General features: G+C 47.8%; 2 protein-coding genes across 3 annotated transcripts; one reads left to right on the top strand and one right to left on the bottom strand.

Annotated features, from left to right (window-relative positions):
• Positions 1 to 13,577: 13,577 nt before the first annotated feature.
• Positions 13,578 to 48,095, top strand: FOXK2 (forkhead box K2). 2 transcript variants are annotated; one of them, XM_077254582.1, is made up of 10 exons: positions 13,578 to 13,995; positions 36,352 to 36,546; positions 36,713 to 36,860; positions 36,960 to 37,106; positions 37,193 to 37,386; positions 38,974 to 39,149; positions 44,962 to 45,252; positions 45,357 to 45,566; positions 45,987 to 46,046; positions 46,665 to 48,095. In XM_077254582.1, exons 1-10 carry the CDS (start codon positions 13,694 to 13,696, stop codon positions 46,865 to 46,867), a joined length of 1,926 nt encoding a protein of 641 aa, XP_077110697.1. In that variant the 5' UTR covers positions 13,578 to 13,693; the 3' UTR covers positions 46,868 to 48,095. The 2 variants fall into 2 exon arrangements, with proteins under 2 accessions (XP_077110697.1, XP_077110696.1); XM_077254581.1 differs by lacking the exon at positions 45,987 to 46,046 and having other exon boundaries at positions 13,579 to 13,995.
• Positions 48,096 to 55,442: 7,347 nt separating this feature from the next.
• Positions 55,443 to 64,493, bottom strand: WDR45B (WD repeat domain 45B). Its single transcript, XM_077254580.1, has 10 exons — positions 64,291 to 64,493; positions 63,404 to 63,478; positions 61,244 to 61,345; positions 61,070 to 61,157; positions 60,656 to 60,750; positions 60,390 to 60,580; positions 60,126 to 60,211; positions 59,933 to 60,034; positions 56,219 to 56,340; positions 55,443 to 56,061 (listed from the first exon to the last, which is right to left on the bottom strand). Exons 1-10 carry the CDS (start codon positions 64,355 to 64,357, stop codon positions 55,955 to 55,957), a joined length of 1,035 nt encoding a protein of 344 aa, XP_077110695.1. The 5' UTR covers positions 64,358 to 64,493; the 3' UTR covers positions 55,443 to 55,954.
• Positions 64,494 to 71,122: the final 6,629 nt, after the last annotated feature.

The raw sequence follows: 71,122 nt of genomic DNA, 5'->3' as shown, positions 1-71,122 counted from the left end.
TTTTTGTTTTTTTACATTTACAATGGTAACTAGGGTAAACATCGGGTTACTAAGCGCGGCCCTGCGCTTAGTATCCCGATGTTTACCCTGGTTACCCGGGGACTTCGGCATCGTTGGTCGCTGGAGAGCTGTCTGTGTGACAGCTCTCCAGCGACCACACAACGACTTACCAACGATCACGGCCAGGTCGTATCGCTGGTCGTGATCGTTGGTAAATCGTTTAGTGTAACGGCACCCTAAGTTATAATAACTAAATACCATTATCTATGCAGCTAAGATGAATAACATTTGCGGGACTCATGCAGGAATTGTGTGCAGTAGCTGGAATTAAATACCTGTATGAATATCCATGTTACCCAATATAACATCCACGTTATAACTGCCAGTAAATGTGCACAAATGCACTCCTATATATATATATATATATATATATATATATATATATATGTATATATATATATATATATATATATATATATATATATATATATATATATATACACTGCTCGAAAAAATAAAGGGAACACTAAAATCCCACGTCCTAGATATCACTGAAATATTCCAGTTGTAAATCTTTATTCATTACATAGTGGAATGTGTTGAGAACAATAAAACCTAAAAATGATCAACGTAAATCACAACTAAAATCCCACGGAGGTATGGAGTTGGAATGATGTTCAAAATCAAAGTGGAAAATAAAGTTACAGGCTGATCCAACTTCGATTGAAATACATCAAGACACGGAAATGATGCTCAATAGTGTGTGTGGCCTCCACGTGCCTGTATGACCTCCCCACAATGCCTGGGCATGCTCCTGATGAGGCGGCGGATGGTCTCCTGAGGGATCTCCTCCCAGACCTGGACTAAAGCATCCGTCAACTCCTGGACAGTCTGTGGAGCAACGTGACGTTGGTGGATGGTGCGAGACATGACGTTCCAGATGTGTTCAATCGGATTCAGGTTTGGGGAACAGGCGGGCCAGTCCATAGCTTCAATGCCTTCATCTTGCCTGCTGGAGGTCATTTTGCAGGGCTCTAGCAGTGCTCCTCCTGTTCCTCCTTGAACAAAGGCTGAGGTAGCGGTCCTGCTGCGGAGTTGTTGCCCTCCTACAGCCCCCTACATGTCTCCTGGTGTACTGACCTGTCGCCTGGTAGCACCTCTAGCCTCTGGACACTACGCTGACAGACACAGCAAACCTTCTTACCACAGCTCGCATTGATGTGCCATCCTGCATGAGCTGCACTATCTGAGTCACTTGTGTGGGTTGTAGAGTCCGTCTCATGCTACCACAAATGTGAAGGCATAACCAACACTCAAAAGTGAACAAAACATCAGCCTGAAAGCATTGGTACTGAGATGTGGTATGTGGTCCCCATCTGCAGAACTCCTTTATTGTGTCTTGATAATTGCCAATAATCTCCATCTGTTGTCTATTCCTTTTGCACAACAGCATGTGAAATTGATTGTCAAACAGTGTTGCTTCCTAAGTGGACAGTTTGCTTTTACAGAAGTTTGATTTACTTGGAGTTATGTTCTGTTGTTTAAGTGTTCCCTTTATTTTTTTGAGCAGTATATACTGTATATGTTTGTGTTTTGACGAATATTTCTTTTTAAAACAATGTGTAAATGACAGAGAATTGCACTATGTAAAAGCTCATGTTAAAATCGCATTGCAATCGGATAGCAATCGCACTGCATTCGAATGTAAATCGCATGCTAGGTGTGAAAAATCGGATTGTACTCGCATGACACTTGCATTACACTTGTACGACTCTCGGCAGGGAGACTCGGATGGATTTGTTATACATTTTGTGTGACTCCGGCCTAAGGTCTTTATTTAAAAGTGAATTACTGTATAGGTAGATCTAGTCATTTGTGGCAAAAGGTGACCGGTGAGATATTTAGGGTCTTTTAGAGGAAATTACTTGGGAAGGAAGAGTGGTCCGCTGTTACATGGCAGAGCTCACCTGTAAAGACATCTCGGCTGTGATGACTGCAAATGTCCTCCCATTAAATGGAACAAACACTGCTGTATACATAGGGCCTACACGTCTCACATAACATTAGCTGGAAACATCGATATTTAAAGAACGCTACACCATGAGTTCCAGAGTGACAGCTTTTCAATCTCTGCCCACCCAGCCATTCAATCTCCACTCACCCACCCTGACAGCTACCCAATCTCCGCTCACTCAACCTAACAGCTATTCAATCTCCGCCCTCCCACTCTGACAGCTATTCAGTCTCCTCCCACGCAAACTGACAGCTATTCAGTCTCCTCCCACGCAAACTGACAGCTATTCAATCTTCACCAACTCACCCTGACAGCTATTCATTCTCTGCCCATCCATTCTGACAACTATTCAATCTCTACCTACCCAGCATGACAGCTACTCAATCTCTGCTCTCCAAGCCTGACAGCTACTCAATCTCCAACCACCCAGCCTGACAGCTATTCAATATCCAGCCACCCAGCCTGACAGCTACTCAATCTCCAGCCACCCAGCCTGACAGCTACTCAATCTCGCCCACCGAGCCAGACAGCTATTCAATCTCCGCCCACCCAGCCTGACAGCTACTCAATCTCCAGCCACCCAGCCTGACAACTACACAATCTCCAGCCACCCAGCCTGACAGTAACTCAATCTCCGCCCACCCAGCCTGACAGCTATTTAATCTCCAGCCACCCAGCCTGACAGCTACTCAATCTCTGCCCACCCAGCCTGATAGATATTGATTCTCCACCCACCCAGCCTGACAGCTATTGAATCTCAACCCACCCAGCCTGACAGCTACTTATTCTCCACCCACCCAATCTGACAGCTATTCAATCTCTGCCCACCCAGCCTGAGTTATTGAATCTCTGCCCATCCACCCTGACAGCTATTCAATCTCTCCCACCCAGACTTACAGCTATTCAAATTCTGCTCACCCAGCCTGACTATTCAATTTCCATCCTGCCACCCTGAAAGTTATTGAATCTCTGCCCTCCCACCCTGACAGCTATTCAATCTCCACTCACCCACCCTGACAACTATTCAATCTCCACCCACCCACCCTGCCAGCTATTCAATGTCCGACCTCCCCGTGACAGCTATTCAATCTCTGACCACCCAGGCTGACAGCTATTCAATCTCCGCTCACCCACCCTGAAAACTATTCAATGCCCGACTTCCCACGCTGACAGCTATTCAATCTCTGACCACCCAGGCTGTCAGCTATTCAATCTCCAACTATCCGCCCTAATAGCTATTTATTATCCGCCATCTCAGGCTGACTAATATACAAATATTCAATCTCCACCCATCCAAATTCACAGCTATTCAATTTCTGCCTGCCCAACATGACTGTAGAACAACAAATGGCGGTTTGTAGAAGGAGCGCTAGCGGCCGTCCCAATGAGGAAATAGGTGCGCAGGTCCCCGCAGCTCCAGCCAGATACCCCACAACGGGGGAGAAACGCTTGCAACAGGAACAGAATAGCCGGTCTCAGGAGCGCAAAAGGAGAACACAGACACCAGTTAGTCTAAAACCACAAAGCGTTTCTTACAGCGTGTGCCGTCTTCTTCAGGTGGATATTTTATCCATCTGAAGAAGACAGTGCACGCCGTTGAAACGCATTGTGGTTTTACCCTAACTGGTGTCTGTGTTCTCTTTCTGCGTTCCTGAGACCGGCTATTCTGTTCCTGTTGCATGCCCAACATGACTGACAGCTATTTAATCTCCAATCACTCAGCCTAACAGCTGTTCAATCTCCGCCCTCCCAACTTGACAGCTATTCATTGTCTGCCTGTCCATTATGCTTGACAGCTATTTAATCTCCGCCCACCCAGCCTGACAGCTCTTCAACCTCTGCCCACCCAGCCTCACAGCTACTCAATCTCAGCCCAGCTAGCCTGACAGGTATTCAATCTCAGCCCACCCAGCCTGACAGTTATTGAATCTGTGCTCTCCCACTCTGACAGCTATTCAGTCTCCTCCCACGCAGACAGCTAATCAATCTTCACATATCTACCCTGAAAGCTATTCAATCTGTGCAAACCCACCTTGACAATTATTCAAACTAAGACCACCCAGCCTGATAGCTATTCAATCTCCTTCCTGTCACCGTGACAGTTATTGAATCTCTACTCATCCAACCCGACAACTATTCAATCTCCGACCACCCAGCCTGACAGCTATTCAATCTCTGACCACTCACCCTGAGAGCTATTCAATCTTTGCCAACACAGCCTGTTATGCCCCTTTCACACATCAGTTTTTTGCCATCAGTCACAATCCGTTGGCTTGACGGATCAACAGATCCGTCGCAGATTGTGAAAACTGATGCGACGGATCCGTTTTTTTGCCGGATCTGGCTAATTGGATCCTAAAAAAAATCAGAGCTTGCTCAGTTTACAAAAAAGGAATCTGTCACCGGATTCCATCATTTGACGGATCCGGCGCCCATAGGCTTCCATTCGAGTAAACGACGGCGACGGATCCTTCGCTGTCCGTTTTTTCGATGTACACAAAAAACATTACTTTGTCCGTTGTCTCTGGCCGCCAGACAAGCAAATTTCAACGGATCAGACGAACGACGGATGAAACGTGAGGCCATCTGTCACAATCCGTCGCTAATAGAAGTCTATGGAAAAAAAAAAAGGATCCGGAGGCATCAGTTGCCGGATTCGTTTTTTTCAAAATTCGACAGATTGCGACTGATGGAAAAAAACTGATGTGTGAAAGGGGCCCTAGCTATTCAATCTGCATCCAACCACCCTGACAGCTATACAATCTCCGCCAAGCCAGACTAGCAGTTATTCAATTTCCGCCCACCCAGCCTGACAGATATTCAATCTCTGTTCACCAACCTTGACAGCTATTCTAAATCTGCTCACCCAGCCCGACACCTATTCAATTTCCATCCTGCCACCCTGAAAGTTATTGAATCTACACCCTCCCACCCCGAAGGCTATTCAGTCCCCTCCCACGCAACCTGACAGCTATTCAATCTACGCCCACCCAACCTGACAGCTATTCAATCTACGCCCACCCACCCTGACAGCTATTCAATCTACGCCCACCCAACCTGACAGCTATTCAATCTACGCCCACCCAACCTGACAGCTATTCAATCTACGCTCACCCACCCTGACAGCTATTCAATCTACGCCCACCCAACCTGACAGCTATTCAATCTCTGCTCACCAACCCTGACAGCTATTCAAATTCTACACACCCAGCCTGACAACTATTCAATTTCCATCCTGCCACCCTGAAAGTTATTGAATCTACGCCCTCCCACCATGACAGCTATTCAATCTCCTCCCACACAACCTGACAGCTATTCAATATGCGCCCACCCAGCCTATCAGTTATTCAATCTCCGACCACCCAGCTTGACCGCTATTCAATCTCCATCCTGCTACCCTGACAGTTATTGAATCTCTACCCACCCACAGCTATTCAATCTCCACTCACCACCCACCCTGACAGCTATTCAATCTCCACTCACCCACCCAGACAGCTATTCAATTTCTGACCACCCAGGCTGTCAGCTATTCAATATCCACCCACCCACCCAACAGCTATTCAATCTCCAACTATACCCTGATAGCTATTTATTATCTGCCATCTCAGGCTAATATATTCAATCTCCACCCATCCAAATTGATAGCTATTCAATTTCTGACTGCCCAACATGACTGACAGCCACTCAATATAAACGAACCCACCCTGACAGCTACTCAAACTCCGACAACGCAGCCTGACAGCTATTCAATCTCTGCTCACCCAGCCTGACACCTATTCAATCAAGGACCACCCAGCATGACAGTTGTCGATTCTCCGCCCATGCAGCCTGACAGCTATTCAATCTCCATCCAGCCACACTGACAGCTATTACATCTCCACCCACCCATCTTGACAGCTCTTCAATCTCTGCCAAGAAGCATGACTGACAGTTCATTAATCTCTGTCCATCCAGTCTGACAGTTATTTAATACCAGCACACTCAGCCTGACAGCTGCAGCTTGTAGTGAGCAGTGAGATACAAGTGCAGCAGGGAGGAGGAACACTGAGAAGCATCAATCAGGCTAGGTGGGCAGACACTCAGAGGACAGTCAATGAAGAGTTATCAGGATTGGTGGGAGGACATCCAGCAAGGGAGGAGGAACAGAGATGCTGTCAATCAGACTAGGTGGGCGGATGTTCAGCGGCAGGGAGGGAGAAACATTGAAGAACTATGAATCAGGCTAGAAGATTTACAGATATTTTTCCAGGTGTTGAACTCTCACTCACTTTGCTACTATAGTAATATGCTGCGGATTTTTCACTACAAAATCTGGTGTGAATGCACCTTTTAGTGTATCAGTTCCTCACCATATTACTAAATTAAAACAGTCTTGATACCTCCACCAGCTGGAAAATATGCTAAACGTATTCCTAGTGCATCGCTTGCCTGAGGTATGACAAATGCCTTTTGGGGATATGCCAAGCCAAAATACATGTGCTTACCTTTTCTATCGCTACCATATGATGTTGTTAGATCCTATAAGCGACACACATCACTTTATCCTCTACATATTAACACACATGAACCCCTTCGGTGGGACATATACTCAATCGCAATGTGAGAAAAAATTCTAACCTACATAGATACATTGCAACTTTTCTGTAATGTCAGAAGGTAGATTTGTGTTAGTGCTGTATTTCGCTCACAGATGATTGCTTTTGCTGGACTCTTACGTTTACGTTAGCTGTGAGAAGTTAAAAGATAGGTCTGCATTTTCTCCACTTGTCTTTGACTCTTATGTTCATATACTTTGACAAAAATTCAGCTGTGAGAAGAAATATCACAAAAGACAAGCAACCAGCTTCCTTGAACTCTTATGTTCATACATTGTAACAACCCTCGGAAGCGAGAAGTATTATCAGGACAAGTCTCCATCTTCTACTTTGGGCTCTTACGTTCATGCACTGTAACAAACTCTCAGCTGAGAATGATTTATATCAGAACAGGTCTCCATTTAACGCTTACACTGTAACAAGTGAATATGAGAAGTGGGAAGTTTTATGTTTGGACAGGTGTCAAAACTTCCACAGGTATTGGTATCGTCCACACACTATAGCAAAGCTTCCTCTGTGAGAAGTTTTACATCAGGACTGGTCGCCATCTCCATCTGTAACAAAACCTCAGCTGTGAGTTGTATGCCATCAAGACAGGTCTCCATCTCATACCTGCTTGGGACGCTTATACTGATACACTGTAGCAAACACTTAGCTGTGAAAAGTGACTGACAACAGATCTCCAGCTCCTCCTGTCTTGGACTCTTTAGGTAACCGTAACAAACCCACAGCTTTGGTAAATATGACATAAAGACTGGTCTCTATCGCTCTTCTGACCTGATCTCTAAAGTTCAAACACTGTAACAAACCCTCAACTGTGAGAAACGTTATGTCAAGACAGATTTGTATCTTCCTCCTGCCTTGGACTCTTATGTTCAAACACTGTAATAAATCCTTGGTTGGGTGAAGTATGATGTAAGAACAAGCTTCTAACTTTCTTCTGCCTTGAACTTGTACAATCATACACTTTAACAAACCCCCCATCGATGAGAAGTATGACACGAGTCTCCATCTTCTTCCAGCCTTGGTCTCCATCTTCTTCTTGTCTTCCGGTTCATACACTGTAACAAACCCTCAGCTTGGTAAAGTATGATGTCAGATCAAGCTTCTATCTTCCTCCTGCCTTGAACTCACACTATCATACATTGTAAGAAACCTCCCAGGTATGATAAGTATGACGACGGGTCTCCATCCTCTTCCAGCCTTGGTCTCCATCTTCTTCTTGCCTTCTGGTTCATACACTTGAACAAGCCCTCGGCTGGATGACGCATGTCAGAACAAGCCTTTATCTTCCTCCTGCCTTGAGCTATTATACACTGTAACAAACCCCACCAGGTATGAAAAGTATGACATCGGGTCTCAGTCGGCTTCCAGCCTTCGACTCCATCTTCGTCTTGCGTTCAGGTTTGCACACTGTAACCAGGGCTGTGGAGATGAGTCATGGGAGTCAGAGCCCATTTTTGGTGAAGTTGGAGTCAGTGTCATGGAAATTGAGGAGTCGCAGTCGGAGGTTTGGCTTACCGACTCCAAAGCCCTGTCAGGGCTGTGGAGTCGGAGTCGTGGAGTCGGAGCCCATTTTGTTGGAGTCGGGAGTCATGGAAATTGAGGAGTCGGAGGTTTGGCTTACGGACTCAACAGCCCTGACTGTAACAAACCTAAAGATGAGTAAGGTATGATGACAGAACAAGCTGCAGAATATGTTGGCACTATATAAATAAAATTATTATTATCAATATCATCTTCCTGCCTGGAACTCAGATGCTCATACACTGTAAATAACCCACAGCTATGAGAAGTATGACGTTGGGTCTTCATTTTGTTCCAGCTTTGGTTTCCATCTTCTTCATGCCTTTTTATGCGTACACAGTAACCAACCCCAAGCCATAAGAAGTATGATGTTGGGTCTTCATCTTCTTCCTGACTTGCCAATCATACATTATAACAAACCCTCAGATGTGAAAAGTATGACTTCAGATCACCACCTTCGTCCAGCCTTGTTGTTCTTGGCCTTGAGAGTTGCCATCTTAGTTTATCCAATAGGCCCTGCAGCGATACCCATAATGGAGAGAACATTACAGAAGATTTTTGCATGGTCTTGAACAGAAATGCTAAGGTGGTAAGGCGTTCACGTGTCACACTGCCGCTCTAAGGTAAAAGCACTTTCCTACTGAATTCATCTGCATGGAAGCACACACCAAGAAGAAATCTGACGGAAACTAGAGGCATAGGAGAGACTTCAGGCCCAATTCATCAAAGCTTTAATGGCTGGAGTACAAAGCTCTGAAAAGTCGCATAATTTTGGCACAACTCGAGTCTGTGCTAAAATTTTTGGTGTTCTTAGGCCATGCTCCGGCAAAATAGGCAAAGCTGGCGCGGGATGAGGACTTGACGATTGACACTCATCAAATTCATGACAAGTGGCTGCGTTCGCTACGCCACAAATCTTGTGCAAGAGGGGACTGGAAAAGGATTTGTGCCAAGGTGCACACAACAGAGGAGCACAATACTCCTCTTTGTGAATCAGGAGCCTCTGTCTCCAGCACATTTCCTCATCAAGATCGACGTTTAAAACGCCCAGATGTTAATAAATCGGCCCCTTCAGCCGTTTTTCGGCTTTATTTTGGTCCCACGGCGCCATTTTGTAACATTAACTTGTGACTGGCCGGAAGTCAGAAGCTACATCACAAGCTCTCAATGCAAGTCTACGAGAGCCAGAACGAGGCTTTCACAGAGCTGTATTGAAAAGTGACCTCCGCGCCGCTCCATGAAACACTGGAGAGGGCCAACAGGTCACTTTTCGCTGAAGAACATCAGGAGTGATGCTGGAAAACAATGAAGGTGGCAGGTGCAAACAAGGCAGGAGAATTACATTTAAAGCACCACTCCAGCACTGCAATAAAAATAACCACTGGAGTGGTGCTTTTAAAAGTCCTGGCATATCTGAGGTAAATTTTCAATTTTTACCATATTTCTGAGGTAAATTTAAGAGTCGATAACCTTTTTCAGGTAAGTTTAAGATTTGACAACATTTCTGGGGTAAATGTAACATCTTACTGATCTTTTTCAAGGTAAACTCCAAAAGTCGCTGAATATCGAAGGTAAATTTTCAATTGCTACCAAAATTTCTAAGGTAAATTGAAGATTTGACAACATTTCTAAGGTAAATTTATAATCTTACTGCTCTTTTTCAAGTTAAATTTTTGAAATTCTCGGTATATCAAAGTTGAATCTTTATTTTTTACATTTCTCAGGTAAATTTATTGCTTTAGCACTTTTATGCTAAGAAAATGTAAAAAATCACTGTAGATCTGAGGTAAATTTTCAATTTTTGCCATATTTCTTAGATGAATTTAAGATTCTACAACATTTCTGAGGTAAATTTAACAATTTACTGCTTTTTCAGTCTTAAAGGGAACCTGTCACCCCCAAAATCGCGGGTGAGCTAAGCCCACCTGCATCAGGGGCTTATCTACAGCATTCTGTAATGCTGTAGATAAGCCCCCGATGCATTCTAAAAGATGAGAAAAAGAGGTTAAGGTACCTTCACACTACACGACTTTGCAACGATAACGATAGCGATCCGTGACGTTGCAGCGTCCTGGATAGCGATATCGTTGTGTTTGACAGGCAGCAGCGATCAGGATCCTGCTGTGATATCGCTGGTTGTTGCTGAAAGTTCAGAACTTTATTTGGTCCTCAGATCGGCGTGTATCGTCGTGTTTGACACCAAAAGCAACGATGCCAGCGATGTTTTACAATGGTAACCAGGGTAAATATCGGGTTACTAAGCGCAGGGCCGCGCTTAGTAACCCGATATTTACCCTGGTTACCATTGTAAAAGTAAAAAAAACAAACAGTACATACTCACCTTCTGCTGTCTGTCACACGTCCCCCGCTTCCTGCACTGCCTGTGATTGCCGGCCGTAAAGTAAAAGCAGAGCACAGCAGTGACGTCACCGCTGTGCTGTGCCTTACGGCCGGCAATCACAGGCAGTGCAGGAAGCGGACGCCGGGGGACGTTATGGACACCGGAATGTAAGTATGTAGTGTTTGTTTTTTTTTTACATGTACACTGGTAACCAGGGTAAACATCGGGTTACTAAGCGCGGCCCTGCGCTTAGTAACCCGATGTTTACCCTGGTTACCAGGGTACTTCGGCATCGTTGGTCGCTGGAGAGCTGTCTGTGTGACAGCTCTCCAGCGACCACACAGCGACGCTGCAGCGATCGGCATCGTTGTCGATATCGCTGCAGCGTCGCTTAGTGTGAAGGTACCTTTATACTCACCTGGGCGGGCGGTCCGATCCGGTGGGCGTCGCAGTCCGGGGCCTCCCATCTTCATAGGATGACGTCGTCTTCTTGTCTTCACGCTGCAGCTCCATCACAGGCGTACTTTGTCTGCCCTGTTGAGGGGAAAGTACTGCAGTGCGCAGGCGCCGGGAAAGGTCAGAGAGGCCCGGCGCCTGCGCACTGCAGTTCTCTGCTCTGTCCTCAACAGAGCAAAGTACGCCTGCGCCGCAGCGTGAAGACCAGAAGAGGACGTCATCTGATGATGATGGGAGGCGCCGGACCCGAATGCGACACACATCGGACCGGACCAGGAACGCCCCTGGGTGAGTATAATCTAACCTCTTTTTCTTATCTTTTAGGTTACATCGGGGGGCTTATCTGATGCTGGTGGGCTTAGCTCACACTCGATTTTGGGGGTGACAGGTTCCCTTTAACGAATTGGCCCCTTCACGTATCAGCCATTTTTCATACATATATCTTCACTTCTGAGGTAAATATGAGACTTTACACCATTTCTGAGGTAAAAGCATCGCCATATTGCCTTTTCACACAGTAACGTTCACATTTCTGAGGTAAAGTTGATATTCTGCTGTACTTCTCAGCCATTTTTCCCAATATTTGCCACATTGCTGCATTTTTTAGGTACATTGCGCATATCGCCTCAGTTCTATGGTCAATATGAGACTTTACAGCATTTCTGAGGCAAAATTTATCAGCAAAATGTTTTTTAAGCAAATTTCACCCATTTCTGAGGTATATTTACCACCAAATTGCACATTTTAATTTTTTTAAGTACATTTCACTACATTTTAAGCAAATTTGTATGTTTACTGTAAACTACATATATCTCTGCACTTTTTAGCAAATTTGTACATATCGCTTCATTTTTTTAGGCAAATATGAGCCTTGAAAGCATTTTCTGAGGTGAATGGAACAGCGTATTGCTTTTTTTACGAAGTAAATTTCAAATTTTGACAAATTTCTGAGGTAAATTTGAGATTTTTCTATATTTCTTGTCATTACTTAAGTCCTCTCAGCAATTTTCAACTTTTTACATGATAAATTGGCCATATTTCGATAAATCATACTTATCACTTTACGTCTGAGGTAAATGTGAGACTTTACAGTTTTCCTGAGGAAAATGCGTCGACATACTGCTTTTTGACACAGCAAATTTCTGAGGTAAATTTGACATGTTGCTGTATTTCTCAGCAAATTTTGCATATTTTTATATTGTAAATTTGCCATATTTATGTAAATCGTACATATCTCTTTAGTTCTGAGGTAAGTATAAGAATTTACACCATTTCTGAGGTAAATGTGTCGCCATTTTGCTTTTTTACACAGTAAAATGTCACATTTCTGAGGTGACGTTGACATTTTGCTATGTCGTGTATCATTATTGATATTCTGTAAGCCATTTTGTTACATGTTTCACTATAAATTCCATCCATCGCAGCATTTTTTAGCTAATTTGTACCTTTGACTTCATTTCTGAGGTAAATGTGTCGCCATGCTACTTTTTTACTAAGTAAATTTCACATTTCTGAGGTAAAGTTGACATTTTGCTGTATTTCTCAGCCATTTTTCCGGTTTTTTTTATAGTGTATACTTGCCATATTTCGGTAAATCGAACATATCGCTTCACTTCTGAGGTAAATATGAAACTTTACAGCGTTTCTGAGGTAAATGCGTTGCCATATTGCCTTTTCACACAGTAACTTTCACATTTCTGAGGCAAAGTTGATATTTTGCTGTATTTCTCAGCCATTTTTTTTATAGTGTAAATTTGCCATATTTCGGTAAATCGTACATATCGCTTCACTTCTGAGGTAAATATGAGACTTTACACCGTGTCTGAGGTAAATGCGTCACCATGTTGCCTTTTTGCACAGTAAATGTCACATTTCTGAGGTGAAGTTGACATTCTGCTACGCCGTTGATCCTGTCAGCCATTTTATAGCATTTATTACTATAAATTACATCCATTTCTGCATTTTGTAGGTAAACAGCACATTTGCCTTCATGTCTGAGGTAAATGTGCGGGGATAGTGCTTTTTTTACACAGTACACGGGAGCTTTCGCCCGTTTCCTGTCATATTCCGCCACTTTTCATGTCTTATTTTCGGTAGGTCTGTATTTTTATGACACTCGTATTCCTGTCAGCCATTTGTGAGGTAAATCTCGTCAGCTTTCTCCTCGGGCTGTGCGACGCTTCTGATTTCACTGTGTTTTGCCGTCAGACTCGCCGACATTTGACGATCCTGTGTGATTTGCTGCCATTTTTGGCGGATGCATGTCGGCCCCCGCACACACACAGACACACGCACCTCGGAGCCTCCTCCTGTGGCTGTTTGTTGTTGTTGTGGCCGCGGTTTGTGTGATAGCGGCCCTGCCATGCTGTGTGTTCATAGACTAAACCCCTCCCGTCCACATTTTTGCAGGCCCAGGCCGCTTTCTGCGCTACAACCAAACACGCCGTAACCACGCCCACCGCTGTCATTAACAACTTCAGCACGCCTCAACCTAACCAAGCCCCGCCCCCCCTCAGATCTTCTCATTCAATACACGTCTCAACCGAAGCGCTAGCGCCACGCCCCCCTGCGTGACGTCTCCAGAGCCGGCTCCTCCTATTGGCTGCCGCCCGTCGGCTGCGTGCGCTTCATGTTTGGCTGCGCCTCCCCCTTTCCTTTTCTCTGGCTGCCGCCGCCGCCGCCGGTCCCCGGAGCTCCTGTCAGCCGCCCCCGGGCGTGCGTCCGTCCGTCCCCACCTTCCCCTCCGTGTGTGCTGACAAGATGGCGGCGGTGGTGATGAGCGGCGGGGTGTCGGTGGCCCGGCTGGAGGGCCGAGAGTTCGAGTACCTGATGAAGAAGCGCTCGGTGACCATAGGCCGGAACTCGTCGCAGGGCTCCGTGGATGTCAGCATGGGGCACTCCAGCTTCATCTCCCGCCGGCACCTGGAGATCTTCACGGCCGGGGACGACGACGACGACGAGGCCGGGGGCGACTTCTACCTGCGCTGCCTGGGCAAGAACGGGGTGTTCGTGGACGGCGTGTTCCAGAGGAGGGGCGCCCCGCCGCTGCAGCTGCCCCGAGTGTGAGTACCGGCAGGGGGCGCCGCCGCGGGCACAAGGAGGGATGGAGGGGTCCTGGTGGGGGTGGGAGTAGATGAGGGGGACCTGAGGGGGGTGGGAGGGGAAAATAATAAGGGGTCCTGGGGGGGTGGGAGGGGAGTAGATAAGAGGGTCCTGGGGGGGTGGGAGGGGAAAATAATAAGGGGTCCTGAGGGGGGTGGGAGGGGAAAATAATAAGGGGTCCTGAGGGGGGTGGGAGGGGAAAATAATAAGGGGGTCCTGAGGGGGGTGGGAGGGGAAAATAATAAGGGGGTCCTGAGGGGGGTGGGAGGGGAAAATAATAAGGGGGTCCTGAGGGGGGTGGGAGGGGAAAATAATAAGGGGGTCCTGAGGGGGGTGGGAGGGGAAAATAATAAGGGGGTCCTGAGGGGGGTGGGAGGGGAAAATAATAAGGGGGTCCTGAGGGGGGTGGGAGGGGAAAATAATAAGGGGGTCCTGAGGGGGGTGGGAGGGGAAAATAATAAGGGGGTCCTGAGGGGGGTGGGAGGGGAAAATAATAAGGGGGTCCTGGGGGGGGGGGTAGGAGGGGGAAATAATAAAGGGGTCCGGGGGGGGGGTAGGAGGAGGAAATAATAAAGGGGTCCGGGGGGGGGGGTAGGAGGGGGAAATAATAAGGGGATCCTGGGGGGGGTGGGAGGGGAAAATAATAATTGGGTCCTGGGGGGGTGGGATAGAAGGGGAAAATAATAAGGGGTCCGGGGGGGGGGTAGGAGAGGGAAATAATAAAGGGGTCCGGGGGGGTAGGAGGGGGAAATAATAAAGGGGTCCTGGGGGGAGATGAGGGGCTCCTGAAGAGGGGTAAATAATGATGAAAGGAGTCCTGATGAGGGTTGGATAAGGGGTAAATAATAACGGGGCTGTGGAGGGAGATAAGGGGTAAAGATATAAGGGGGTCTTGGTGATAAAGGGGTCTTGATGAGGGGTAAATAATAATGATGTTGCGGGGTAAATAAGGGATTCCTGGGGTAGATGGTGGGAGGGGTAAATAATAAAGCAGGGTCCTGGGGGCAGATAAGGGGATGATGTTGGTATGTGGGGGGTTGATGAAGGTCCAGATGTGGGATGGGGTAAACAATTAAGTGTCGTCAGGAGCAGATAAGTGGGCGGTGATGAGGAATAAAGGGGGCCTGATGGAGGCTGGGAGGAGTAAATATTATGTGGGGAGCTCCTGGAGGAGGGGTGAGTCATGGGATGGGGAAATATTGGGGGTCCTCATGGGAGGTGGATGGAAAGGGGTAAATAATGGGAAGAATCTATATATAAGATGATGGAAGGGGGGTAAATAATCATGGAGAGGCAGAAAGATGCTGACATGGGGATGCACATTATATGGGGGGCCAAAGAGAACAATGATGGGGGTCACTGTACTGGTGAGGGAGATGAGGAATAAGGCATCTATCAATGGGGGAGGGGAGATATAGAAACAGAGGTAGATAGGAGGGGGCGGGAGAGGGAATGCCGGGGGGCTGCTGTACAGTACAGAATTGATGGTGCAGGGGGGTCTCTGAAAGAGGTCGGGGTCAGAAAATGAGAACCTGCAGTGTAAAGAATGGGGGCCTCCAACCAGCCTGAAAATGTGCCGCCGATCATGGGGAGAGTAGTGGGGGTCTCCTGGGCTATAGGTAGAGAAGGGGAAAGAAGCTGCTGGGGGGGGTACAGGACTCCTACAACTTGGGTGTGTGGGAAACGTAAATAATGGGGGAGGGGATGTTTACACTTGGAGCATGCTGGGAAATGTCATTTCTGCTGCAGGGGGTGGGTGGTGACAGCGCAGCCCCCTGTATACATGTGACCCGCAGTGGTCTCCAGGTCACGGAGCAGCCACCCTGTAAACACACACCAGCCAGATACGGCATCCGCGGTGATATTGTCCAGATGGTCGTGTGGTGAGACTCGGTTATTGGGGCATGCTGGGAGTTGTAGTTCTGGAGTCCTGGATCAGGGACACTACAACCTTCTCCATCTGCAGCGAGTCCTTGTCCTTCGGGGGGGGGGGGGGGGGGTGGGGGGGGATTGGGGGTGGTGGTGAGGTTGGGAATGTTTTTGTTTTGGTTCCCCGTTCCTGCACAGGTACATGGCAGCGCCCCCCCAGGCCACTGTCACCTCCACAGCACATGGCTTCATTCATTACCAGCCCTGTGTACAGTGTCCCCTCCCATGATGCTTTGTGCCTGTGTATAAAGCCTGCAGGCCTATAGGCGAAGTGTTGTTTTTTTTATTTATTTTTTTTTTCAAGTTTTTCTTTTGTTTGTAAAGAACGTACAATATATATATCTGCAATTATATTTTCCTGTTGAATGATGGACAGTAAGGTCTGGACACGAGGCATCACATGCTTATTCTTTAGAGGCCCTGTCACATGCCCAGTTTTTTGCTCGTATTTTCTTCCACTACAACCAAGTTATTTATTTTTTCCATTAATTTTCCATTTTTTAAACTATTATATTTATTTTTTTTCTAATTATTTTCATATTTTTATATTCATTTTTTCATTTTATATTCGTTTTTTTTCCATTTTTTATTTATTTATTTTTTCATTTTTTAGATTTCATTTTTTTTGCATTTTATATTTACTTACCGTACTTTTTTATTTTTTCCTTTTTCCTTTATTTTTATTTATTAATTTTTCATTTTCTTTTCATTTTCCATTTTTTTAAAAACTATTTTATATTTATTTTTTTCTAATTTTCATATTTTTATATTCATTTTTTATTCATTATTTTTTCATTTTATATTCATTTTTTTCCATTGTTTTCTTTTATATATATATTTTTTTCATTTTATATTTACTCATTGTTTATTTTTTCCTTTTAATTTTTCTATTTTCCTTTTTATTTCATATTTTTCATTTTTGGTTATTTAATAATTTTCCATTTTTGTTTTTATAGTTCATGTTTTCAGTCATTTTTTTCCATTTTTTTAATAACTTAAAATGAAAATAACGAGAAAAAAAATTTTTCTATTCATTTTTTAGTCATTAATTTTTCAAATTTTTTTCATATTTTATAAATGTTTCTTTTTTATACTTTTTTTTTCATTTTTATTTCATGTATTTTTTTTTCATTTTATTTTCTTTTCATTTTCCATTTATTTTTATTTTTGCAGTTCATATTTATTGTTTCCCATTATTTGTTAATAATTTTATATATTTCTTTTCTTTTTCTTTTCTCCTCCTTTTTCATTATTTTTTTTCATTTATTTAGAAATCGTGCATATATTTCCCGAGATGCGAGCACTTTTTTTTATTTCGTGCTAATATTTATGACCTTTATAAAGGGGTGTGGCTCACAGGGTTCTCTTAACCCCCCCTCTCCCCCCCCCCCTCAGCGGGTCAGGGTCTGGTTTCCTTCACTTTTGATCCTAGTTTGTGCTCTCTCCAGACTGACACAATATAAAGCTCCTTACTACTGAGCGCACAGTTGTAGCGAATGTGTGATGTTGGGGGGTCCGGTCTCTGCATCCTACCAGTGAGTGGAGGCAGTAGTTGGGTGGGCTCGCTGTCCCCCGGGCCGCGGCACATACGCAGCGGTGTAAGCAGATTACCCCCGGCAGGATCGGGCAGATTATCTCGTCCCGCTTGATCTCTGACCTTCTTACTAGGAAGCCTGGATTACAGGGGTCAGCAGTGTTCAGAGTTCCTGCTCTGCGTTCTCAATTCTGCCGCCTCCTTCTGTCGGAAGGATTTCACACCCTGAATTATAATTATTTTCATATTTTTATATTCATTTTTTTAATTCATTATTTATTCATTTTATATTAATTTTTTTCAATTGTTTTCTTTTATATTTATTTTTTTCATTTTATATTTACTTATTTTATACTTTTCATTTTTCCATTTTCATTTTTATTTATTTTTCATTATTTTCTTTTCATTTTCCATTAAAAAAAAAACTATTTTATATTTATTTTTTTCCAATTATTTTAATATTTTTATATTCATTTTTTATTCATTATTTTTTCATTTTATATTAATTTTTTTCCAATGTTTACTTTTATATATATATTTTTTCATTTTTTTAGATTTAATTTTTTTTTCATTTATTTACTTTTTATTTCCTTTCATTTTTCCATTATTTTCATTTTTATTTATTATTTTTTCATTATTTTCTTTTCATTTTCCATTTTTGTAAAAAAAATATTTTGTTTATTTTTTTCTAATTTTCATATTTTTATTCATTTTTTATTCATAATTTTTTCATTTTATATTCATTTTTTCAATTTTCTTATAGTTCTTTATTTTTCATTTTATATTTACTTATTTTTTATTTTTTCCTTTTCATTTTTCCATTATTTTTGTTTTTATTTCATATTTTTCATTTTTATTTATTTACCGTAATAATTTTCCATTTTTGTTTTTATAGTTCATATTTTCAGTCATTTTTTTCCATTTTTTTTTTATTATTTTTCTATACGCTCGTGTTGATCTTTCAAAGACGAGTCCAGTGATGCCATTACTAAGAAATCGACCTTTGATTGATATGCAAATGAGGCTGAAGAGCTATGGTAGATCTGAAGCCTCTGTCACACTGGCTCTATTCCCCACCCAGCACCGCCTCCTCCTGCTTTACTTGGCAACTTCAGTCAAAAAAGCCGCCATTGCAGCAGAAGGAAACCGCATACAGCTGGTCTGCAGTTATCCTGCTGGAAAGTAAGCTAGCAGAATTATGAGTGCAGCTCTGGGAGGCACATGGCTCTATTATGTAGCCTTTGCAGAAGGAGTACCATGTGGCGGCACACTGCGCTCAAAACTATTATCTACTTATAGGGCAATGCCAGCTGTGGCTATAGTGGTGAAAACCGGCTACTTCATCTCAGCAGGACTAGGGGGAACAACACTGGGGGGGCGACAGAGGCCGGACTGACACATTGTAACAAGACCTCAGCACAGAGGAGTGTACAGACTGAATGCAGAGAGACCGAAAACTCAGCTGTGATAGCTCTGGGGTATAATACAGGGGGTAACCCAGCATCAGTAATGTATGTACACAGTGACTGCACCAGCAGAATAGTGAGCGCAGCTCTGGGGTATAATACAGGATGTAACTCAGGATCAGTAATGTATGTACACAGTGACTGCACCAGCAGAATAGTGAGCGCAGCTCTGGGGTATAATACAGGATGTAACTCAGGATCAGTAATGTCTTTACACAGTGACTGCACCAGCAGAATAGTGAGTGCAGCTCTGGAGTATAATACAGGGTGTAACTCCGGATCAGTAATGTAATGTATGTACACAGTGACTGCACCAGCAGAATAGTGAGTGCAGCTCTGGAGTATAATACAGGAAATAGTGAGCGCAGCTCTGGGGTATAATACAGGATGTAACTCAGGATCAGTAATGTATGTACACAGTGACTGCACCAGCAGAATAGTGAGTGCAGCTCTGGGGTATAATACAGGATGTAACTCAGGATCAGTAATGTATGTACACAGTGACTGCACCAGAATAGCGAGTGCAGCTCTGGAGTATAATACAGGATGTAACTCGGGATCAGTAATGCAATGTATGTACACAGTGACTGCACCAGCAGAATAGTGAGTGCAGCTCTGGGGTATAATACAGGATGTAACTCAGGATCAGTAATGTATGTACACAGTGACTGCACCAGCAGAATAGTGAGTGCAGCTCTGGGGTATAATACAGGACGTAACTCAGGATCAGTAATGTATGTACACAGTGACTGCACCAGCAGAATAGTGAGTGCAGCACTGGGGTATAATACAGGATGTAACTCAGGATCAGTAATGTATGTACACAGTGACTGCACCAGCAGAATAGTGAGTGCAGCTCTGGAGTATAATACAGGATGTAACTCCAGATCAGTAATGTAATGTATGTACACAGTGACTGCACCAGCAGAATAGTGAGTGCAGCTCTGGGGTATAATACAGGATGTAACTCGGGATCAGTAATGCAATGTATGTACACAGTGACTGCACCAGCAGAATAGTGAGTGCAGCTCTGGAGTATAATACAGGATGTAACTCCAGATCAGTAATGTAATGTATGTACACAGTGACTGCACCAGCAGAATAGTGAGCGCAGCTCTGGGGTATAATACAGGATGTAACTCAGGATCAGTAATGTAATGTATGTACACAGTGACTGCACCAGCAGAATAGTGAGTGCAGCTCTGGGGTATAATACAGGACGTAACTCAGGATCAGTAATGTAATGTATGTACACAGTGACTGCACCAGCAGAATAGTGAGTGCAGCTCTGGGGTATAATACAGGAGGTAACTCAGGATCAGTAATGTATGTACACAGTGACTGCACCAGCAGAATAGTGAGCGCAGCTCTGGGGTATAATACAGGATGTAACTCAGGATCAGTAATGTAATATATGTACACAGTGACTGCACCAGCAGAATAGTGAGTGCAGCTCTGGAGTATAATACAGGATGTAACTCAGGATCAGTAATGTAATGTATGTACACAGTGACTGCACCAGCAGAATAGTGAGTGCAGCTCTGGAGTATAATACAGGATGTAACTCAGGATCAGTAATGTAATGTATGTACACAGTGACTGCACCAGCAGAATAGTGAGTGCAGCTCTGGGGTATAATACAGGAGGTAACTCAGGATCAGTAATGTATGTACACAGTGACTGCACCAGCAGAATAGTGAGCGCAGCTCTGGGGTATAATACAGGATGTAACTCAGGATCAGTAATGTAATATATGTACACAGTGACTGCACCAGCAGAATAGTGAGTGCAGCTCTGGAGTATAATACAGGATGTAACTCAGGATCAGTAATGTAATGTATGTACACAGTGACTGCACCAGCAGAATAGTGAGTGCAGCTCTGGGGTATAATACAGGATGTAACTCAGGATCAGTAATGTACAGGGGTTGGACTAAATAATGGAAACACTTGGAAACATCAACAAAAGTTAGTTTAATATGGTGTAGGTCCACATTTTGCGGCGATTACAGCCTCAATTCTCCGAGGTATGGATTCATACAAGGTGTGAATTGTTTCCAAAGGAATTTTAGCCCATTCTGCAGTTAAAACCCCCTCCAGTTCTTTGAGCGACGATGGTGGCGGAAATCGACGTCTAACTTGAATCTTTAAAATCGACCATGAATGCTCAATAATGTTGAGGTCTGGGGACTGTGGGGGCCAGATGAGATGCTCAACTTCATTAGAATGCTCCTCGTGCCATGCTTTAACGATTCTAGGTGTATGAATTGGTGCATTATCATCCTTAAAGATGGCGTTCCCCTCCGGGAACAGTGCTTGAACTATTGGATGCACTTGGCCGCCCAAAATGCCTAAATAATCTCGGCTGTTAATTCTTCCATGAAGGGATATCATTGGCCCGGCAGATCTCCATGAAATACCACCCCAGATCATCACAGAACCGCCACCATGTTTTATGGTTGGGAGAAGGCAGTCTGGATGGAATGCTTCTTTCGGCTGTCTCCAAACGTACCCTCGGCCGGAGGTCGGAAATAGGGTAAACGATGATTTGTCTGAGAATATCACGTTTCCACTGCTCGCGGGACCAATTCTGGAGGTTTCTACACCACTCTAAACGCTTGGAAACATTTTTCAGTGAGAGCAGCGGTTTTCTAATTGCAGCTCTTCCGTGGAATCCAGATTTGTGCAGCTCCTGATGAACAGTTTTCGTGGAAACTGGGTTCTGTAGGTGTTCATTGAGCTCAGCAGTGATTTTCGGAGCTGTGGTCTTGCGATCCTCTCTCACAATTCGCTTTAGAGTCCTACGGTCTCTCTCAGTCACCTTTGACTTTCGGCCGGACCTGTGCTTTGCTGCGGACGTTATCCCTTCTCTCTCAAACGCAGTCATTACTTTGGAGACAGTACCTCTTGACACGCCAAGCATTCGGGCACTTTCTGTTACACTAGCGCCTGCCATACGAGCACCAACAATTTGGCCTCTTTGAAAATCCGAGAGGTCTGCCATTGGTATCAGGTTCTCATCAATGTTCTTACAATTATGCAAAACAAACAGTTAATTTACATACACATATCACATAACACAAATAATCAACTACAAAACATTACCATATGTCACGGTTTGCATGTTTATCACGTTCGAAGATTATGATGCCAAAATGTTAGGTGTTTCCATTATTTTGTCCAACCCCTGTATGTACACAGTGACTGCACCAGCAGAATAGTGAGCGCAGCTCTGGAGTATAATACAGGAGGTAACTCAGGATCAGTAATGTACAGTATGTACACAGTGACTGCACCAGCAGAATAGTGAGTACAGCTCTGGAGTATAATACAGGATGTAACTCAGGATCAGTAATGTATGTACACAGTGACTGCACCAGCAGAATAGTGCGTGCAGCTCTGGAGTATAATACAGGATGTGCAGTAGATCCATGATGATGTAGCGTGCGGTAGGTCCATGATGATGTAGTGTGCGGTAGATCCATGATGGTGTAGCGTGCGGTAGATCCATGATGGTGTAGCGTGCGGTAGATCCATGATGGTGTAGCGTGCGGTAGATCCATGATGGTGTAGCGTGCGGTAGATCCATGATGGTGTAGCGTGCGGTAGATCCATGATGGTGTATTTGCGGTAGATCCATGATGGTGTAGCGTGTGGTAGATCCATGATGGTGTAGCGTGCGGTAGATCCATGATGGTGTAGCGTGCGGTAGGTCCATGATGGTGTAGCGTGCGGTAGATCCATGATGGTGTATTTGCGGTAGATCCATGATGGTGTAGCGTGCGGTAGATCCATGATGGTGTAGCGTGCGGTAGGTCCATGATGGTGTAGCGTGCGGTAGATCCATGATGATGTAGCGTGCGGTAGATCCATGATGATGTAGCGTGCGGTAGATCCATGATGGTGTAGCGTGCGGTAGATCCATGATGGTGTATTTGCGGTAGATCCATGATGGTGTAGCGTGCGGTAGGTCCATGATGGTGTAGCGTGCGGTAGATCCATGATGGTGTAGCGTGCGGTAGATCCATGATGGTGTAGCGTGCGGTAGATCCATGATGGTGTAGCGTGCGGTAGATCCATGATGATGTAGCGTGCGGTAGATCCATGATGGTGTAGCGTGCGGTAGATCCATGATGGTGTAGCGTGCGGTAGATCCATGATGGTGTAGCGTGCGGTAGGTCCATGATGGTGTAGCGTGCGGTAGATCCATGATGATGTAGCGTGCGGTAGATCCATGATGGTGTAGCGTGCGGTAGATCCATGATGGTGTAGCGTGCGGTAGGTCCATGATGGTGTAGCGTGCGGTAGGTCCATGATGGTGTAGCGTGCGGTAGGTCCATGATGGTGTAGCGTGCGGTAGATCCATGATGGTGTAGCGTGCGGTAGATCCATGATGATGTAGCGTGCGGTAGATCCTTGATGGTGTAGCGTGCGGTAGATCCATGATGGTGTAGCGTGCGGTAGATCCATGATGATGTAGCGTGCGGTAGATCCATGATGGTGTAGCGTGCGGTAGATCCATGATGGTGTAGCGTGCGGTAGATCCATGATGGTGTAGCGTGCGGTAGATCCATGATGGTGTAGCGTGCGGTAGATCCATGATGATGTAGCGTGCGGTAGATCCATGATGGTGTAGCGTGCGGTAGATCCATGATGGTGTAGCGTGCGGTAGGTCCATGATGGTGTAGCGTGCGGTAGGTCCATGATGGTGTAGCGTGCGGTAGATCCATGATGATGTAGCGTGCGGTAGATCCATGATGGTGTAGCGTGCGGTAGGTCCATGATGGTGTAGCGTGCGGTAGGTCCATGATGGTGTAGCGTGCGGTAGGTCCATGATGGTGTAGCGTGCGGTAGGTCCATGATGATGTAGCGTGCGGTAGATCCATGATGGTGTAGCGTGCGGTAGATCCATGATGGTGTAGCGTGCGGTAGGTCCATGATGGTGTAGCGTGCGGTAGGTCCATGATGGTGTAGCGTGCGGTAGGTCCATGATGATGGCAGCTGACTTTCTCGTAGTGGGGATAAGTCCTAGGATGGACGTCTGCGTTACATCTTGAATACAAGCAGCGATCCGTCACTTTCTCCTGTACTCTGTTACTTTCTATCACTGCTTGCTTTAGGTGAATGTCGGCTTCGGGAGAGGAGCGCGTTGCCTTGTATTACTCACAGCTGACGATTAGGTACAATGTATCATTTCTGTACCAGTTTTGATAGTTCTTGGAGTTGAAAACAAAATGGCGGTAATGTAAAAATGTTAAAGTATTTTGTTTTGAGAACGAATTACAAATGAAAAGGCAAGAAAATCCAGAGGTGGCGATGACGTGTGCCGGACCTGCTGTCCATAGTCTTTCGACGCCGCTTGTTTTGTGCCGATCAGTAAAGACTTAGGGGAACAGTGGGAATGTTTACCTACAGGGGTCTCATCAGCGAGGTGGCCGGTGTATCGGGAGGATTATCATGCGGCCTCCTCATGTTTCACCCCTCACCTGATACTGTGCTGATCCACCACTGAGACCTTAATATCTGTGGATCTCCGTAGGGCACCTCATCCGTCTGGGGTCCTTGTGAACGGTCCGAACACTCATCTATACGGTCCGAGCGGCGGCGCCTTCTGTTGTGGGTTGTCACTGCCCTGCACGGTCACCTAAATCCCTCCTTAGTAACATTTGTCACCCTGGAGAGGAAGCGTCGCCCGCTCTGCGGAGTAGACGGGTCGGGAAGCTCCTACACCAGCACCACAAGCAGCCGGGAAGAGCCGCTCACTGACTTCTACTTTGCTTTCCCTTTTTTCCCCCACTAGTTTGTGTTTTATTGTTTTGGTGTTTTTTCTTTACTTTATTTTTATCTATTTTATTAATGTATATTTGTACCACTTGTTTTGTAGTCTTAATACTTTAGTCATTTTTTTGGCAATTTTTATTTTGAATAATTATGATGTTATACTTAGACCTCTTATTCAAGTTTAATTTTTTTTCTAGATTTCTTATACTATTTTTTTAAATGTCTATTTATTTTCTTTGGAAGCAATCATGAAGTTGTCCCCTATCCACAGGGTCGGACCCCTGCGAACAACACATTGTCCCCTATCCATAGGGTCGAACCACTCTGATCGGGACCTTATCCCCTATCCACAGTGTCATACTCCAGCGATCGGGATGATGCCCCCCTATGCACAGGGTCGGACCCCTGCAGTCAGTACGTTGCCCCCTATGCACAGGGTCGGCCCCCGGCGGTCGGACGTTGCCCGTAGGCTGCCAGCCTGTTTGTGCCCATGTTTATCCTGTCTCCATGTTGGCGGTTTCCCTGGTTCTGGCTGGCAGCCTCCTGCGGTACATGAGCCTGCCCGGGGTGTCACGTCTGATCCCGGCAGCGGCAGAACTTGTCTACAAGCCGGCGGTGCAGCGCTCCCGTCCTCATCGCTTTCCTCCTTTTTGGCTGCAGTGCTGCATGTTTCTCCCAGTCGGAGCTGGGACGGTGCCAGCTTGTTGTGCGTCTTTACAAGCCGTGCCCAGACTTCTGGGAATCTTTATTTTTCTACTTTTTTTTTTTTTTTTGCTCCTGTTCTGATTGGGTGCAGCAGGTGGCTCAGGATGAGCATTGACATTTTCTCTCCATCTTAAAGGGGATTTGCCCATTTTTCCATCTTTTGTAAAACCTTTCGGTTGTGAACGATTTCCCCGGTGCAGCCTGCAGTGTAATGAATGGAGGAACGGAGTCCTATAACCTAGAAATCCTCAACCATAGCGTGTCGCCCTGGATATCCCTGCCCAGTCTTAAAGGCACAGTACCCGTGTATTATATATCGGGTATTTACTGCCGTCGTCAGTAACTTTGAAGAACATTGCTGAAAAGCAGCTCTGCGGTTTCCCTCCGCGCAGGGCCGTACGTCGGCGTCTGCTTCCTTCCTGCTGCGGTCGCCATCGTATATTGTGGAGGGGGGGGTGGTCGTCACAGTGTGTTCCTCCCGGCGGAGCGCACATGGCCTACTTCTAGGTGACTGCTGCCAGCCAAAAATAGGCAAATGCATTGCCGCACGTCAGACCAACTATGGCTGACCTAAATAATGCAGACCAAGTGCGGGGTGCACCAGAGAGATCAGGATGAGCAGATCCCTGGGATGCTCATGCAGTCACGTAGTCCAGGCACCAGTTGGCTAATACAGGTCTACTACTGGCCAGTGACTGCAAGGAGTATATAGCATATACTCTCCATGTGCTGAGTTATTGATGCTGAGGTGTAGTACTCGCTCGTATCGATGGCTGCCTCCCCCCGGACCTCCTAGAATAGCCCGGTGTATATATATTTACACACAGACGTCCTGTGGGACACCGCCACTCATGTGCACCACACGCTACTGCTTGTTTTTGTTTATGGAGATGTGGAGACTACACAGGACGCCCGAGGCCGCGTGTTATATAATTCCCGTCCTCCCCCTGTCACCGTGTACATAATGTGGGCGGAGAAGAGTCTGTGACATCCTGTAATCTGTAGTTATATTCCTGTACATAGGAGCAGTATTATAGTAGTTATATTCTTGTACATAGGGGCAGTATTATAGTAGTTATATTCCTGTACATAGGGGCAGTATTATAGTAGTTATATTCTTGTACATAGGGGCAGTATTATAGTAGTTATATTCTTGTACATAGGAGCAGTATTATAGTAGTTATATTCTTGTACATAGGGGCAGTATTATAGTAGTTATATTCTTGTACATAGGGGCAGTATTATAGTATTTATATTCTTGTACATAGGGGGCAGTATTATAGCAGTTCTATTCTTGTACATAGGGGCAGTATTATAGTAGTTATATTCTTGTACATAGGGGCAGTATTATAGTAGTTATATTCTTGTACATAGGGGCAGTATTATAGTAGTTATATTCTTGTACATAGGAGCAGTATTATAGTAGTTATACTCTTGTTCGTAGGGGCAGTATTATAGTAGTTATATTCTTGTACATAGGGGGCAGTATTATAGTAGTTATATTCTTGTATATAGGAGCAGTATTATAGTAGTTATATTCTTGTACATAGGGGGCAGTATTATAGTAGTTATATTCTTGTATATAGGAGCAGTATTATAGTAGTTATATTCTTGTACATAGGGGCAGTATTATAGTAGTTATATTCTTGTACATAGGGGGCAGTATTATAGTAGTTATATTCTTGTACATAGGAGCAGTATTATAGTAGTTATATTCTTGTATATAGGAGCAGTATTATAGTAGTTATATTCTTGTACATAGGGGCAGTATTATAGTAGTTATATTCTTGTACATAGGGGCAGTATTATAGTAGTTATATTCTTGTACATAGGGGCAGTATTATAGTAATTATATTCTTGTATATAGGGGCAGTATTATAGTAGTTATATTCTTGTACATAGGAGCAGTATTATAGTAATTATATTCTTGTACATAGGAGCAGTATTATAGTAATTATATTCTTGTATATAGGGGCAGTATTATAGTAGTTATATTCTTGTACACAGGAGCAGTATTATAGTAGTTATATTCTTGTACATAGGGGCAGTATTATAGTACTTATATTCTTGTACATAGGGGCAGTATTATAGTAGTTATATTCTTGTACATAGGAGCAGTATTATAGTAGTTATATTCTTGTATATAGGGGCAGTATTATAGTAGTTATATTCTTGTACATAGGGGCAGTATTATAGTAATTATATTCTTGTATATAGGGGCAGTATTATAGTAGTTATATTCTTGTACATAGGAGCAGTATTATAGTAGTTATATTCTTGTACATAGGAGCAGTATTATAGTAATTATATTCTTGTACATAGGAGCAGTATTATAGTAATTATATTCTTGTATATAGGGGCAGTATTATAGTAGTTATATTCTTGTACATAGGAGCAGTATTATAGTAGTTATATTCTTGTACATAGGGGCAGTATTATAGTAGTTATATTCTTGTACATAGGGGCAGTATTATAGTAGTTATATTCTTGTACATAGGGGCAGTATTATAGTAGTTATATTCCTGTACATAGGAGCAGTATTATAGTAGTTATATTCTTGTACATAGGGGGCAGTATTATAGTAGTTATATTCTTGTACATAGGAGCAGTATTATAGTAGTTATATTCTTGTACATAGGAGCAGTATTATAGTAGTTATATTCTTGTACATAGGAGCAGTATTATAGTAGTTATATTCCTGTACATAGGAGCAGTATTATAGTAGTTATATTCTTGTACATAGGGGGCAGTATTATAGTAGTTATATTCTTGTACATAGGAGCAGTATTATAGTAGTTATATTCTTGTACATAGGGGCAGTATTATAGTAGTTATATTCTTGTACATAGGAGCAGTATTATAGTAGTTATATTCTTGTACATAGGGGGCAGTATTATAGTAGTTATATTCTTGTACATAGGAGCAGTATTATAGTAGTTATATTCTTGTACATAGGGGGCAGTATTATAGTAGTTATATTCTTGTACATAGGAGCAGTATTATTAGTAGTTATATTCTTGTACATACGGGCAGTATTATAGTAGTTATATTCTTGTACATAGGAGCAATATTATAGTAGTTATATTCTTGTACATAGGAGCAGTATTATAGTAGTTATATTCTTCTACATAGGAGCAGTATTATAGTAGTTATATTCTTGTACATAGGGGCAGTATTATAGCAGTTATACTCTTGTACATAGGGGCAGTATTATAGTAGTTATATTCTTGTACATAGGGGGCAGTATTATAGTAGTTATATTCTTGTACATAGGGGCAGTATTATAGTAGTTATATTCTTGTACATAGGGGCAGTATTATAGTAGTTATATTCTTGTACATAGGGGCAGTATTATAGTAGTTATATTCTTGTACATAGGAGCAGTATTATAGTAGTTATATTCTTGTACATAGGAGCAGTATTATAGTAGTTATATTCTTGTACATAGGGGGCAGTATTATAGTAGTTATATTCTTGTACATAGGAGCAGTATTATAGTAGTTATATTCCTGTACATAGGAGCAGTATTATAGTAGTTATATTCTTGTACATAGGGGGCAGTATTATAGTAGTTATATTCTTGTACATAGGAGCAGTATTATAGTAGTTATATTCTTGTACATAGGGGCAGTATTATAGTAGTTATATTCTTGTACATAGGGGCAGTATTATAGTAGTTATATTCTTGTACATAGGAGCAGTATTATAGTAGTTATATTCTTGTACATAGGAGCAGTATTATAGTAGTTATATTCTTGTACATAGGAGCAGTATTATAGTAGTTATATTCTTGTACATAGGGGGCAGTATTATAGTAGTTATATTCTTGTACATAGGGGGCAGTATTATAGTAGTTATATTCTTGTACATAGGGGCAGTATTATAGTAGTTATATTCTTGTACATAGGAGCAGTATTATAGTAGTTATATTCTTGTACATAGGAGCAGTATTATAGTAGTTATATTCTTGTACATAGGGGGCAGTATTATAGTAGTTATATTCTTGTACATAGGAGCAGTATTATAGTAGTTATATTCCTGTACATAGGAGCAGTATTATAGTAGTTATATTCTTGTACATAGGGGGCAGTATTATAGTAGTTATATTCTTGTACATAGGAGCAGTATTATAGTAGTTATATTCTTGTACATAGGGGCAGTATTATAGTAGTTATATTCTTGTACATAGGGGCAGTATTATAGTAGTTATATTCTTGTACATAGGAGCAGTATTATAGCAGTTATATTCTTGTACATAGGGGTAGTATTATAGTAGTTATATTCTTGTATATAGGGGCAGTATTATAGTAGTTATATTCTTGTACATAGGAGCAGTATTATAGTAGTTATATTCTTGTACATAGGGGCAGTATTATAGTAGTTATATTCTTGTACATAGGGGTAGTATTATAGTAGTTATATTCTTGTATATAGGGGCAGTATTATAGTAGTTATATTCTTGTACATAGGAGCAGTATTATAGTAGTTATATTCTTGTACATAGGGGCAGTATTATAGTAGTTATATTCTTGTACATAGGGGCAGTATTATAGTAGTTATATTCTTGTACATAGGAGCAGTATTATAGCAGTTATATTCTTGTACATAGGAGCAGTATTATAGTAGTTATATTCTTGTACATAGGGGGCAGTATTATAGTAGTTATATTCTTGTACATAGGGACAGTATTATAGTAGTTATATTCTTGTACATGGGGGCAGTATTATAGTAGTTATATTCTTGTACATAGGGGCAGTATTACGGTTTCTTGTTTTTCTTATTTCTTCTCTTCCTGATTATTTCCTCCTGACCCAGTTTGCGGTCTCCTCATTATCTCTCATCCTGTATAATGGGAGCAGATCGTGTCCCGGCGGAGGCTGGGTGGTTATGGGCCTCACGTAATGGGGGTGCGGCGTCCTCCTTTTGGCCCCTTGCTGCCCCCAGCTCCTCCGTGTGTTTGGTGCTGTGTCCTCCCCGATATTTCCATCCTTCTCCTTCGTTGCCTGGTGAAGCTGGTGAGTTACAAGCAATGTCAGGGACAGAGAATGAAATCGCTATAGCAACGGCTGGGCCTCTGCTGACTGTGCAAGCAGATCCTTAACCCTTCAACTACACCACCAGTGTTGAGGACTCGAGGCCCAGGTGACAGAGATCCGGCCATTTTGGTGTAAATGCAGGAAGATGCCATTCTAGTTTCTCCGGATTCCATTTTTTGGGGTTATTATTGGACCGCGATTCTGGCTTTGTCCCCTGTTCTGCAGGAATAGGTCAGACAGGGACCAGTTTCCGCACAGCACCCCCTAATGGCCAAGAGGAGGATAACGCGATGACATCACTGACTTCACCGGAGGAATCTGTAAATCTATAAAGATGGCAGATCCAGGGTGGTGGCCTGGTGTCACAAAATCATAGCGGAAGGAGTTGGGATCTCCAAGCAGCCCAGAGTGTTTAATAACAGTGTGGAAGGTAATAGAGAGCACTGAATAGTCTAAGGGCAGCGGGAGGTCTCAGACAGTTCTCTAGTGGAAACAGCAGGGATCCCAGCAGCACTGAGTATTTCAGGACAGCAGTGTGTCCTATATCTTGTAGCGGGTCACATAATGAATGTAGTATAGTGGAAGGAGCAGCAGCACAGAGTATTTTAGATGAGATTTACTGATCAGTCAGAGAACTTCTTAGTAGAAGGAACCATTTTCCCCAGCAGCACAGAGTGTTTAAGGAGAGTGGTCTATGCCTTTTTCTCCCAGTATGGTATATCCTGCTCCTGTGGTCGGTTCTGATCCTGCTCGCTCCTTTTTCTCCCGGTGTGATATATTCGGCTCCTGTGGTCGGCTCTGGTCCTGCTCGCTCCTTTCTTTCCCAGTGTGAGATATCCGGCTCCTGTGGTCGGTTCTGATTCTGCTCGCTCCTCTTTCTCCCAGTGTGATATATTCGGTTCCTGTGGTCGGCTCTGATCCTGCTCGCTCCTTTTTCTCCTGGTATAATATACCTGGCTCCTTTGGTCGGTTCTGGTCCTGCTCGCATCTTTCTCCTGGTATGATATATCCAGCTCCTGTGGTCCGTTATGGTCCCAGAGTGATATATCCGGCTTCTGTAGTCCTTTTTGGTTCTGCTTGCTCCTCTTTCTCCCGGTATGATATATGATTCCTGTTGTTGGCTCTGGTCATACTCGCTCCTCTTTCTCTGGGTGTGATATATGCGGCTTCTCTGGTCAGTTCTGGTCCTGCTCGCTCCTCCTTCTTTGGGTTTGATATATGCTGCTCCTGTGGTCCGTTTTGGTCCTGCTCGCTCCTTTCTCCCTGTGTGATAGATCCTGCTCCTTTGGTCGGTTCTGGTCCTGCTCACTCCTTTCTCCCGGTGTGCTATATCCTGCTCCTTTGGTCGGCTCTGGTCCTGCTCTCTCGTTTAGCTCCTGGTGGGATATATCTGGCTCCTGTGGTCGGTTCTGATCCTGCTCGCTCCTGTCTCTCCCGGTGTGATATATCCGGCTCCTGTGGTCGGTTCTGGATCTGCTCGCTCCTTTCTCCCGATGTAATATATCCGGCTCCTGTGGTCGGCTCTGATCCTGCTCGCTCCTTTCTCTCCCAGTGTGATATATCCGGCTCCTGTGGTCGGCTCTGATCCTGCGTGCTCCTTTCTCTCCCAGTGTGATATATCCGGCTCCTGTGGTCGGCTCTGGTCCTGCTCGCTCGTTTCTCTCCTGGTGTGATTTATCGGCTCCTGTGGTTCGTAGGTGTGATATATCCGGCTCCTGTGGTCGGTTGTGATCCTGCTCACTCCCGGTGTGATATGTCCGGCTCCTGTGGTCGGCTCTGATCCTGCTCGCTCCTTTCTCTCCCAGTGTGATATATCCGGCTCCTGTGGTCGGCTCTGATCCTGCTCGCTCCTTTCTCTCCCAGTGTGATATATCCGGCTCCTGTGGTCGGTTCTGGTCGTGCTCTCTCCTTTCTCTCCCAGTGTGATATATCCGGCTCCTGTGGTCGGCTCTGATCCTGCTCTCTCCTTTCTCTCCCAGTGTGATATATCCGGCTCCTGTGGTCAGCTCTGGTCCTGCTCGCTCGTTTCTCTCCTGGTGTGATTTATCGGCTCCTGTGGTTCGTAGGTGTGATATATCCGGCTCCTGTGGTCGGCTCTGGTCCTGCTCACTCCTTTCTCTCCCAGTGTGATATATCCAACTCCTGTGGTCGGTTCTGGTCGTGCTCTCTCCTTTCTCTCCCAGTGTGATATATCCGGCTCCTGTGGTCGGCTCTGATTGTGCTCGCTCCTTTCTCTCCCAGTGTGATATATCCGGCTCCTGTGGTCGGCTCTGATCCTGCTCGCTCCTTTCTCTCCCAGTGTGATATATCCGGCTCCTGTGGTCGGCTCTGGTTCTGCTCGCTCGTTTCTCTTCTGGTGTGATTTATCGGCTCCTGTGGTTTGTAGGTGTGATATATCCGGCTCCTGTGGTCGGTTGTGATCCTGCTCACTCCCGGTGTGATATGTCCGGCTCCTGTGGTCGGTTCTGATCCTGCTCGCTCCTTTCTCTCACAGTGTGATATATCCAACTCCTGTGGTCGGTTCTGGTCGTGCTCGCTCCACTTTCTCCCGGTGTAATATATCTGGGTCCTGTGGTCGGTTCTGATCCTGCTCGCTCCTCTTTCTCCCGGTGTGATATATCTGGCTCCTGAGGTCGGTTCTGGTCGTGCTCGCTCCTTTTTCTCCCGGTGTGATATATTCGGCTCCTGTGGTCGGCTCTGGTCCTGCTCGCTCTGCTTTCTCCCGGTGTGAGATATCTGGCTCCTGTGGCCGGTTCTGGTCGTGCTCGCTCCTCTTTCTCCCAGTGTGATATATCCTGCTCCTGTGGTCGGTTCTGATCCTGCTCACTCCTTTCTCTCCCAGTGTTATATATCCTGCTCCTGTGGTCGGTTCTGGTCGTGCTCGCTCCTTTTTCTCCCGGTGTGATATATTCGGCTCCTGTGGTTGGCTCTGGTCCTGCTCGCTCTGCTTTCTCCCGGTGTGATATATCTGGCTCCTGTGGTCGGTTCTGATCCTGCTCACTCCTTTCTCTCACAGTGTGATATATCCAACTCCTGTGGTCGGTTCTGGTCGTGCTCGCTCCACTTTATCCCGGTGTGAGATATCTGGCTCCTGTGGCCGGTTCTGGTCGTGCTCGCTCCTCTCTCTCCCGATGTGATATATCCTGCTCCTGTGGTCGGTTCTGATCCTGCTCACTCCCTTCTCTCCCAGTGTTATATATCCTGCTCCTGTGGTCGGTTCTGGTCGTGCTCGCTCCTCTCTCTCCCGATGTGATATATCCTGCTCCTGTGGTCGGTTCTGATCCTGCTCACTCCCTTCTCTCCCAGTGTTATATATCCTGCTCCTGTGGTCGGTTCTGGTCGTGCTCGCTCTGCTTTCTCCCGGTGTGATATATCTGGCTCCTGTGGTCGGTTCTGATCCTGCTCACTCCTTTCTCTCCCAGTGTGATATATCCTGCTCCTGTGGTCGGTTCTGGTCGTGCTCGCTCCTTTTTCTCCCGGGGTGATATATTCGGCTCCTGTGGTCGTCTCTGGTCCTGCTCGCTCTGCTTTCTCTCGGTGTGATATATCCTGCTCCTGTGGTCGGTTCTGGTCGTGCTCGCTCCTTTTTCTCCCGGTGTGATATATCCAACTCCTGTGGTCGGCTCTGGTCCTGCTCGCTCTGCTTTCTCCCGGTGTGATATATCTGGCTCCTGTGGTCGGTTCTGATCCTGCTCACTCCTTTCTCTCACAGTGTGATATATCCAACTCCTGTGGTCGGTTCTGGTCGTGCTCGCTCCACTTTATCCCGGTGTGAGATATCCTGCTCCTGTGGCTGGTTCTGGTCGTGCTCACTCCTCTTTCTCCCGGTGTGATATATCCTGCTCCTGTGGTCGGTTCTGATCCTGCTCACTCCTTTCTCTCCCAGTGTGATATATCCTGCTCCTGTGGTCGGTTCTGGTCGTGCTCGCTCCTTTTTCTCCCGGTGTGATATATTCGGCTCCTGTGGTCGTCTCTGGTCCTGCTCGCTCTGCTTTCTCTCGGTGTGATATATCCTGCTCCTGTGGTCGGTTCTGGTCGTGCTCGCTCCACTTTATCCCGGTGTGAGATATTCGGCTCGTGTGGTCGGCTCTGGTCCTGCTCGCTCTGCTTTCTCCCGGTGTGATATATCTGGCTCCTGTGGTCGGTTCTGATCCTGTTCACTCCTTTCTCTCACAGTGTGATATATCCAACTCCTGTGGTTGGTTCTGGTCGTGCTCGCTCCACTTTATCCCGGTGTGATATATCCTGCTCCTGTGGTCGGTTCTGATCCTGCTCACTCCTTTCTCTCCCAGTGTGATATATCCTGCTCCTGTGGTCGGTTCTGGTCGTGCTCGCTCCTTTTTCTCCCGGTGTGATATATTCGGCTCGTGTGGTCGGCTCTGGTCCTGCTCGCTCTGCTTTCTCTCGGTGTGATATATCCTGCTCCTGTGGTCAGTTCTGGTCCTGCTCGCTCCTTTCTTCCGGTGTGATATATCCGCTCCTGTGGTTGGTTCTGGTCCTGCTCACTCTGCTTTTTCCCAGTGTGATATATCCGGCTCCTGTGGTCGGCTCTGGCCTTGCTTGGTCTCTTCTCACAGTACACACTGGTATAGCGCGTATACGGTATATACACGCCCTCCTACGCTTTGTGAATCTTTCTCTGGGGCTCTCGTGTCTGTTTTCTTTTTTTGTCACCTTCAAGACCCGTCTGTCCCAAATTTAATACCTCTAAGCCCCATTTCTATAACTTGTCAGTCGACAGTACAGCCGCCATCTTTCCACCCCCACCCCCCACATACTAGAGGTAGATCCTAAACCCGCTGAGTGATTTCCCCCTTGGTGGATCTTTCTGATGCAAACCTGTTCCCCTCGCTATCACACACGACGTCTCATGCCCCTGCAACTCCTTTATCACTTTTTACTTTTCTAGAATCTGATTTTCTGCGTTTCTGAAGGTGGACAGGGGGGCACAGCTGGAATGCAGGAGACCGGTTACTACGGTAACTGCCCCCCCAGATCGCCGTCTTTTGGCGAATTCATTCACCCTTTGTGGACGCCTGCAGAGAGCTGCTCTTGATGCATGATGTGGGGGCATGGTACCGGGGGGAGTGACGCTGCGTTGTCAGAGAAGGGGGCTGATTGACGGCTCATTCCAATACCTAACCTTCTGATATACGCTTTCCTCAGCCACCTCTGGCCTGCGATGTAGGTGGAGCCCCCCTTTAATTGCCGTTCTGTCATACATGGCAACCACTGAATCCATAATATATGGCTGCAGCTTCGTGTGCCGGTCTGTAACCTCGTCACTGCTCGCCTGTGGCAGCTGCACCCGGCACTCCAGATCTGCACGAGACGAGTAACGGCTCCTGTTTCGAGCCCCCGGTGTCCTAACGAGCAGCCGAGGATTATCCCCGAGTAACTGGAGGATTAATCCGCCGTCTTCAGAGGAAGCGATTTCCACAGGCTAATCCTGCCCTGTGATTGGCTGCTCAAGGCTCTTAAAGGGGACAGTGAGGATAATCGGAGACCTCTGTCCCTTGGCTTCCATACATATTCCTGCTGAAGCCTTTATTATAGGCTAACACTGCTGGCTTCAGAGCTGAAATCTCCCCACACTCCCCGATCATACAGTGTTGTGCTCTGTCACCATCTAATGTAGTTGGTTTCACGACTTTTAAGAGTGTATACCAGCTTGCTGATGGTTTCCTATACGAGCCAGTTGCAGTGATTTGCCCGGCTTGCTATAGGACGTGTATTTATCATGATGAATATACGACTGAGTCCAGAGCTTCGTTCATTGAGTAAGCTGGGTCAGGCCCCCCATTTGGCAGGGCGAGGGTCTTCTTAACCTCCAGCCTTTAACCCTTTGTTTCCCTCCTTTCCACAGATGTACCTTCAGGTTTCCCAGCACAAATATCAAGATCACGTTCACGGCTCTGTCCTGCGACAAGAAGGAGAAGCAGGAGGCGCCCGAATCCCCAATCAAACCCGTACAGCCGCAGATCTCCCCCCTGACCATAAACATTCCAGACAACATGGCCCACTTGATCAGCCCGCTGCCCTCCCCCACAGGAACCATCAGGTAGGTGGCGCCACCGAGACACAGCTGAGGTTACCTCTGTAACTGTGGCCGACCATGGGCTCGGTTACAGAGGGAGATCAAAGCCGCCGATCACATGATTTACCCTTCCAGCCAAAGAAGACTGCCGTCCTAAATCTCCCACCTTGATCCTGTTTCTTTCCGCCAGTGCTGCAAACTCCTGTCCGTCAAGTCCTCGCGGCGCCGGCTCGTCAGGGTATAAAATGGGCCGTGTGATCGCTGCGGACCTCCACCTCATGGCCGACAACTCCCAGCTGGAAAACGACAAGGAAGCGTCCGGTGGAGACAGCCCCAAGGTCAGTAATGGGGTTAATACTGGCGGCCCCTCCAATGCCCCATTTCCTGGTGCGCAGCAGGTAACCCCCTGCCCCGATTTTTCTTTTGATGTTTTCCAGGATGACTCGAAGCCCCCCTACTCCTACGCACAGCTCATAGTACAAGCGATCACCATGGCCCCGGACAAGCAGCTCACGTTAAACGGCATCTACACGCACATCACGAAAAACTACCCATACTACAGGACAGCGGACAAAGGCTGGCAGGTGGGTGCCCCCCACGCCTCACCGAGCCCCAGTGACCCGGGAAGTTGGACGCGACGTTCACATCTCCTTCATCTTCTATCCCACAGAACTCCATCCGCCACAATCTGTCTCTAAACCGATATTTCATCAAAGTCCCCCGGTCCCAAGAGGAGCCCGGGAAAGGTTCCTTCTGGAGGATAGACCCCGCCTCAGAAAGCAAACTCATAGAGCAAGCGTTTAGGAAACGAAGGCCACGGGGCGTGCCGTGCTTCAGGACCCCTCTAGGACCACTGTCCTCAAGGTACGGAGGAAAGCCATGACCTTGCACGCCGAGTGTCCACATACCACATCACCTGCACGATCCTCGCCTCCATTCTCCGCGGACGCATCAGACTTTCTGGTTTGGTACACGTTCTCTTTCCCTTTTCTGGTTTGGCCCACGTTATCTTTCCCTTTTCTGGTTTGGCCCACGTTCTTACTCTTTTCTGGTTTGGCCCACGTTCTTTCCCTTTTCTAGTTTGGCCCACGTTCTCTTTCTGTTTTCTGGTTTGGCCCATGTTCTTTCTGTTTTCTGGTTTGGCCCACGTTCTTTCTCTTTTCTGGTTTGGCCCACGTTATCTTTCCCTTTTCTGGTTTGGCCCACGTTATCTTTCCCTTTTCTGGTTTGGCCCACGTTCTCTTTCCCTTTTCTGGTTTAGCCCACGTTCTCTTTCCCTTTTCTGGTTTGGCCCACGTTCTCTTTCTGTTTTCTGGTTTGGCCCACGTTCTCTTTCTGTTTTCTGGTTTGGCCCATGTTCTTTCTCTTTTCTGGTTTGGCCCACGTTATCTTTCCCCTTTCTGGTTTGGCCCACGTTATCTTTCCCTTTTCTGGTTTGGCCCACGTTCTTTCCCTTTTCTGGTTTGGCCCACGTTCTCTTTCCCTTTTCTGGTTTAGCCCACGTTCTCTTTCCCTTTTCTGGTTTGGCCCACGTTCTCTTTCCCTTTTCTGGTTTGGCCCACGTTCTCATTCCCTTTTCTGGTTTGGCCCACGTTCTCTTTCCCTTTTCTGGTTTGGCCCACGCTCTTTCCCTTTTCTGGTTTGGCCCACGCTCTCTTTCCCTTTTCTGGTTTGGCTCACGCTCTTTCCCTTTTCTGGTTTGGCCCACGCTCTCTTTCCCTTTTCTGGTTTGGCCCACGTTCTTTCCCTTTTCTGGTTTGGCCCACGTTCTCTTTCCCTTTTCTGGTTTGGCCCACGCTCTTTCCCTTTTCTGGTTTGGCCCACGCTCTCTTTCCCTTTTCTGGTTTGGCCCACGTTCTTTCTCTTTTCTGGTTTGGCCCACGTTCTCTTTCCCTTTTCTGGTTTGGCCCACGTTCTCTTTCCCTTTTCTGGTTTGGCCCACGTTCTCATTCCCTTTTCTGGTTTGGCCCACGTTCTCTTTCCCTTTTCTGGTTTGGCCCACGCTCTTTCCCTTTTCTGGTTTGGCCCACATTCTCTTGCCCTTTTCTGGTTTGGCCCACGCTCTTTCCCTTTTCTGGTTTGGCCCACATTCTCTTTCCCTTTTCTGGTTTGGCCCACGTTCTCATTCCCTTTTCTGGTTTGGCCCGCGCTTTTTTTTTTTTTTCTTTTTCCTTTCCACGCATTTTATCCTTATCTTTTTCGCTGTCCCCTTTTCCTCCCACCTCATCCTTTGGCATTGTAGACGCTTCTTACTGTGCACTCTAATGGCCGTCCTCCGTGTGCTCAGGAAGTTGTAGTCAAATTCCTTTAATTAGGCATCCAAGAGACCTGAGAGGTGCCGTATTATCGGATGACTAAAGCAATGTATATAAACCTTCCCATCAAGAAGCAGGGTCTGGTGTGACGGCATTACCCCAATGACTGTATAATTGTGGCTTCTCCCACCCCCAGGAGTGCACCAGCGTCTCCCAACCACTCGGGGGTCTTGTCTGCACATTCAAGTGGCGTCCAGACTCCAGAGAGCCTGTCCAGAGAGGGCTCCCCGGTCCCCATGGACCCTGAACCCAGCACCATCCAACCAAAGCTCGCAGTCATCCAGGAAGCACGGTTTGCACAGAGCGCTCCAGGTAATAAGAGAGCTGCACATACATACGTAATGTCCTAATAAAGAGTCATACAGAGATCCGGACCCCTGAATTCACACAAATGTTGCCTGCAACGTCCACTAGGGGAAGCTCCACTGACTGCAATAATAACACCCATACAGGGAGCTCCCCCTAGTGGTGGCTGCAGACAGGATCTTATCATGTATCTCTGTATACAGGGATCTCCCCCCTAGTGGTGACTGCAGACAAGATCTTATCATGTATCTCTGTATACAGAGAGCTCCCCCTAGTGGTGACTGCAGACAGGATCTTATCATGTATCTCTGTATACAGGGAGCTCCCCCTAGTGGTGACTGCGGACAGGATCTTATCATGTATCTCTGTATACAGGGAGCTCCCCCTAGTGGTGACTGCAGACAAGATCTTATCATGTATCTCTGTATACAGAGAGCTCCCCCTAGTGGTGACTGCGGACAGGATCTTATCATGTATCTCTGTATACAGGGAGCTCCCCCTAGTGGAGGCTACAGACAGGATCTTATCATGTATCTCTGTATACAGGGAGCTCCCCCTAGTGGTGACTGCAGACAAGATCTTATCATGTATCTCTGTATACAGAGAGCTCCCCCTAGTGGTGGCTGCAGACAGGATCTTATCATGTATCTCTGTATACAGGGAGCTCCCCCTAGTGGTGACTGCAGACAGGATCTTATCATGTATCTCTGTATACAGGGAGCTCCCCCTAGTGGTGGCTGCAGACAGGATCTTATCATGTATCTCTGTATACAGGGAGCTCCCCCTAGTGGTGACTGCAGACAGGATCTTATCATGTATCTGTATATACAGGGAGCTCCCCCTAGTGGTGGCTGCAGACAGGATCTTATCATGTATCTCTGTATACAAGGAGCTCCCTCTAGTGGTGGCTGCAGACAGGATATTATCATGTATGTTTGTATACAGGGAGCTCCCCCTATTGGTGACTGCAGACAGGATATTATCATGTATGTTTGTATACAGGGAGCTCCCCCTAGTGGTGGCTGCAGACAGGATCTTATCATGTATCTCTGTATACAGGGAGCTCCCCCTAGTGGTGACTGCAGACAGGATCTTATCATGTATCTCTATACAGGGAGCTCCCCCTAGTGGTGGCTGCAGACAGGATCTTATCATGTATCTCTGTATACAGGGAGCTCCCCCTAGTGGTGACTGCAGACAGGATCTTATCATGTATCTCTATACAGGGAGCTCCCCCTAGTGGTGGCTGCAGACAGGATCTTATCATGTATCTCTGTATACAGGGAGCTCCCCCTAGTGGTGACTGCAGACAGGATCTTATCATGTATCTCTATACAGGGAGCTCCCCCTAGTGGTGGCTGCAGACAGGATCTTATCATGTATATCTGTATACAGGGAGCTCCCCCTAGTGGTGACTGCAGACAGGATCTTATCATGTATCTCTATACAGGGAGCTCCCCCTAGTGTGGTGACTACAGACAGGATCTTATCATGTATCTCTGTGTACAGGGAGCTCCCCCTTGTGGTGACTGCAGACAGGATCTTATCATGTATCTCTGTATACAGGGAGCTCCCCCTAGTGGTGATTGCAGACAGGATCTTATCATGTATCTCTATACAGGGAGCTCCTCCTAGTGGTGACTGCAGACAGGATCTTATCATGTATCTCTATACAGGGAGCTCCTCCTAGTGGTGACTGCAGACAGGATCTTATCATGTATCTCTATACAGGGAGCTCCTCCTAGTGGTGACTGCAGACAGGATCTTATCATGTATCTCTGTATACAGGGAGCTCCCCCTAGTGGTGGCTGCAGACAGGATCTTATTATGTATCTCTGTATACAGGGAGCTCCCACTAGTGGTGACTGCAGACAGGATCTTATCATGTATATCTGTATACAGGGAGCTCCCCCTAGTGGTGACTGCAGACAGGATCTTATCATGTATCTCTATACAGGGAGCTCCCCCTAGTGGTGGCTGCAGACAGGATCTTATCATGTATATCTGTATACAGGGAGCTCCCCCTAGTGGTGGCTGCAGACAGAATCTTATCATGTATCTCTGTATACAGGGAGCTCCCCCTAGTGGTGACTGCAGACAGGATCTTATCATGTATCTCTGTATACAGGGAGCTCCCCCTAGTGGTGACTGCAGACAAGATCTTATCATGTATCTCTGTATACAGGGAGCTCCCCCTAGTGGTGACTGCAGACAGGATCTTATCATGTATCTCTATACAGGGAGCTCCCCCTAGTGTGGTGACTACAGACAGGATCTTATCATGTATCTCTGTGTACAGGGAGCTCCCCCTAGTGGTGACTGCAGACAGGATATTATCATGTATCTCTGTATACAGGGAGCTCCCCCTAGTGGTGACTGCAGACAGGATCTTATCATGTATCTCTATACAGGGAGCTCCTCCTAGTGGTAACTGCAGACAGGATCTTATCATGTATCTCTGTATACAGGGAGCTCCCCCTAGTGGTGACTGCAGACAGGATCTTATCATGTATCTCTATATACAGGGAGCTCCCCCTAGTGGTGACTGCAGACAGGATCTTATCATGTATCTCTATACAGGGAGCTCCTCCTAGTGGTAACTGCAGACAGGATCTTATCATGTATCTCTGTATACAGGGAGCTCCCCCTAGTGGTAACTGCAGACAGGATCTTATCATGTATCTCTGTATACAGGGAGCTCCCCCTAGTGGTGACTGCAGACAGGATCTTATCATGTATCTCTGTATACAGGGATCTCCCCCCTAGTGGTGACTGCAGACAGGATCTTATCATGTATCTGTATACAAGGAGCTCCCTCTAGTGGTGGCTGCAGACAGGATATTATGTATGTTTGTATACAGGGAGCTCCCCCTAGTGGTGGCTGCAGACAGGATCTTATCATGTATCTCTGTATACAGGGAGCTCCCCCTAGTGGTGACTGCAGACAGGATCTTATCATGTATCTCTGGATACAGGGAGCTCCCCCTAGTGGTGGCTGCAGACAGGATCTTATGTATCTCTGTATACAGGGAGCTCCCCCTAGTGGTGACTGCAGACAGGATCTTATCATGTATCTCTGTATACAGGGAGCTCCCCCTAGTGGTGGCTGCAGACAGGATCTTATCATGTATCTCTGTATACAGGGAGCTCCCCCTAGTGGTGACTGCAGACAGGATCTTATCATGTATCTCTATACAGGGAGCTCCCCCTAGTGGTGGCTGCAGACAGTACCTTATCATGTATCTGTGTATACAGGGAGCTCCCCCTAGTGGTGGCTGCAGACAGGATCTTATCATGTATCTCTGTATACAGGGAGCTCCCCCTAGTGTGGTGACTACAGACAGGATCTTATCATGTATCTCTGTGTACAGGGAGCTCCCCCTAGTGGTGATTGCAGACAGGATCTTATCATGTATCTCTATACAGGGAGCTCCCCCTAGTGGTAACTGCAGACAGGATCTTATCATGTATCTCTGTATACAGGGAGCTCCTCCTAGTGGTGGCTGCAGACAGGATCTTATCATGTATCTCTATATACAGGGAGCTCCCCCTAGTGGTGACTGCAGACAGGATCTTATCATGTATCTCTGTATACAGGGAGCTCCCCCTAGTGGTGACTGCAGACAAGATCTTATCATGTATCTCTATACAGGGAGCTCCCCCTAGTGGTGGCTGCAGACAGGATCTTATCATGTATATCTGTATACAGGGAGCTCCCCCTAGTGGTGGCTGCAGACAGGATCTTATCATGTATCTCTGTATACAGGGAGCTCCCCCTAGTGGTGACTGCAGACAAGATCTTATCATGTATCTCTATACAGGGAGCTCCCCCTAGTGGTGGCTGCAGACAGGATCTTATCATGTATCTCTGTATACAGGGAGCTCCCCCTAGTGGTGGCTGCAGACAGGATCTTATTATGTATCTCTGTATACAGGGAGCTCCCCCTAGTGGTGACTGCAGACAGGATCTTATCATGTATCTCTATACAGGGAGCTCCCCCTAGTGGTGGCTGCAGACAGGATCTTATTATGTATCTCTGTATACAGGGAGCTCCCCCTAGTGGTGGCTGCAGACAGGATCTTATCATGTATCTCTGTATACAGGGAGCTCCCCCTAGTGGTGACTACAGACAGGATCTTATCATGTATCTCTGTATACAGGGAGCTCCCCCTAGTGGTGACTGCAGACAGGATCTTATCATGTATCTCTGTATACAGGGAGCTCCCCCTAGTGGTGACTGCAGACAGGATCTTATCATGTATCTCTATACAGGGAGCTCCCCCTAGTGTGGTGACTGCAGACAGGATCTTATCATGTATATCTGTATACAGGGAGCTCCCCCTAGTGGTGGCTGCAGACAGGATCTTATCATGTATATCTGTATACAGGGAGCTCCCCCTAGTGGTGGCTGCAGGCAGGGTCTTATCATGTATCTCTGTATACAGGGAGCTCCCCCTAGTGGAGACTGCAGACAAGATCTTATCATGTATCTCTGTATACAGGGAGCTCCTCCTAGTGGTAACTGCAGACAGGATCTTATCATGTATCTCTATATACAGGGAGCTCCCCCTAGTGGTGCCTGCAGACAGGATCTTATCATGTATCTCTGTATACAGGGAGCTCCCCCTAGTGGTGGCTGCAGACAGGATCTTATCATGTATCCCTGTATACAGGGAGCTCCCCCTAGTGGTGGCTGCAGACAGGATCTTATCATGTATCTCTGTATACAGGGAGCTCCCCCTAGTGGTAACTGCAGACAGGATCTTATCATGTATCTCTGTATACAGGGAGCTCCCCCTAGTGGTGACTGCAGACAGGATCTTATCATGTATCTCTGTATACAGGGAGCTCCCCCTAGTGGTGACTACAGACAGGATCTTATCATGTATCTCTGTATACAGGGAGCTCCCCCTAGTGGTGACTACAGACAGGATCTTATCATGTATCTCTGTATACAGGGAGCTCCCCCTAGTGGTGACTGCAGACAGGATCTTATCATGTATCTCTGTATACAGGGAGCTCCCCCTAGTGGTAACTGCAGACAGGATCTTATCATGTATCTCTGTATACAGGGAGCTCCCCCTAGTGGAGGCTGCAGACAGGATCTTATCATGTATCTCTGTATACAGGGAGCTCCCCCTAGTGGTGGCTGCAGACAGGATCTTATCATGTATCTCTGTATACAGGGAGCTCCCCCTAGTGGTAACTGCAGACAGGATCTTATCATGTATCTCTGTATACAGGGAGCTCCCCCTAGTGGTGGCTGCAGACAGGATCTTATCATGTATCTCTGTATACAGGGAGCTCCCCCTAGTGGAGGCTGCAGACAGGATCTTATCATGTATCTCTGTATACAGGGAGCTCCCCCTAGTGGTGGCTGCAGACAGGATCTTATCATGTATCTCTGTATACAGGGAGCTCCCCCTAGTGGTGGCTGCAGACAGGATCTTATCATGTATCTCTGTATACAGGGAGCTCCCCCTAGTGGTGGCTGCAGACAGGATCTTATCATGTATCTCTGTATACAGGGAGCTCCCCCTAGTGGTGACTGCAGACAGGATCTTATCATGTATCCCTGTATACAGGGAGCTCCCCCTAGTGGTGACTGCAGACAAGATCTTATCATGTATCCCTGTATACAGGGAGCTCCCCCTAGTGGTGACTGCAGACAGGATCTTATCATGTATCCCTGTATACAGGGAGCTCCCCCTAGTGGTGACTGCAGACAAGATCTTATCATGTATCCCTGTATACAGGGAGCTCCCCCTAGTGGTGACAGCAGACAGGGTCTTATTACATCTCTCTTTTTTGGGACAGGATCCCCCCTTGCCAGCCAGCCAGTCCTCATCACTGTGCAACGGCAGCTCCCGCCGACAATAAAGCCGGTAACGTACACGGTGGCCACTCCCGTCACTACGTCGCAGCAAACGGTGATGCAGACCGTGCACGTTGTTCACCAGATACCGGCCGTGTCGGTCACCAATGTTTCGGGCCTCACTCCTGTCAACACCTACACGGTCGGCGGGCAGGCGGTGGTAGCACAAGCCGCGGTCGTAGCCCAACCCAAACTAGAGCCTCAAGAGAACGGCGATCACAAAGAGGTGAAAGGTCAGTGCTGCCTCCTGGTTATTAGGGGGGATTTCATCTGTTTTTCCAGACCCCTGCTTGCTGTCAGTGAACGATGATCACTTTTGTCGATTTTTTCTTTCCAGTCAAAGTAGAAGCAATTCCTGCCATCGGTCACCCGGCGCTCGGCACGGCGAGCCGCATCATCCAGACCCCAACGTCCGCCCCCCTCCAGACGGTCACCATAGTGCAGCAAGCACCTCTAGGTCAACACCAGCTCCCCATCAAAGCGGTCACACAGAATGGGACACACGTCCTGCCCATCACCACCGCCATCCAAGGACAGGTCACCACCGGTAAGGAGCCGGGGTCGGGCTGCCACCAATAGATCTGTGTGTCAGATCCTCACCATTGTCAACATCTCTGCTTGCTGTAAACCTGTACAGAGCCGACACTTCACAGCTGACTGTTTGTTACAGTTGTATCAGCAAACAACCCATTTCACCTTCGCTGATAACATTGTAACAAACCCTCAGCTGTGAGGATGATGTGTTTCCATTGGAAGCAGAAATATTGAAACCGGTAAGCAAAATCTATACTGGGGAGTAGGTTAGAAAGGGGTTAATAAGACTGCTCCCGTCCTGCTGACGGTTTCCTGTAAGTCCGCTTAGACTTAATGTCCTCTTGTCAAATCACCCGACTTGATTGCGTCTTGGCGGGGCGAGTGATTGGCCCCGTCTTCAGATCCCGATCTTCAGCTGGATGTGTTTTTTCAGCAAACTCCAGCTACTCCCTGACTGACAGCCCCTGGCAGTGGAGAGGAAATGGAGCCCGAGGTAGGATCTGCTGTGTCTGTCTTGTGTTATAAAAGTTGGGGCTGGTGTTAAAATATCCCCCCCTCCCCCGGGGTCATGGTCTCCCAGGAGGTCCTCATCTGCCGGGTGCCCCGTTCTTCAGAGATCCGCTCTGCTCCTGGCTCAGTTCAGTAGCTGAGCCTGCCCCCTCCCATTGCCACCATTCAGCCAGCCCCCTTCTCACACCTCTGACCTGGCATCAACAGTCATAGAACTTTTAAGAATCATGTATGTGTTTGTTTGCTTTTATTATTTCCTGGGCCACCCCTGTAAGAGTGTATGCACCCAGAGGATATATGACTAGTATGTCCGTTTTATTGGGGGGGGGGGGGGGAGATGGTTTTTTGTTTTTCTTTCTGTGTGTGTAGATATGGCTAATAGGTCCTACCAAAAAACGTAAGAGCAGAAGCAGGACCTGACTACAGTGTTTGTAGTCTGTTACTACGGCAACACGGCTGCAGAGGGAATGTAGGCGCAGAACGGCAGTCACTTCATCATAGACCCACGGGGATGAGAGGCGCCTCTGATCGTTCCCAGAACAGGCGTCTCTGACTGTCAGTGCAGAGTATAACTCACTCTCTTCTCTCCCCCCCCTTACAGCCGCAGCGAGCCCTCTGCACATACTGGCCACCCACGCCTCGGCATCGGCCTCCCTCCCCACCAAGAGGCAAAACGGAGACCAGAACGACCAGCCCGAACTCAAGCGAATCAGGGTGGAAGATCGCACCGAGGCCCTAGTCATATCCGTAAACGAGAGCACCCAGAAAACGGAGGGGTCCAATGAACAAGACAACCAAAAATAGGAACCCGCCCTCCCCCGACACACAGGAGGAAAAAAAAAATCCATTCTTTTCTTTTCTTCGTTCCTTCCCGGTTTTCCTTCCCCTCGTTCTCTGGAAGTGACCTCCATTTAAAGGAAAACACGCGCAGCTTCAGTGGTGCCAAAAACAATTGTGGAAGTGGGGTGTAAAGTCACTAAAGAAGTGGGGGTTGGCCTAGATCAAGACTGGAGAAAATACAGAAAAAGTTTTTGGAAACTTTTGTTTTCGTTTTTTTTTTTTTTTTTTTGTCACCTCTACCTGGATAATCTTCTGCCTCTCTAGTCACCCGCTGTACGAAAACTTATGAAATGTTGGATGCTTTGACTACAACCCCCACCCTCCGTTAAGGTTTTTTTTTCTGGCCATCGCTCGATATGGGCTGAATCCGGGAGTCACAATGCAAAGTCTGTTCCTTTTTAAAGGGAAACTAACTATTCAACGATCGGCAGCTACAGCCTTCCTGCTCCTCTGGACTCGCACAACACGTCGTCTACCCCCCAGTTTTTTTTTTTGTTGTTGTTTTTTAAAACACACAAACCTGAAAAAAAAAATAACTTTTCCGGTCTGCAAGTCAACGGGTCGTACATTTCAGAATTTCCAGTCACTTCAGTATCGTGGAAAAAAAAAATATTTTTTTTCTAAATTTTGAGAAAATGAATGTAGTTTTTTTTCTTTTTCTTTTTTTTTTTTTTCTGTTACATTTAGCAATTTTTTTTTCTTGCCACGTGTGGTGATCAAATTCCTTTTTTTTTTTTTTTGGTTGAGCGTGCATGTAACCGAAAGAAGAAAAGGAATCGGGAGGTAAAAAAAAGAAAAATTATTGTAAGAGACATTTAACAAATTGCAAAGAAACTGTTATCAGTTTTGATCAGAGCTGCACTTAACTCCTCGTCCCTTCTCCCCCATCCTCCCTTCCTTGTTCTGTGCCCTGGCCTAATTTTACCCATCTTATCCCCTTCCTGCCCCCTTCTCCTCCACCCTAAAAAAAAAACAAAAAAAAAAACTTTTACTTCTAAGGTTAAAGAAAAAAAAAAAAAGAAAAAAAATCACAAAAAATATCTTGCTTAATATTGTGTATGTTTAAATGGCAAAAGGCTGCTGTTCAAGTCCCATTTAGAAAAAAAAGAAATTTCCAAACCTCAAGAAGAAAGCAAAAAATAATAAATGAGAAAAAAAAATAGTAAAAAAGTGTCGAGGGTAAATTTAAAAAAAAAAAAAAAAAAAAAAAACTCGGAACACTGGAACTGTAAACCCTTTTCTCTTGCAGCGTCTAATTTTCCCGCGACCGGCACGTAATTCTTTTTTATTTTAGTCATCCATGCTGCTTAAAGGGAAAATGCCCACAAAATTGGATTTTTTTTTTTTGCTTGTTTTTATATATATATTTGTAATTATATTTTTCTTTATAAACCATAAGCTGCCATGAAAACGAATGGAGAAAGGATGAAAAAACGGAGGCTCTTATTTATATATACATAGATATATATATATTTTTTTGTTACCTACAGCCATTAAAATATTTATAATCCTGACCTGTAATAAACCTTGGAGTATGATATTTTACATGAACCGCATTTTCTACTTCAATTTTCTGGTCTTTTCTTCTGTTTTTTTATTTATTTTGAGTATTTTTCCACGGTGGAGCAAATCTTAGTATATTGTCACAAAATCGCAGGAAAATGTTTGCGGTTTTGTCACAATTTTGCAAAACAACCCCTAGTCCTATAAGGGTTCTTCTAGGATAGCTGATACCTTGGGGATGGCTAGGACCCCACCGGTCCCAAAGACGAGAGCATCCTATCATCTGTGGGTGCCCAATTGGGAATGACTTCAAATTTGTTTTCAATTTTTTGTTAGGTTTGTTTTTTACTCCCATTTTTTTTCATAAATATTTGATTTAATTTCCTTTATGACATTCTATTTTTTTAGTGTTTTTTTTTATTTATTCCTATTTATTAAATATTCAATATAATGTCCTCATGAGTTTTTATTTGTATATTTTTCGATTTTATTTTTTAGTGTTTTGTTTGTTATCCCGTTTTTTATTAAATATTTGATTTAATTTCCTCATGGTTTTTTTTTCTTATACTTATATTCTCCTCAGTGTTGTTATTTTTGTTTTTTTATTCAAATTTTTTATTAAATATTGGATGTAATTTCCTATTTGTATATTTTTCAATGATTTTTTTTTTTGTATTTTCTTTAGTGGTTTTCTCCTGTTTTTTAATCGTCATTTTTTTTTTTTTTAAATTAAATCTTTGATTTCATTTCCTCCTTATTTTTTTTTTTTTTCTATACCTATATTTTCTTTAGTGTTTGTTTTCTTTAATTTAATTACCATTTCATTTTAATTTCCTTAATGGTATTTTATTCAATTTCCTCTGTTTTTTTTTTTTATCCCCAGTTTTATTTGATTATATATATATATAGAGAGAGAGAGAGAGAGACATATATTCGTTTCCTTGTGATTTTTTGTTTTGAGTATTTTTCTCCCGTTTTAAAATTTTTAGTGTTTTTGTTTTCTTTTTGTTCTGATTTCTATTCCCATTTTTATTAAATATTTGATTTATTTTCCCCATGATTTTTTTACTTGTATATTTTTCTCTTTTATTTTTCTTTAGTTTTTTTATTCCCATTTTTTATTTTACTTTCCTTATGCCTTTTTTATTTTTGCTTTAGTGTTTTTCTCTTTTTTATTAAATATTTGATTACATTTCCTCATCATTTGGGTTCTTTCTATTTTTTTCTTTAGTGTTTTATTTCTTTTTTTTGTTTTCTTATTTCTATTTTTTATTTGATGTAATTTCCTCTTTTTTTCTCAATTTTGTTCACTTTTTTTTTTCTTTCCCCATAGGAAATTAAATCAATTTAATAAACATAATTTTTATTTATTAAATATTTAATTTAATTTCCAATTTTTTTTTATTTTTCTATTTCTACTTTCATATAATTTTAATCATTATCAACATTCAAGCCTTTGATGGACTCTTGGACTGTTTTTGATGTCAGTAAACGCTTTGATATCTGCTATGGAAGCCTCTTGTGATGACAAAATCCTTTGCTGCCCGTCTGATGCATCTTTTCCATTTTAGCCCTGCCAGGTGCTTGTCGTAAACTGGATTTTTACGCTTCATGCAAAATTTCATACTCCTTGCTGATCTTGGCCCAAGAATATAAATATTTTTTAATTTTTTTGATTTGTTTTTTATTTGGAGATGGGGGGAATTATACTTGGGCTTATGGGCTTCTTGGCTCAGCCACTTCAAGACAAGGAAACATGGCTGCTTGGTGACAACTTTTTACATTGGTAATTGGTCGTCAGAGATGATCTTGTTCTCCTGCTTTGTTCAAAGGCGCAAAATTTAGCCAGCAAAATCAATTAAAGAAAAAAAACTTCAGACATGTGGCATAAAAACTATTGCACAGGTTTGCATACCCTTTAGATGCTTTGAAGCAAATGTTGTTTTGTCAGTCTGCATGTGTTCCCATCCATTGCAGGCTGCTCAGTGTTAAATCTTTCAGACTCTGTTTCTAATGGTTTATCCTTAGAGCGAAGATCTGCCTCAGTGGATCATTGCATATATGTACCCCTACCCCAATCCTGGAATATGTGATGGGTTGCCCCATCTCGATGGGCGCTGGTTTAGGGCACTTTATCTGCCTATGTACCTATAGGAACTATTTCATTTTGCTGGCTATTATTCCCCACCTCCCTTTATTCCTGATGATGTGCTATAGCATCATGCCTACCTCCTGAAGAAAACAAAGCCCAGCCCAATTTTATTTAAAGGTAAAGCCACGCCCTGACTTCCTGGAGAACTCTAAAGCCACGCCCTGGATAACTCCAAAACCACGTCCCGGCTCCCTATAGAACTCCAAAGCCACGTCCTGGCTCCCTATAGAACTCCAAAGCCACGTCCCGGCTCCCTATAGAACTCCAAAGCCACGTCCCGGCTCCCTATAGAACTCCAAAGCCACGTCCCGGCTCCCTATAGAACTCCAAAGCCACGTCCCGGCTCCCTATAGAACTCCAAAGCCACGTCCCGGCTCCCTATAGAACTCCAAAGCCACGTCCCGGCTCCCTATAGAACTCCAAAGCCACGCCCCGGCTCCCTGTAGAACTCCAAAGCCGTGCACCGGCTCCCTGGAGAACTCCAAAGCCGCGCCCCGGCTCCCTGGAGAACTCCAAAGCCACGCCCCGACTTCCTGGAGAACTCTAAAGCTACGCCCTGGATAACTCCAAAGCCACTTCCCGGCTCCCTGTAGAACTCCAAAGCCACGTCCCGGCTCCCTGTAGAACTCCAAAGCCACGTCCCGGCTCCCTGTAGAACTCCAAAGCCACGCCCTGGCTTCCTGTAGAACTCCAAAGCCACGCCCCGGCTTCCTGTAGAACTCCAAAGCCACGCCCTGGCTTCCTGTAGAACTCCAAAGCCACGCCCTGGCTTCCTGTAGAACTCCAAAGCCGCGCCCCCGCTTCATGTAGAGCTCCAAAGCCGCTCCCCGGCTTCCTGGAGAACTCCAAAGCCGCTCCCTGTAGAACTCCAAAGCCGCGCCCCGGCTTCCTGTAGAACTCCAAAGCCGCGCCCCGGCTCCCTGTAGAACTCCAAAGCCGCGCCCCGGCTCCCTGTAGAACTCCAAAGCTGCGCCCCGGCTCCCTGTAGAACTCCAAAGCCGCGCCCCGGCTCCCTGTAGAACTCCAAAGCCGCGCCCCGGCTCCCTGTAGAACTCCAAAGCTGCGCCCCGGCTCCCTGGAGAACTCCAAAGCCGCGCCCCGGCTTCCTGTAGAACTCCAAAGCCGCGCCCCGGCTCCCTGGAGAACTCCAAAGCCGCGCTCCGGCTCCCTGTAGAACTCCAAAGCCGCGCCCCGGCTCCCTGGAGAACTCCAAAGCCGCGCTCCGGCTCCCTGTAAGCGCTTTGGAGGTATCATTCAAGGCTGACACTACAGAATTTCTCAATAAAGCAAATGCAGCGAGAACGACAATCACGTTATCTTATCGAATGAGATCAGGAACCTTTATAATTTATGTAACTTGTAAAGATGTTAGAGTAGATTTTTACTCCAGAAGGTCCCAAAATGAATTGTCAGGTTTTGCACTGAGCAGCCTGCAATGTATGAGAACGCCTGCAGGCTCTAGAACAAGAATGGTGGAAATTGCAATTACAAGTATTTTTTTTTTTGGTCCAAAATATGTACATTTGGAGTCTGTCCACTCAATCTTATACCGTGAGGATAAACGCATGGGACATCTAACCATTCACTGACAGAAAGCAGAAATGTAGAAAATGATGAGGAATGATTGAAGCAAAGTCCCCGCTTTATCGGTTTCTTTTTTTAAACTCCAATATGGTGCATGTGCGCTTGATGAAGGTGGTGAAAAATCAAAGATGATAAGGGAAAAAACATCTGGATTAGAAAAACACAAGATAAACACTTTTTTACCTTTTCTTGATCAGTTTTAACTGAAGAAAAAAAAAGCGCAAACATAAATATCAGACTTTTTTGTTTTCTGGAGTTAAATTGGTTTGACGGCCATGATGAAACTGGAATATAGTTGGAAGATGCACTTTCATTCATAAGGGAGGAGGGGGATGAAACTGCAGTATCATTTGTGTATTTGATACAAGAGGGGGGGGATGAAGCTGCAGAATCTTCCTCAGTGTATTTGCTATAAGTGGAAGAGGGGGATGCATCGGTAGGATCCTTGGTGTACTTCCTATAAGATGAGGGAAATGAAGCTGCAGTATCCTCTGTGAGCTTGATACAAGAAGAGGGGGATGCAGCTGCAGTATCTTCAGTGTATTTGATACAAGAAGGGGGGGATGCAGCTGCAGCATCTCGGTATATTTGCTGTTAGGAGAGGGGTGAAGGTGCAGTATCATTTCCTGTAAGAAGAGGAGGGGTATGAAGCAGCAGTATCCTTTGTGTATTTCCTATACACGAAGGAGGGGGATGAAGTTTCAGTATCTTCAGTGTATTTCTTACAAGTGGAAGCGGGGGATGAAGCTGCAGTATCTTCAGTGTATTTCCTATAAGTAGAGGAGGGGAACAAAGCTACAATAATCTTGGTGTATTTTCTACATGTGGAGAGGAACAAAGCTGCAGTGTCTTCAGTGTATTTCCTATAAGTGGAGGAAGGAGATGATGCTGCAGTATCCTTGGTGTGTTTCCTATACGTGGAGGAGGGAGATGAAGCTGCAGTATCTTCAGTGTATTTCCTACAAGGAGGAGGGGGACAAAGCTGCAGTATCTTCGTGTATTTCCTATAATTAGAGGGGAACGAAGCTACAATAACCTTGGTGTATTTCCTGTAAGGAGGAGGAGGATGAAGCTACAGTATCTTCACTGCATTTCCTACGAGTGGAGTGGAGGGGGGGGAGGGGGGGGGACGAAGCTGCAGTATCCTCTGTGTATTTCCTATACGTGGTGGAGGAGGGGGACGAAGCTGCAGAATATTCAGTGTTTCCTAGAAATGCAAGAGGGTGATGAAGCTGCAGTATCACTTCCTGTAAAGAGGAGGGATATGAAGTAGCAGTATCCTCTGATATATTTCAGTAAGACGCGGAGAAGTATGCAACTGCAGTATCCTTTGTAATTCCTAGAAGTGGAGGAGGGGGGTGAAGCTGCATTATCCTCTATTTTATGTGGAGGAGAGGGACAAAGCTCCAGTATCTTTGGTGCATTTCCTACAAGTGGAGGGGTAAGAAGCTGCAGTATCATTGGATATTTCCTATACGTGGAGGAGGGGGGTGAAGCTGCAGTATCTTCAGTGTATTTCTTACAAGTGGAGGAGGGATGCCGCTGCAGTATCCTCACTGTATTTCCTATACGTGGAGGAGGGGGACAAAGCAGCAGTATCCTATATGTGGAGGAGAGGGATGAAGCTGCAGTATCTCCTGTGTGTTTGCTATATGTGGAGGGGAAAGAAGCTGCAGTATTGTCAGTGTATTGCTTGTATGTGGAGGAGGGGGATGAAGCTGCATTATCTTCGGTGTATTTCCTACAAGTGGAGGGGGATGAAGCTGCAGTATCCTTGGTGTGTTTCCTATACGTGGAGGAGGAGGGGGATAAAGCTGCAGTATCTTCAGTGTATTTCCTACAAGTGGAGGATAAAGCTGCTTTATCGTCGGTGTATTTCATATAAGTAGAGGGGAACAAAGCTACAATAACCTTGGTGTATTTCCTGTATGTGGAGGAGGGGGATGAAGCTGCAGTATCTTCGGTGTATTTCCTACAAGTGGAGGGGGATGAAGCTGCAGTATCCTTGGTGTTTTTGCTATACGTGGAGGAGGAGGGGGATGAAGCTGCAGTATCTTCAGTGTATTTCTTACAAGTGGAGGAGGCAGCTGCAATATCTTCAGTGATTTCCGACAAGTGGAGGATTGGGATGAAGCTGCGGTATCTTTGGTGCATTTCCTACAAGTAGAGGAGGGGGACGAAGCTGCAATATCTTTGTTCCCCTCCTCAACTTATAGGAAATGCACCAAAGATACCGCAGCTTCGTCCCTCTCCTCCACTTGTAGGAAATGCACCGAAGCTGCAGTATCTAAAGCGTATTTCCTACTAGAGGTGGAGGGCGACAAAGCTGCTGTATCTTGTGTATTTCCCATAATTAGAGGGGAACAAAGCTACAATAACCTTGGTGTATTTCCTGTAAGAAGGAGGGGGATGAAGCTGCAGTATCTTTGGTACATTTCCTACAGTATATTCAGTGTGTTTCCAATAAGTGCAAGAGGGGGGATGAAGGTGCAGTATCACTTCCTGTAAAGAGGGGGACGAAGCTGCAGTATCCTGTTTCCTATATGTGGAGGAGGGGGACGAAGCTGTATTATCTTCAGTTTATTGCCTATATGTGGAGGAGGGGGACGAAGCTGCATTATCTTCAGTTTATTGCCTATATGTGGAGGAGGGGGACGAAGCTGCATTATCTTCAGTTTATTGCCTATATGTGGAGGAGGGGGACGAAGCTGCATTATCTTCAGTTTATTGCCTATATGTGGAGGAGGGGACGAAGCTGCATTATCTTCAGTTTATTGCCTATATGTGGAGGAGGGGGACGAAGCTGCAGTATCCTCTGTTTCCTATATGTGGAGGAGGGGGATGAAGTTGCAGTATCCTCGGTTTCCTATATGTGGAGGAGGGGGACGAAGCTGCAGTATCCTGTTTCCTATATGTGGCTGCAGGCTGACAGATGAGGAGCAGAGGGGAGGTCCATGGCTGCAAGTCATCCGATCATGTAATTTTTTTTGTTTGTTTTTTATTAAAAAGCATTAACATCTTACAAACATTTGTGCAAAACAAGAGGGAAAAATAAAAAAGAAAACCAAATTCCTGATTAATTGCACTAAAGCCACATGCAGAAACGACATCCCAAAATCTACAGCAAAGGTTTAGTATTAATGTCGGGTACAAGATCCCCTCCCCCGCGGGATCGCCGCCGCTCCAGTGTAACGAGGGTGGACCGTCATTAGTGGATGTGTTAGTATATGGTCCAAGCTCCTGGAAACGGCGCCACCACTACTCCGGAGGCCGACTCTGGTATTGCAGCTGCATGTACAAAAATGGAGACTTTTTGGGAGTCTGGTTGATAAGGATACATTTCCGGACTCTAGCAACCAGTGTCAGATCAAACTGGAACACCCCTTTAAGTACCGGTTTGTGGTGAAGCGATGCTCTTGGAGCTAAACGCAGCAGCACGAACCGGTCCAATCATGAGCTGCAGGCGGAGCAGGACTAGGTACAAGCTGCACTGCTACCTGTCCGCTTCCCTACGCAGAGCGGCGGCCGATGGGAGTTTTCCTCCTGGACGATGCATGTTACACATATAATATTACGGGGTCCGGTACGTTACTGTTAATACTGCGTTGTGTGATTGATCCGGAACATTCCAGAAAGCAGTCAGTGGCAGAAATGGAAAAATAATTATTGACGGCTGTGAAACGCGTCGCCGCTCTCACGTCATGGATAAAATGTAACGACAATGAAAAAAAAAAAAAGTGTCACGGAGTTTTTTCAGTCAGTTTTTGGAGTGAAGCCCCCCACATTACTGCCGCCATGGAGTCCGGAGAGGCTCAGAGCTTGTCGTCCGTCATTTCTAAAAACTGCGCGTAGACGTCTCGCGTGCACTCGCCCTTCTGGTTGAACTGGAATTTGTAGTAGCTGCCGTCCGCGCAGATCGCTGTAAAGAGGGGAGCGAGAGGTCAGACTCCAGTCACAGCCAGAGCTGCAGCGACCATCACAGCAGAGGAAGACTGGAAGGTACATCGGGCTTATTTCTGAAAATATTTAATGCCTGCTAACACCGGGGTGCCACACCAGCCACGGGCCACGCTCACCTATGACAGAGTTTGGTTCTGTTCCAAAGGCACAAACACAAGGCGATCCAGAGGGAACCTGAAACTTGGAGAAGCTCCACTTAGAGCTGAAGTATTTGGGGAGAAAACTGGCGGAGGCCAAACTGCAACAAGACAGAAGACAGGCAGTTATAAGTAGTGAGCTCCCCCTAGTGGTGGCTGCAGCCCCTCATCTCGCTCTCTATATGCAGTAAGCTCCCCCTAGTGGTGGATGCAGACCCTCATCTCCCTCTATATGCAGTAAGCTCCCCCTAGTGGTGGCTGCAGCCCCTCATCTCGCTCTCTATATGCAGTAAGCTCCCCCTAGTGGTGGCTGCAGACCCTCATCTCCCTCTATATGCAGTAAGCTCCCCCTAGTGGTGGCTGCAGTCCCTCATCTCCCTATCTGCAGTAAGCTCCCCCTAGTGGTGGCTGCAGACCCTCATCTCCCTCTCTATATGCAGTAAGCTCCCCCTAGTGGTGGCTGCAGCCCCTCATCTCCCTCTATATGCAGTAAGCTCCCCCTAGTGGTGGCTGCAGTCCCTCATCTCCCTATCTGCAGTAAGCTCCCCCAAGTGGTGGCTGCAGACCCTCATCTCCCTCTATCTGCAGTAAGCTCCCCCTAGTGGTGGCTGCAGTCCCTCATCTCCCTCTCTATATGCAGTAAGCTCCCCCTAGTGGTGGCTGCAGCCCCTCATCTCCCTCTATATGCAGTAAGCTCCCCCTAGTGGTGGCTGCAGCCCCTCATCTCCCTCTATATGCAGTAAGCTCCCCCTAGTGGTGGCTGCAGCCCCTCATCTCGCTCTCTATATGCAGTAAGCTCCCCCTAGTGGTGGATGCAGACCCTCATCTCCCTATCTGCAGTAAGCTCCCCCTAGTGGTGGCTGCAGACCCTCATCTCCCTCTCTATATGCAGTAAGCTCCCCCTAGTGGTGGCTGCAGCCCCTCATCTCCCTCTATATGCAGTAAGCTCCCCCTAGTGGTGGCTGCAGTCCCTCATCTCCCTATCTGCAGTAAGCTCCCCCAAGTGGTGGCTGCAGACCCTCATCTCCCTCTATCTGCAGTAAGCTCCCCCAAGTGGTGGCTGCAGTCCCTCATCTCCCTCTATCTGCAGTAAGCTCCCCCTAGTGGTGGCTGCAGCCCCTCATCTCCCTCTATATATGCAGTAAGCTCCCCCTAGTGGTGGCTGCAGCCCCTCATCTCCCTCTCTATATGCAGTAAGCTCCCCCTAGTGGTGGCTGCAGTCCCTCATCTCCCTCTCTATATGCAGTAAGCTCCCCCTAGTGGTGGCTGCAGTCCCTCATCTCCCTCTCTATATGCAGTAAGCTCCCCCTAGTGGCTGCAGTCCCTCATCTCCCTCTCTATATGCAGTAAGCTCCCCCTAGCGGTGGCTGCGGCCCCTCATCTCCCTCTCTATATGCAGTAAGCTCCCCCTAGTGGTGGCTGCAGCCCCTCATCTCCCTCTCTATATGCAGTAAGCTCCCCCTAGTGGTGGCTGCAGCCCCTCATCTCCCTCTATATGCAGTAAGCTCCCCCTAGTGGTGGCTGCAGCCCCTCATCTCCCTCTCTATATGCAGTAAGCTCCCCCTAGTGGTGGCTGCAGCCCCTCATCTCCCTCTATATGCAGTAAGCTCCCCCTAGTGGTGGCTGCAGCCCCTCATCTCGCTCTCTATATGCAGTAAGCTCCCCCTAGTGGTGGCTGCAGCCCCTCATCTCGCTCTCTATATGCAGTAAGCTCCTCCGAGTGGTGGCTGCAGCCCCTCATCTCCCCCTCTATATGCAGTGAGCTCCCCCTAGTGGTGGCTGCAGCCCCTCATCTCCCTCTCTATATGCAGTAAGCTCCCACTAGTGGTGGCTGCAGCCCCTCATCTCCCTCTCTATATGCAGTAAGCTCCCCCTAGTGGTGGCTGCAGCCCCTCATCTCGCTCTCTATATGCAGTAAGCTCCCCCTAGTGGTGGTTGCAGCCCCTCATCTCGCTCTCTATATGCAGTAAGCTCCCCCGAGTGGTGGCTGCAGCCCCTCATCTCCCTCTCTATATGCAGTAAGCTCCCACTAGTGGTGGCTACGGCCCCTCATCTCCCTCTCTATATGCAGTAAGCTCCCCCTAGTGGTGGCTGCGGCCCCTCATCTCCCTCTCTATATGCAGTAAGCTCCCCCTAGTGGTGGCTGCAGCCCCTCATCTCCCTCTCTATATGCAGTAAGCTCCCACTAGTGGTGGCTGCAGTCCCTCATCTCCCGCTCTATATGCAGTAAGCTCCCACTAGTGGTGGCTGCAGCCCCTCATCTCCCTCTCTATATGCAGTAAGCTCCCCCTAGTGGTGGCTGCAGTCCCTCATCTCCCGCTCTATATGCAGTAAGCTCCCACTAGTGGTGGCTGCAGCCCCTCATCTCCCTCTCTATATGCAGTAAGCTCCCCCTAGCGGTGGCTGCAGCCCCTCATCTCCCTCTCTATATGCAGTAAGCTCCCCCTAGTGGTGGCTGCAGCCCCTCATCTCCCTCTCTATATGCAGTAAGCTCCCCCTAGTGGTGGCTGCAGCCCCTCATCTCCCTCTCTATATGCAGTAAGCTCCCCCTAGTGGTGGCTGCGGCCCCTCATCTCCCTCTCTATATGCAGTAAGCTCCCCCTAGTGGTGGCTGCAGCCCCTCATCTCCCTCTCTATATGCAGTAAGCTCCCACTAGTGGTGGCTGCAGCCCCTCATCTCCCTCTCTATATGCAGTAAGCTCCCCCTAGTGGTGGCTGCAGCCCCTCATCTCCCTCTCTATATGCAGTAAGCTCCCCCTAGTGGTGGCTGCGGCCCCTCATCTCCCTCTCTATATGCAGTAAGCTCCCACTAGTGGTGGCTGCAGCCCCTCATCTCCCTCTCTATATGCAGTAAGCTCCCACTAGTGGTGGCTGCAGTCCCTCATCTCCCTCTCTATATGCAGTAAGCTCCCACTAGTGGTGGCTGCAGCCCCTCATCTCCCTCTCTATATGCAGTAAGCTCCCCTAGTGGTGGCTGCAGCCCCTCATCTCCCTCTATCTGCAGTAAGCTCCCCCTAGTGGTGGCTGCAGTCCCTCATCTCCCTCTCTATATGCAGTAAGCTCCCCCTAGTGGTGGCTGCAGTCCCTCATCTCCCTCTCTATATGCAGTAAGCTCCCCCTAGTGGTGGCTGCAGCCCCTCATCTCCCTCTATATGCAGTAAGCTCCCCCTAGTGGTGGCTGCAGTCCCTCATCTCCCTCTCTATATGCAGTAAGCTCCCCCTAGTGGTGGCTGCAGCTCCTTGTATCCCTCTATATGCAGTGAGCTGCCCCTAGTGGTGGCTGCAGCTTCTTGTCTACATGCAGTGAACTCTCTCTAGTACTGACTGCAGCTCTTTGTATCCCCCCTCTACATTCAGTGAGCTCCCTGAGTTGTAGCTGCACCACCTTGTAGCCCTTGCTACGCAGTAAGCTCCCCCCAAGTGGTGCCTGAGGCCCCTTGTATCCTTAGATATGCAGTGAGATCCCCCTAGTGGTGGCTTTAGTCTCTTGTATCCCTCTACATGCAGTGAGCTCCCCCTAGTGGTGGTTTCAGCCCCTTGTATCCCTAGATATGCAGTGAGCTCTCCCTAATGGTGGCTTTAGCCCCTTGTATCCATAGATATGCAGTGAGCTCCCCCTAGTGGTGGCTGCAATTCTTTTCATCCCTCCAGATACAATGTTCCAGATCCTCAGCTGTGATCCCCTCCGATTACCTGGACTGTTTGTTTCTCTTGGGATCCTCTGCTGCAAAAATGTGCACCGTCCCGTGATCACTGGAGACGCAGATCAGAGAGGCGTCCTCATTGAAGTTTATGCTACAACACAAGCGCAGACTCGTCAGCCAATCAGAGTGCTAGGCCCCTGCCCCATTACCCAGCAGCCTTCACTCGTGCCTGTCACACTCACCAGTAGATGTTGGCGGCCTGTGATCCTCTGCGCAGCTCCTGAATTAAATGGCCAGACGTCGTGTCGAATATCCTAATGAGAGTTCCCTGTAAGGAGGGAATCACAGACATCAGCCCCCACCACGAGGCAGCGGAGGGGCTACCACCACACGTATGTGGCATCGGTTAGTCCTGTCTGCATAAGGACCCGCCCACGCAGCATAAGGACCCGCCCACGCGGAGCAGACATTACTAATCTATCCTCGGCGCCATCTACAGACATCACCTTCTCAGACGCGGTGGCGATTCTGGTCCCTTGTAGATTTAGAGAGATGCAGCTCAGGACCCCCTCGTGTGCCGGGATGTCCACGGGGGGCTTCTCAGTGCTGGCCAGGTCTACGATCTGCACGTGGCCGGTGTGAGCCCCCGGGAAGGCCAGGAATGAATTATTGCTGTTCGGACACAACACGCACAGACCTGAAGGGGAAGACGTGACAGCGTCAGGATGATGAAGGTTGTGGTCCACCACGGAGGAAGCCCCCCGCTCCTCACCTTTAGGATTGTAGCAGGTTTCGAAGACGTGGAGCTGATGGGGGTTGTGAGTGAAGGTGAAGACCTTTATCATGGAGTCCAGCACCACCACGATCCTACAACAGAGGAAAAAGGTCAGTGCCCTGCAGCCCCTGCACTGCCCCCTCCACACACCCCACCCTTATTATCAGGCCAAGTCCACCCCCTGCCGTCATCAGTAACCACTCCCCAGTCCTTGCACTGGCCATCAGGCTGTCATCACCAACAGCTCCCACCCCGGCCCCCAGACCCCAGTCAGGACTAGTCCACGCCCCTGCAGCCCCCATAGTCATTACCAGGCCCAGACCACACTCCTAGAAGTCTCCATCATCCTCAATCTCTGCGCAGCCCCCCACCGTGGTTACCAGTCCCCGCGCAGCCCCCCACTGTGGTTACCTGTCCCTGCGCAGCTTCACGGCTTTCACCTCCGTTGAGAACTCGATCTCAATCACAGTTTTCTTCTTCAGGTCGTCCCAGATCATAACTGGAAGAGTCAGAACACAGGGAGTGAAGACTAATGCAAATGAGAGGCCGCGGGGGAGGAGCCTGGGAGGTGTCTGAGGGTCTCACCTTTGTTGGGTGGATATTTCGGCTTCTTCCCTCCTCCGACAAGAGCGAGATAGTTACAGCGGAACAACATCTCCACGTATCCGATGCCGCCCTCCATGAACTCTGACCGGAAAGATGAAAGGGTTAATGTCTGGATGTGATTATGGCGAGTGGTGGGTGACTCCGCACCCCCTGGTCCCCCCACACTAATGTCCTACTGCGCACTGTCCCCCTCCTCGGTGCTGGTATCCTGCTCCCTTCCTTCCCCGCTGTCCTACTCGGACCCCTGATCCCTTCCCCCCGGTGTCCTGCTCGGCCCCCTGCTCCCTTCCTTCCCCGCTGTCCTACTCGGACCCCTGATCCCTTCCCCCCGGTGTCCTGCTCGGCCCCCTGACCCCTTCCCCCGCTGTCCTGCTCGGCCCCCTGACCCCTTCCCCCGCTGTCCTGCTCGGCCCCCTGATCCCTTCCCCCGGTGTCCTGCTCGGCCCCCTGATCCCTTCCCCCGGTGTCCTGCTCGGCCCCCTGATCCCTTCCCCCGGTGTCCTGCTCGGCCCCCTGATCCCTTCCCCCGGTGTCCTGCTCGGCCCCCTGATCCCTTCCCCCGGTGTCCTGCTCGGCCCCCTGATCCCTTCCCCCGGTGTCCTGCTCGGCCCCCTGATCCCTTCCCCCGGTGTCCTGCTCGGCCCCCTGATCCCTTCCCCCGGTGTCCTGCTCGGCCCCCTGATCCCTTCCCCCGGTGTCCTGCTCGGCCCCCTGATCCCTTCCCCCGGTGTCCTGCTCGGCCCCCTGATCCCTTCCCCCGGTGTCCTGCTCGGCCCCCTGATCCCTTCCCCCGGTGTCCTGCTCGGCCCCCTGATCCCTTCCCCCGGTGTCCTGCTCGGCCCCCTGATCCCTTCCCCCGGTGTCCTGCTCGGCCCCCTGATCCCTTCCCCCGGTGTCCTGCTCGGCCCCCTGATCCCTTCCCCCGGTGTCCTGCTCGGCCCCCTGATCCCTTCCCCCGGTGTCCTGCTCGGCCCCCTGATCCCTTCCCCCGGTGTCCTGCTCGGCCCCCTGATCCCTTCCCCCGGTGTCCTGCTCGGCCCCCTGATCCCTTCCCCCGATGTCCTGCTCGGCCCCCTGATCCCTTCCCCCGATGTCCTGCTCGGCCCCCTGATCCCTTCCCCCGGTGTCCTGCTCGGCCCCCTGATCCCTTCCCCCGGTGTCCTGCTCGGCCCCCTGATCCCTTCCCCCGGTGTCCTGCTCGGCCCCCTGACCCCTTCCCCCGGTGTCCTGCTCGGCCCCCTGATCCCTTCCCCCGGTGTCCTGCTCGGCCCCCTGATCCCATCCCCCGGTGTCCTGCTCGGCCCCCTGACCCCTTCCCCCGGTGTCCTGCTCGGCCCCCTGATCCCTTCCCCCGGTGTCCTGCTCGGCCCCCTGATCCCATCCCCCGGTGTCCTGCTCGGCCCCCTGATCCCTTCCCCCGGTGTCCTGCTCGGCCCCCTGATCCCTTCCCCCGGTGTCCTGCTCGGCCCCCTGATCCCTTCCCCCGGTGTCCTGCTCGGCCCCCTGATCCCTTCCCCCGGTGTCCTGTTCACCCCCTGATCCCTTCCCCCGGTGTCCTGCTCGGCCCCCTGATCCCTTCCCCCGGTGTCCTGCTCGGCCCCCTGATCCCTTCCCCCGGTGTCCTGCTCGACCCCTGATCCCTTCCCCCGGTGTCCTGCTCGGCCCCCTGATCCCTTCCCCCGGTGTCCTGCTCGGCCCCCTGATCCCTTCCCCCGATGTCCTGCTCGGCCCTCTGATCCCTTCCCCCGATGTCCTGCTCGGCCCCCTGATCCCTTCCCCCGGTGTCCTGCTCACCCCCTGATCCCTTCCCCGGTGTCCTGCTCACCCCCTGATCCCTTCCCCGGTGTCCTGCTCGGCCCCTGATCCCTTCCCCTGGTGTCCTGCTGCACACCCTCCACCTTGTCCTACCCTGCCCCCTGGTACCCCAACGATTGTGTCATGCACCGCCCCCCGCACTGGTGTCCTTCTGCACCCCCCACTCTAGCATCCTGCTCCGCCCCCTGATGCCTCGCCATCATATATCTGCTATGCGTAGCCCTGAGGGCGGAGTCTGACACCACAGGAACTAGCAGGGAAGACGTCCTCAGTGGGGCGTACTTATATGGAGGGGGGGCACATACTTATCACACAGTCGCTTACCCTGCTTCTCCTTTTCCTTCAGCGGATCGGTGTTATAGACCCGGAAGCCGTTCTCCATCCCACAGGCGAAGCAACCTGAGAACAGAACCTGAAGAGTCACCCACCGCGCACAAGACCCCCCCGTCCCCACACATCTAATACCCCCTGAGACCATCGCCCCCCTCCTCAGTGTACGCGAGACCATCGCCCCCCTCCTCAGTGTATGCGACACCACCGCCCCCTCCTCCGTATACGTGAAACCCCCGCCCCCTATTCCGTATGCACGATCCCCAGTCCCCCCTCCTCCGTATACGCGATCCCCCTTCCCCTCTTCTCCATATACGCGATTCCCCCTTCCCCCGTATACGCCTTCCCCATATATACGCTATCCCCCCCTTCCCCCTCCTCTGCGATCACCCCTCCTCCGCATACGCGATCCCCCATTCCCCCCCTCCTCTGTATATGCGATCCCCCCTCCTCCGCATACGCGATCCCCCATTCCCCCCTCCTCCGTATACGCGATCCCCCCTCCTCTGTATACCCGATCCCCCCTTCCCCCGTCCTCCGTATACGTGATCCCCCCTCCTCTGTATACCCGATCCCCCCTTCCCCCGTCCTCAGTATACGCGATCCCCCTTCCCCCCTCCTCCGTATACGCGATCCCCCCTTCCCCCCTCCTCCGTATACGCGATCCCCCCCATTCCCCCCTCCTCCGTATACGCGATCCCCCCCCATTCCCCCCTCCTCCGTATACGCGATCCCCCCCATTCCCCCCTCCTCCCTATACGCGATCCCCCCCTCCGTATGTGCGATCCCCCCCATTCCCCCCCTCCATATACGCGACCCCCGTTGCCCCTGCCTGTATCCCCGGTACATGACCGCCCATCCCCCTTCCGGTCCCCTCTCACCATGGTCCTGGTTGAATCCGGCGTACAGGAGGCCGTTCCCGTGCGGGTTGGAGGGCAGCAGGTTCATGTTTCCAGCTCCGCTGCCGGTGTCGGTGTCAGGGCCCCGGCCGCGCCGGTTACATCATCGCCGGGAGCCGCTGACGTTCTCTCTCTCTGACACCCAGCGGCCACTTCCGGCCTCCGCAGGCCGCCTGGTGGAGCGCAGAGCGGCGACGCGCCCGGCACGTGATGCGGTAGGCGGAGCGTCCAGGCACGTGACCCGGCAGGCGGAGCGTCCAGGCACGTGACTCGGTAGGCGGGGCGTCCAGGCACGTGATGCGGAGCGCCGAGCAGTCGATTCATGATTCCAGGCTCCAGCGGGAAAGTGAATGAGGAGGAGGTCGGGCTGTGCCTGTCATGTACTGACTTGTAATACTGCGGATACCGGGCGCCGGTCACCACAAGTCACATCGGCTTCTCTGCAGCGGGAAATCTATTGTACACTGACACAAATTACCGGATTGTTCTCCCATAGTGTGAGCCCCCCTTCGCACACACTATGAGTCCCCAGCATAGTATGAGGCCCCCACAAAGTATGTCACTGGAACAGAAAAACATCCTGCACAGTGTGAGGCTGTAACCACTTGCCAAGTGTCTTGGGACCAGGGGCTAATCTGTCCATAATGGTAGGGGCGCCCTAGCCGGATTACTTCTGATGGTGAAGATGTCGGGGCCACCTACCTTGCCTTAGTTCCTGAATCCGTCCTCAGTCTGTACCCTTCCCTCACCTAGGGAAGAGGGGTGTCGGGACTCGAAGCCAGCAGCTCTTCCCTCTCAGCCATTCAGCTCGCTGGACAGTTCCTTGCTAACCCAGATACTGGTACCTGTGTTGTTTCGGATTGTCTCCACCCTGAATTCCTGATTGAACACAATACTCAAACCTGGCATTGCCACTCCCTTCCTTGTGAGATTATTGCGCTACCAGCCTCTAGTCAAGCTTCCTTTCACCTGCAGCTTAATTCCAAGATTATACTGCTGCCTCCTAGGGTTGAGCGAAACGGGTCGTGCATTTTCATAAGTCGCCGACTTTTGGCAAAGTCGGCTTCTCATGAAACCCGACCCGACCCCTGTGCGGGGTCCGCCATGCGGTACGCGATCATGGTGCTAAAGTCGCGTTTCGTATGACGCGTTTAGCGCCATTTTTTCAGCCAATGAATGAGCGTGGGCAGAGTGATGACATAGGTCTTAGGGGAGTGAACGCCTATCGTCATGTTATCGCTTGTGCGCAGTAGGGATTTGGAATGTGCAATACGAAATTTTCTGTGCTGGGACGGAGGGGAGAGAGAAAAAAAAAATAAATTCCTTCATTGGGTTTCGTGTTTCGGCCGAAACCCGACTTTTCACGGTGGTCGGCCGATTTCACTCGACTCGACTTTTAAGACAGTCGGGTTTCACAAAACCCGACTCGACCCTAAAAAACTAAAGGTCGCTCAACCCTACTGCCTCCATATATCGACTCTTTGGCTATCCCTGACTATGCTACCTGTTGGTGCTGCCCCTAGTGGTTGCAATACGACTACTCCAATCAGGACAGTCCATAACAAGGGGCGTAGTAGTGTACCGTAATTCACCAAGCAGACTAACAAGGTAATATGAACAGGTGTAAGAAGAAGGACTGGACCGGGGGTACCTTTCTTGCGCCGGTTCCGGAACTGTCTGGACTGTCACCTTTGGGGGAAAGCTTAGAAACCCGGACCGACCTTTGCACTCAAGAGCAGGGATAAAAAAGGCAAAGCGCGTGAAAAGGCAGTCAGACTTGGCAGGAGAAAGCAGCAAGGGAAGTTTGGTGCTCCGTCCTCTGAGCACCGTGACTGCGGTCCGCGCTGTATTGTCCCTGCTGCCACTTACAAAGACTGTGACAAGAGAACTGTATTTTGCCCGCTGACTCCCGATGCTCAAGGTACCCAACGCTATGGGTCAGCAAATAATGCACGCGTGCCGCCTAAAGAACACAGGACCCCGTGCAAGACGTTTAGGACTCATCGTCACCGACAGGAACCGGATCATCAACGTCTGCAGGATGACACTGTATTCATCACGTGCTGACCAAGTCGGCACCACCGTTAGAACCTAAGACTCTGCAGTCAGGAAGCCGTCAGACTGTTAAGTTTACTCTTAATGAACAGTTGTTATACTTTTTGCCCTCATTACCTCCCTCAGCACAGCTATTGTGCTCATATCACCTGCCTCTACTTTCCCCTCCCTGCATGGAGTATACCCGTTTTAGTAAAATTAACTTTAACCTTCGCTCTGCCTCCTGTCTGTTACTACATCCCTCAACGTGCTCACACTTGGTGTCGTCGGCAGGATGCAGTCCAACAGCAGGGAGGCGGCAGACCAAGCAGTCGGGGGGGGAACCCAAAGTCCAGCATATCCCTGGAGGCAATGTTAAGTAACCTGAAGTTTACTGGGAACAACACCATGCTATGGAGCTGGACTGAGCGAATCCGAGGAATGATGAGGGTGCACCCCATGACTCCTGCATTAGAGGCAGAGGTTGCCATGATGGCTTTAGATAGAGAGGCGAGGGATTCTGTTATGCTACACCCCCCCTCGAGAGCAGGACACTTTTAATAAGGTATTGCAGATACTGGAAAAGACACATGTAGACTCCACAGACGTAGGGGAGTTACACATGCGGTTATTTTGCCGGGTGCAAATGGAGGGGGAGACGGTGACCCAGTATATGAACACGCTACAGGAGATGCACACTGCCATTACTAGAAAAGATGGCCTAGGCATAGGGTCTTCTGACATAGTACTGCGAGATCAATTGGTGAAAGGCTTGCGAGACGTACTGCTGAAACAAGTCTTGCGCGAGCGCTTGCAGGTAAATCCACGCATGACCTTTTCTGAAGTGGGGAGTGAAGCGCAGGGGGTGACAGTCCTGGCGGGGAAGGTCCGAAGCGGGGAGGTATCTGTGACAATGGCCACCGAACTGAGGTGGGTGGAATAGTTTCAGAAAGAAATCCAGATATACGGGAAGAATTGGCTGATTCCAAGACGAAACCAGCCACATCCAACTCGCCTGGGGGTAGAACTGGTCCTGAACCTCATCGTGAAGTGAGAACGTCCCGCAGAGAACTCCCTACATGCTATCACTGTGGTGAACTTGGGCATTTGGCTCAGGGTTCTATTTGACGAAGCCGACCCCTGCAGCGCCATTCGTTAAACTAGGAGGTTACGAGGCTGTGGGACACCGCCAGGAGCCTGAACAGTCAAGAAGAAATCAAAAGTCTAGTTTCCATGTGCCCTCTCGTCTGGGCCGAAATGGATGGTCGGGCCGTCCGATGTCTGGTTGACACCGGCTCACAGGTGACCACGATGCCTGAAACGTACTTCCGACGACATTTCACTAAAGCAATATGGACTGAATGGGGCCCGGTGATAAGGTTGACGGCAGCCAATCACCTACCCATCCCGGTCGCAGGAGTGGTCTGGATGCAAATCACCATCTGTGGTAAAGATCTTGGCCGGAAGGGAGTGGTGCTGACTGCCAGAGACGCAGGTAACAGACATGCTGACACTCTAGGGATGAACACATTGAAGGAATTCGGAAGTCTTCTTATCAATGAGTCTCCAGATGTGTTCCTAAAACAGTGGAGCCCTCACACTCCCCAAAGCAGAGTGTTCCAACAGCTAATCCGTACAGCCCAAGCTCAAGAAATCTCTAGTGACAGAAAGATGTTGGGGAAAGTGATTGTCCCAGCCGCAGCCAACCTGGTTCTACCTTCAGAGCAGACCGTGCTTACTCTGCCCATCCGAGCTCGTACCCCTCTGGAAGGAGTTTGAGATCCAGATAGAGCCAGCTTGCATTGAGCATTTACCTCCAGGACTCTTCTTTGCGCTGACGTTAGCTACTGTGCATGACAGGACGGTCCCAGTGCGTTGTGTTAATCTAAGAGAAGACAATCTCACACTCCCACCCCAGAGTGAAGTTGTGCAAATTCTGGGCATGTCGGAGGAGCATGTCGGAGGAGCTGATACCACCACAAGCCGTACAGTTGACAGTGAAACAGGGAGATCCTTGGACCGTGGCCATTGACACATCTTCAGCACCAGAACCTCAGCACCTGCAAGAGGGGCGCCGTATTCTGGAGCAATTAACGGAACTTACACCACAGCATTTAGAAGCTCTATTAGGGCGATATCAAGATGTGTTTGCATGTCACAAGGATGATTTTGGCTGCACTACAGCAATCACCCACGAGATACCAACTGGAAATGCCATGCCCATAAGAACAGTACCGATAAATTCCACCACAAATGTACCAAGAGGTGAAGGGGATGCTGACCCAGATGTTGCAGAATGGTGTTATTCAAGAGAGTCAGAGCCCATGGGCTGCTCCCATTGTGCTGGTGCGGAAGAAAGATGGAACTTTACGCTTGTGTGTGGACTACTGCAAACTGAATGCCTGCATTGTGCGAGATTCATATCCTTTCCCCAGAATTGAGGAATCATTGACTGCACTGGGAAGCGTGACATTTTTCTCATCAGATCTAGCCAGTGGCTATTGGAAAGCACCTATGTCAAAGCATGACCGAGCGAAGACGGCTTTTATACTACCTATGGGCCTGTACGAATTCAACCGGATGCCGTTTGGCGTGGCTAACGCTACTTGTACGTTCCAACGACTGATGGAGAGGTGTTTAGGCGACTTAAACTTTGAGGCCACTCTTATTTATCTGAATGATATAATTGTGTACGCTGCCACATTCGAGGAACATCTGCAAAGACTGGAACAGGTGCTTAGCCATCTTTAGAGACACGGTTTCAAAGTGAAGCCTCAGAAGTGTCATTTACTTCGCACCCAGATTGATTGTTTGGGACATGTCGTCTCTGCAGAAGGGGTGAGACCATCCCGTGAAAAAATTTACACAGTACAGGATTGGCCTACCCCGAAGACCATGAAAGATGTGCGGGCCTTCTTTGGGCTCACCGGGTATTATCGGCGATTCGTAAAGTACTTCACTCACATTGTGAACTTGTTACTTGAACTGTTGAAGGGGGTGCCATCTGGTGCAAAGAACATGACTATTCCGTGGGGAGAACGCCAGGAGAAAGCATTTCGAGCCTTGAAAGGTGGCTTTGACTGAAGTGCCAGTGTTAGCCTATGCAGACTTCTCCCAGCCATTTATTCTCCTCACTGATGGAAGCTTGCATGGACTCGGAGCTGTGTTGTCTCAGATCCAAGATGGAAAAGATTGGGTAATCCCCTACGCAAGCCGGTCCTTACATCACTCCAAATGGAATCCAGACAATTACAGTTCGTTGAAGCTGGAGCTGTTGGCATTACTGTGGGCCATGGCTGAGAGGTTTTGCGGAATATTTGGCTCTGAAGTCCTGGTGCGCACCGATAATAACCTTTTGGCCCACCTCGAGAACGCAAAACTCGGGGCCCTGAAGCAGCGCTGGGTGGCCCGGATGGCAAAGTTTCAATATAAAATCACCTACAAGAGGGGAGCTGAGAATACTCACGCCGATGCCTTATCCAGAATGATGCACGAAAAGCCTGTGCCCAACCGTGACAAAGAGCTGGAGGCTGAAGAGGTCCCCGAGTTCCAGGATTCTGCCATGACGGTGGCAGCTACGCAGGAATAGGGACAGGCAGTGACTCGGGTATGCATACTGGGACGGTCCCGTGATGCGTGGGTCCGGTTACAACAAGAAGATGAACTTGCTCAAATGAGACAGTGGGTAACTCTGAAACAACTTCCCAGTCAAAGAGAGACACCCTGTCCCCCGGGACTCTGCAGATCCTTCGACAATGGGAAAGGCTCCAACTAAAGAATGGACTATTGTACCGAAAGATTCTGCTACAATGGGAACTGGGTGTTACCTGGCAGATGGTGATCCCCAAGGCGTTGCTGCCTAAGGTGGCCAGAGAAGCACACAATAGAGGAGCTCACTTTGGTCAAGAGAAGACTTCAGTTGCTGCAAAAGCTAGTTTACCATCCTCGCCTGAAAGCTGTGGTGGAAGAGACCTGTCTACAATGTAGAAACTGTGAATTAGCTAAGCCTCCGGAGCAGAGAGCTCCCACACAGACCATCGTGACTTCTGCTCCTCTCGAAGTATTGATGATAGATTATCTGACGATAGGTCCTTCCCACCAAAGATATGAGCATTGTCTAGTAATGACGGACCACTTCACTAAGTTCGACGCTGTGACTCCGACACTTGATGAAACTGCCGAGTCAGCAGCACATGCCATCTGCAAGAATTTCATTCAAGTGTACAGCTGTCATGATCCAGGCCAAGTTTTGTATCCTGTCTTTCTTTCCCGGTCTGATCATGTCAAGGGTTAACTTTGCTCTGCCTAATTCTGGGTTCAGGTTTGCTATTTAGCTCCACTGCATCCTATGGTGTGTGTAGCTGACTCTGCATACCCTGATTCGTACTGCTTTTGCTGACTGTTCCCATGTCTGTTTATTCCCCTCTTCCCGTTCCCAGTCTGTATTCCCCTTTCGTGTTTGGATTCCCTGGTACCCGACTCGGCTTGGACTCTGACCTGCTGTTTTGTTTCTTGTCTTTGGCATATCTGCTCCTGACTGGTATTGACCCATTTGGCTGGTTTCTGACTCTGTGCTTAATTATTCCTTTTGTACTGTGCTACAGACTAATATCAACCCGGTTTGTTTACTATGCCGCTGCCACCTGGTGGTGGCCTGGCTGTTGTGCTGCAGGTCTGCTCCTGTTGTGTGCAGTCCTCTCTCCACTCTATTGCCATCTAGTGGACCTGCATCTACCTGCATAGCAGAAGCATGTCAACGGCTGCCCGAAGAGAATCCACT

This window comes from Ranitomeya variabilis, chromosome 4, assembly GCF_051348905.1.
Source record: "Ranitomeya variabilis isolate aRanVar5 chromosome 4, aRanVar5.hap1, whole genome shotgun sequence".
Classification (NCBI taxonomy): domain Eukaryota; kingdom Metazoa; phylum Chordata; class Amphibia; order Anura; family Dendrobatidae; genus Ranitomeya; species Ranitomeya variabilis.
This window is presented reverse-complemented; position numbering and strand designations above follow the sequence as displayed.

What these genes read in the sequence shown, in the direction of transcription:
- FOXK2 (XM_077254582.1), top strand. Translation starts at nt 13,694, where the DNA reads ATGGCGGCGGTGGTGATGAGCGGCGGGGTGTCGGTGGCCCGGCTGGAG. An exon ending in TCCCCCACAGGAACCATCAG is followed by an intron (nt 36,547 to 36,712) that starts GTAGGTGGCGCC and finishes TCTTTCCGCCAG; the next exon opens with TGCTGCAAACTCCTGTCCGT. An exon ending in CGATCACAAAGAGGTGAAAG is followed by an intron (nt 45,253 to 45,356) that starts GTCAGTGCTGCC and finishes TTTTCTTTCCAG; the next exon opens with TCAAAGTAGAAGCAATTCCT.
- WDR45B (XM_077254580.1), bottom strand. Translation starts at nt 64,357, where the DNA reads ATGAACCTGCTGCCCTCCAACCCGCACGGGAACGGCCTCCTGTACGCC. An exon ending in GAAGGAAAAGGAGAAGCAGG is followed by an intron (nt 61,346 to 63,403) that starts GTAAGCGACTGT and finishes CTTTCCGGTCAG; the next exon opens with AGTTCATGGAGGGCGGCATC. An exon ending in CAGGCCGCCAACATCTACTG is followed by an intron (nt 60,035 to 60,125) that starts GTGAGTGTGACA and finishes CTTGTGTTGTAG; the next exon opens with CATAAACTTCAATGAGGACG.